The sequence below is a fragment of the Dipodomys spectabilis genome, unplaced genomic scaffold (assembly GCF_019054845.1).
Source record: "Dipodomys spectabilis isolate Male_0828 unplaced genomic scaffold, ASM1905484v1 ptg000002l, whole genome shotgun sequence".
NCBI lineage: Eukaryota > Metazoa > Chordata > Mammalia > Rodentia > Heteromyidae > Dipodomys > Dipodomys spectabilis.
In genome coordinates, this window is record NW_024870679.1 from 3,938,880 (window position 1) to 4,010,968 (window position 72,089).

The window sequence follows — 72,089 nt, forward strand, 5'->3', positions numbered from 1 at the left end:
GGTTGAGATCTGTGGATTGTGGCTCAAAGCCAGCCCGGGCAGGAAAGTCCATGAGACTCTTACCTTCAATTAATCACCAAAAAACCGGAAGTGGTGCTGTGGCTCAAGTGGTAGATTGCTAGCCTTTAGCTGAAGAGCTGAGGGACAGTGCCCAGGCCCAGAGTTTAAGCCCCATGACCAACAAAAAACCAAAACAAAAACAAAAAACATCAGAGCACATTCCAACCAACGTGGGCTTTAGGGTTTTTATGAAATTGTTATTATAAAGGTGATGTATAGAGGGGTTACAGTTATATAAGCCACCCCCCCTTCCCTCGCTCTCTCCCAGTTCTTCCCTCCCATCCCCATCCACACGTTGTATAGTACATTTTCAACCTAGTGTCTAGTGAGTGCCATTGTTGCATTTGCTCACCTTTGTCCTTCCATTTCTGTGCCTCCCCTTACCCTCTCAAAGATAAATAAGTGAACAAACAAGACAAAAAGAAAACAAAAACAGCAACAAAGGAGGAAAAACCTTGTTTCCATTTCCTGGAGTTCATCACATATGATCAGATGCACATTGGCATTGTACCTTTATGTTCTTCTCCTAAGAATATTCTCTTTTGGTTTCACTGTGTGAGTGTCTAAAGACCTGTATAATTTATCATGTCCTAGTATATATTAGACCTAGCTTCCACATGAGGGAAAAGATGTGCTATTTATCTCTGAGCTTGGCTTACCTCACTTAACATGATTTGTTCTAGGTCCATCTATTTCCCTCAAATGACATATGGGGCTGGGAAGGTGGCTCAGTGGTAGTGTGCTTGCCTTGCATGAGGCCCTGGGTTCGATTCCTCAGCACCACATAAGCAGAAAAAGCTGGAAGTGGTGCTGTGGCTCAAGTGGTAGAACACTAGCCTTGAGCTGAAGGACAGTGCCCAGGCCCAGAGTTTAGGCCTACAACTGACAAAAAAAAAACGGCATAACATTATTCTAATGGCTGTGTAAAATTCTATTGTGTATGGGTACCACATTTTTTGGATCCACTTATCTGTTGTGGGGCATCTGGGCTATTTCTACAACTTGGCTATTGTGAATAGTGTGGCAATGAACATGGATGTGTACGTGTCTTTATAATATCCTGGCTTGTGATGTTCTGAAGAGGCCTAGGAGTGGTATTGCTGCACTGCAGCATGTGGCCAAAATGGGAGAATGGCCTCTGCCATTTGCCAGGGCAACTCTCGATATTTCTATTTTGCTTCTCCTGCCTTGCTGGTCTCTAAAGTAATTGGGCCTCCTGGATTCTGGTGACTAAGCATAAATATCTATCCTCTATTACTGAGGCATTGGGATGATATCATTCCTCTAGCTATGAATGAGTCCCCAATTCTATGGATGCCCAGGAAAACAGAGTTCCCAGTGATGCTCTTAACTCTGCCAAAGCCTTTTTAATGGCCACAGTGAATGGTGTCTCTTCTGTGAAACATAATTGATCAGGCCTCACATAAAATACCCATTCTAGCACATTCATTTTCTCTATGTTTTTATTCACTTTTCTAACATATATCATGGCAACTCAGACATTTCCGCTTTGCTCAGCAGTGACCATGACTCTGCAGGTCTCAGACTCCTCTAGCAGGGAATTTCATTTACCAGAGTCTTTGCCAGAGTGTTTCAAGACATGTCCCCCAAATCAATGAATCCTGATTACCATCTAGTTTTATATTCTAACTCCTTCAACCAAGCAAGCTCACAATTCAATTCTGGAATGCTGCCTTGGCTTTTGTCTCCACGTTAGTTAATTTACATACATCTCTTTCCTCCTTTATCAGGCCTAACATGTTTCCTGCTGGTTTATGATAGAATTTAGCTATTGGCCTGGCAGGACGGAGAGGAGATAGGGGCAACTCTTGTCTTTTCTTATGGGAGAGTGGCTCTGCAGTCTCTTACTGCAGCTCATGGTACAAAGGGCTGACTACTTCAGCAAGCTTTGGAAGTACACAGAGGTCTACAGAGCAACTTAAGGGTATCCACCCAGATGCTCCATCCCTTGTTTCAGGATTATGGGTTTTTCCAAACAGGGCCCTAATGTGCTTTAGTATACATTGTATCACTGGAGCTCTGTGATTCTATCAAGTCCTGAGTCTGGTTCAACTGTGTCAGCTCTTCCATTGCTGGAGGAAAAAAGCCTCTTTGTAAGCTACTAAAGAGACCCTCTGTCTTTCACACTTGGCCATTCATCAATGGAGACCCCGGTCTTTTCATGATTCCTCTTCAGTGTCAATACAATGTAGCACTTGCCAGACAACTCCAAGGTTCTTAGTAGGTATTTCTCCTCATCTATTTAAAACCCCTGAAGTTATACTTGAAAGGGCTTCCCCTCCACTGGGATATTTCCCCAAGGTCCCAGTGAATATTTAGCAGCAGGGCCACCACCCTGTGCTAGAAATTACACATGCTCCTACACTATTTAAGATGGCACCCTCTTTGCCTACCCATAAGGAATAAGTCAGTCCTGAAACCACAACTTAGGTTGCTTTGGATTTCTCCTAGCACTTGGATCCTCTGAGAAGCAAATGCCAACGTACATGTCTGTTAGCTTCCTAGGGCTGCCACAACAAAATACTACAGCTGGGTGGTTTGCAAAACAGAAATTTCTCACAGTTCTGGAGGTTAGAAGTCCAAGATTAAGATGTTGATAGGTCTGGTTTCTCTTGAGTACTCTTTAATTGCTTTACAGGTAGACAACTTTCCTACTGTGTTCTCATCTGGCCTTTTCTGTCTCTGGCCTGGGCTCTGTGTGTCCAAATTTCCTCCTTTTAGAAGAAGGGCCACTTGAACAACCTCATTTTTTTTTTTTTGTCGGTGATGGGACTTGAACTCCAGGCCTGCGTGTTGTCCCTCAGCTCTTCAGTTCAAGGCTAGCGCTCTACCACTTAAGCCCAGCTCCACTTCCAGCCTTTTCTGTTTATGTGGTGCTAAGGAATCGAACCCGGGGCCTCATGCATGGGAGGCAAGCCTTTTACCACTGAGCCACCTTGTCAGCCCTTGTTGGTCATGGGGCCTGAACTCTGGGTCTGGGCGCTGTCCCTCAGCTCTTCAGCTCAAGGCTAGCACTCTACCACTTGAGCCACAGCACCACTTCTGGCTTTTTTCTTTTTGCTTATGTGGTGCTGAGGAATCGAACCCAGGGCCTCATGCATGCAAGGCAAGCACTCTACCACTGAGCCATCTTCCCAGCCCCAACAACCTCATTTTAAATTAACCCCTTTAAAGGCCCAATCTCCAAATATAATTACATTCTGAAATACTGAAGGTTAGTGTTTCAACATATGAATTTTAGGGATAACACAATTTAGTCTTTCCCCAAAGTTATAGAAGATTTATTAGGGGAAAAATATCAGTGAAAGATAAGAGGGAAGGGAAGAAGAAAAGATGTAAGAGCCTGCAGGTTATGATCCATATCTGACACCTATTAAGGAGAGAGAAAAAAAGAGCTTTGTAGGTAGCATTTATGCTGATGGATTGTTCTCAAGCAAAGATTACTTTTTAGAGAAGTCCCCAAATTTTACAGCCCTGTTTGTACATTAGTACTGCTGTGTTTAGTCATTGGCCAGAATTGATCAATTACTATTCCAGGATGGGCTTATAAGAATAAATGCTAGTTAAAACTCCTAATAGCCTTGAATTTAAAATTGTTATTTTAAAATATTCCCACAAAATGATTGAGGTAAAAAAAATCCTATACAGAGAAGCAGCCAAATCTAAAATGCCTTTTTATGTAAATAACAAGTTGCAGCTGCTAGAGATAAATGTGGACAGATGGATTTGTGGAACATAATATTTAGGATGAGCAAAGAGACCTCAACTGATTTGAAATTGCCTTTAAATTTTTCTATATATATTTTACCATTCGTCCAGGATTGTTTAACACAAAGTGATTGCATAAGGTATTTACTAACAAATCTATTTTCTTTTTTTTTTTTTTTTTTTGTGCCAGTCTCATGGCTTGAACTCAGGGCCTAGGTACTAAGCTTTTTTGCTCGAGGTCAGTGCTCTACCACTTGAGCCACAGCTCCAGTTCTGACTTAATTTTAGTGGCTAATTGGAGATATGAGTCATAGACTTTACTGCCCAGGCTGGCTTTGAACCACAATCCTTAGTTCTCAGCTGCCAGAGCAGCTAAGATTACATGTGTGAACCACCAGCACCCAACTAACAAATCTGTTTTCAATATTTACTGGAAAATTTACTTTATAAAACGATTTACTTTCAGTGGAATGACACAGCTTCAAATCTACAGTTGAAAGTGTCAGACCTTGTTGTAACAAAATTTATTAAGATTATGTGTTTCATCTTTAAGATAATTATGGCAGCTTTAGTTCAGAGTCAAGTTTTTTTTTTTTGCAAAAATGTTCAGAACAGTACAAAATGCATTTGAGCTCTCATTATATATGTGGATATAGGATTTTATTAACATTCAAATGACTTAACATTTCTCCAGGAAGCAGTGGTCTTCTGATCCCTTAGGAAGGTTATAGCTACCAAACTTTTGTTTATTTTATCTTTAAAAATACTTTAAAAATGGGAAAATGAAATGTTGATTTTTTTCTTTTTTTTTCTTTTTTTCCTTTTTCCCAGTATTGGAGTTTGAACTTGGGGTCTCTTACCGGCTGCTCTACCATATGAGGCACACTTGTAGTCCCTACAATTTCTTTCTCTATTCCTCAAATCCAGTGTTAGAGATATAGCTCCATAGTAGAGTACATGTGGAATATACATAAGCCCTGGATTTGATCTCCAGCACCACCAAAAACAAACAACAAAAACCTTTCTACCTTTCTAAGGCATGCATAAATCTCTATGACTATGTCTTTAGCAATCAAAAATATTTATTTATGCAACAAGTATTTCTTTTTTTTTTTAAATTTTTTGGGAGTCCGGTCGTGGGGCCTGAACTCTGGGCCTGGGTGCTGTCCCTCAGCTCTTCAGCTCAAGGCTAGCGCTCTACCACTAGAGCCACAGCGCCACTTCTGGCTTTTTTCTTTTTGCTCATGTGGTGCTGAGGAATCGAACCCAGGGCCTCATGCATGCAAGGCAAGCTCTACCACTGAGCCACCTTCCCAGCCTCTGCAACAAGTATTTCTAAAACATCTATAGGTCAAGTGGTAGACTGAGTAAGACAACTGGTACTCAATGGATTTATACTTTTAGATGTGCTTTTTTATATATACTTTTATTTATGCTTTCCCTTTTTTCCTTTAATTTAAAATACATATAAAATTCATCCATGTAACAAGGCAGTTTAGCAATATTAAGTACATTCATCTTATTTTACTTTTTAATTTTTCTGCTGGTCCTGGAGTTTGAACTCAGAGCCTGCTGTCTCTTACCATTTTCACTCAAGGCTGGCGGCACTCTTCCCACTTGAGTTACAGCTTCACTTGTGGCTTTTACTGGTTAATCAGCGATAAGTCTCAAGGATTTCCTGCCCAGACTGGCTTTGAACTATGATCCTTATATCTCATCCTCCTGAGAGGCTAGGATTATAGGTATGAGCCACCAGCGTCGGGTTACAATCATGTTATCGATCAACCATCATCACAATCCATTTTTAGAACTTTTTTTGCGTGCAGGTTCTGGGCTTGAATTCAGGACAGGACTCTGTCCTTGAGTTTTTCTTTTTTCCCTTCCTTCCTTCCTTCCTTCCTTCCTTCCTTCCTTCCTTCCTTCCTTCCTTCCTTCCTTTCTTTCTTTCTTTCTTTTGCCAGTTCTGGAGCTTGAACTCAGGGTCTGGCATTGTCTTTTGCTCAAGGCTAGTGCTCTACCACTTGAGCCACAGCACCATTTCTGGGCTTTTCTGTTTATTTGGTACTTAGGAATCTAACCCAGGGCTTCATGCATGCTAGGCAAGCACTCTACCACTGAGCCATATTCCTAGTCCCTCTTTTATTTCCCTCCAAGGCTAAGGCTCTATCACTTCAGCCACAGCTCCATTTCTGGCTTTTTGGTAATTAATTAATTAATAAGAGTCACTAGCACCTGGCTTTTTTTTTTTTTTTTTGTCAGTCGTGGGGCTTGAACTCTGGGCCTGGGCGCTGTCCCTCAGCTCTTCAGCTCAAGGCAAGCGCTCTACCACTTGAGCTACAGCGCCACTTCCGGTTTTCTGGTGGTTTATTGGAGATAAGAGTCTCACGGTCTCTCTTGCCCGGGCTGGCTTTGAACCGCGATCCTCAGATCTCAGCCTCCTGAGTAGCTAGGATTACAGGCGTGAGCCACCAGCGCCCGGCTAGCACCTGGCTTTTTAAAAAAATCATCACAAAATGAAATCCTGTACCCATTAAAAACTCTTCATGAGGGGCAGCAGTGGCTTATACCTGTAATCCTAGGTATTCTGGTACTGATATCTGATGATTGTAGTTTGAAGCCAGCCCAGGCAGGAAAGTCCATGAGATCCTTCTCTCCAATAAACTACCAAAAAAGCCAGAAGTAGAGTTGTGGTTCTAGTGGCAGAGTGGTAGGTAGCCTTGAGCACAAAAACTCAGGGACAGCACCCAAACCCCAGTTCAAGCCCCAGGACCAGCACCAAACAAACAGACAAACAACAACAACAACAAGAAAAACCCTCTTCATTCCTAGCAAGGCACTGGTGGCTGACACCTGAAATCCTAGGTATTCAAGAGGCCCAGATGCAGACAAACTTGGCTTGAGGGAAGCCATGGCAAAAAGGTTTTCTATATTCTATCTCCAAAATAATCAGCAAAAAAGCGAGACTAGAAGTGTGGTTCAAGTGACAGAATACCAGCTGAGCAAGCAAAAGGCCCTGAGTTAAAATCTCAATACCATAAAAGACAAAACAAGCCCAAACTCATTTCTTACTTTCCCTAGCCTTTGGTAGGCAAGCCACTATTCTCTCTGATTCCATAAATTTAATTATTTCTCTCTGACTCTATGAATTTAACTAATTATATGTTTGAAATGTAATTTTAAAATTATTTTTTAGGAAGTATCTATGGCAGCTTACTAGTTGCCCAGATGTCAGTTCTCTGTTGCAAATACACCAAAGTACAGGGTTGTTCTCTTTTATGTAATAGCCTTGGAAATATTTCCCATTTCTTTTCTTCTATATTTACTTATAATAAGTCATCAGAACAAGAACAAGAATCTTTCCAGACTTTTGGTACTGGGACTAGACCTCAGAGCCTTGAACTCTTATCTTTTTTCTGTAAGACTGGATTTCTACTACTTAAGCCACACCTCCATTTCTGCCTTCTTTGCTAGTTAACTGGAGATAAGACTTTCATGGACTTTTCTTCCTGGGCTGTCTTTGAATCATTATTTTCAGATCTCAGCCTCTGACTTTCTAGGATTATAGGCATGAGTCACAGGGATCTGGCTCCAGAAGCTTCTTGAAAGACTCTCCAGCTTAAATATAGTAAAATATAATTTGCAAGTTAGGCAACTATAGGTAAAGAATTCAGGCTGGGGATCAAATTTCTTGCTGGTTTATTTGGAGTTTCCAGTTCTACTTTATCATTTTATTGATTGATTGATTGATTTAAGCAGTACTGGGAATGAATTCAAGATCCTGGGCTTGCTAGGAAAGTGCCCTATCACTTGAGCCAAACCTCCAGCCTCTTCTTATTTTTGAGGTATGGTGTCACTATTTATGGGCTGGTTGGCCTGGGCTGTGATCCTCTTACTTAGGCTGCCCTGTGCTCCTAGGGTTGACAGGCATACCCTTCTGTGCTTAACCATTGTTTAAGTCTCTAGAAGTTGTTTTTGTTTGGGCTAGTCTTGAACCAAGATTATAAGATCTCTGTCTCTCAAGTAGGAAGGCTTACAAACTTGAGCCATGATACCTGGGCTCTATCAACTGTTCTGAAACAGTTTTATTTTGCTCCAAGAACCATGTGCCTAGTTTCCCAAGATGTTTATATACTTTTATTTTTTTCAGTTTCTGAGATTAACTCATTCTCTTGTGTTTTTATTTCTTTTCTATTTGTCTTTTTTGGGCCTTTTATATTTTTCTTAGAGGAACATTTGATTTAACCTTTTTTTTTTTTTGGTAATACTGGAGTTTGAACTCTGGGCTTTGAACTAGGGAACTCTACCAATTGAACCACGTTCTTCAGCCCCTACCCCCTTTTTTGTTTTGCTTCAGTTATTTTTCAGCTAGGATCTTGCATGGGGCTGGCCTCAGGCCTTGATTCTCCTTTGTACAGCTTTCCATGTAGCCTGGGCCACAGATGGGCAGCACCTTGGGTTTATTTATTGAGATAGGATCTCAGTCATTATTCTCTTTTATGCAATAGCCTTATAATAGCCTTTTTCCCCCAGGCTGGCCTTGCCTGTCATTCTTCTGATCTCCACCTCCTGAGCAGCCAGGATTATAGGCATGAACCACTGTGCCTGTTTTTTAAACTAGAGTTATTTATTGAACATTTATTAGCAAGACATTATGCCACACATTAAATTTTATGCTGTAACAATTGCTCTGAGAGGGAAAAAAAAGTTTTTGCCCACAATCAGCTACTTGTGACTCTCCTTCATTTATATTATATGTGGAACAAACACATTTACCCACACAAGTTGAGTATATTTTAGAGAGATATTCACCCATGTACCTAATATTAGTAGAAGCTACAAAGCACTCTTCATCCCTGAGTATCCAGGAAACATCATTATACTCAAGTAACTATATGGTAAAAGAACTTCTAAAAAGCACATGTACTGAGCTTACAGCCAATACTTTTCAACAGAAAGCTATTGAACAGTTGACAAGTGTGTCAGAAAAGCTGATAAGAAGCCAAAAAGGGCCTAATTCCAAGTTATTTAGGAGATTGGGATGGGAGAATCATGGTTTGAAGCTAGCCAAGGAAAGAAAGTCTGTGAGATGCTTATCTCCAATTAACCATCAAAAGGCTGGAAGTGGAGATGGGGCTCAGGTGATAGAGTGACAGCCTTAAGCAAAAAAGCTCAGAGAGAGTCCAGGCTCTGAGTTCAAGCCCCAGTGCCAGTACAAGAAAAAAAAATCTGTGGGCTGGGAATGTGGCTCCGTGTTAAAGCGCTTGCCTTGCATGCCTGAGGCCCTGGGTTCGATTCCTCAGCACCACATAAGCAAAAAGAAAAAAGCCAGAAGTGGCACTGTGGCTCAAGTGGTAGAGCGCTAGCCTTGAGCTGAAGAGCTGAGGGATAGCGCCCAGGCCCAGAGTTCAGGCCCCACGACTGGACCCAAAAAAAAAAGAAAAAAAAATCCTAAAAAGTTATTGTTTTCTCAGAAATCTAACAGATCCCTAAATACTCCTTGTAATTTCTCCTCATTTTATTAGTGCTGGACACCCGAGGCCAGAGGCTACAAACTGAACTTCTATTGAATTCTGGAAGGAAGCCAGGAAATAAGTGATGCAGAAAACAGTTATTTCTCCCATCAATGAAATGCCCTAGTGACTAAAACATGATCAACAGTAAAGTTAGAGACTTAACCTGAAGAGGTTAAGGGCTTGACTAATAGTACATTAGTAACTGAAAATGGAACTCAAGTATTATCCTTTCAGGCATATACTGCCCATTAAATGACTTCTTCCTTCCTTCTACCCCTGTTCTTACAGTATAAAATAGAAATTGTTTAGATACAAAGTTATATAACATGATGTTCTGACATGTGTATGTTAGATAAATCAAGCTAATATTCATCATACATATTTGGTTTTCAATAGTGAGAACATTTAGCAATTTGTAGTATACAGTATTATTGTGTGTGTGTGTGTGTGTGTGTGTGTGTGTGTGTGTGTTCTAAGGCGTGAACTCGGAGCCTGGAGCTGGCACTCTTTGTCCCAAGGTAACCCTCTACCACTTGAGTCACAACTACATTTCTGACTTTTTTTTTTTTTTTTAGTGGTTAACTGGAGATAAGAATCTCAGGGACTTTCTTGCCCCAGCTGGCTCTGAGCTGCGATTCTCAGATCTCAGGCTCCTGGGTAGTTAAGGATTACAGACATGAGCACTGGCATACAACACATTATTAACTTTAGTCATTCTTCGGTACAGTAGCTCTCCAGAATATATTCATCTTGTCTGAAACTTTGTCCCTTTCTGATAGCTCTCTGTTCATCATCTTTCTTGGGTACTTCCTTTACAGTATTTCTGAGGCTGCTAAGTTGCTCTTCCAGCCTTAAAACACCCAGAAAAAGCAGGCACTTCAATTTATCATGTATAATAGAAAAAGCAAAACAAACAGGGAACAGAATCTGGGATCTTGAGCTCTACAAATCAGGTCTGAAACCTGTCCGAGGTGGGATGTGGGAATCCGACGAAGGCCTAGTAAAACACCCTTAGCCAGACAAAAACCTACCACATCTTTTTTCAACAAACAGCCAGGTGGCTGAGGCGCCCAGAACACTGGCTCAGACGCACTACTGCGCATGCATCTCCGCTAAGGTGCCGGTGTCCACGTCCAAGAAGAGCACGCCTGAGCCACAGCTGGCAATTCTGAGAAGACCAAGGTCGCCGGAGCGCCTGGAGGCAACGAGACCGGCGTCCCCCGCCTGAGAACTACGGGAGCTCACGAGGGACCTATCAAATCACCATCCAGTCGGCTCCGCGATAAATACATTCTCCCGGTTGTCAATCTTGAGGCGGGCTCACACCTTGAAAAGGCTTACTCTCACCACACGCCTCGAGTTCCCAGAGCTCCTAGCAACCACCCGCAAAGTAAGGCGGAAGAACGCTTTGGTCCCGCCCCGTCGTGCTAAGCGTGGCCCAGTGAAGAAACTCATTGGCCCAATCACCTTGGCGAGAACTGACACTAGCCAATCAGAAGAAGGTATAGAAGGGCGGGCTGAAGAGGTCACAGGCGCACGCGCACTTGGGAGTAGGGCCCAGGTGCAGTGGCGGTGTGGTGGCATCGGGTGCTGGTGGAGTCCTGTTGGCCCTCAAAATTCCCGCGTAGCCACTGCCTTCTTCTCCGGTCCTAGCCATGTTCCTCACCCGGTCTGAGTACGACAGGTCTGTGAGGCGGGGGGAAGCTGGTTCGGAATTTGGCTGGGCGGGCCCAGGGCCCGGCCGCGGCCTGGGTTCTGCCGTGTCATGGGGCGCCCGGGGAACCCTACTTTAGCCGGACCTGGGGATCTCTTGGCCCTTCCGCGGTGCCCGGTGTGAGTCCCCAAACTGGAGTCGAACGAATGGCCCATGTTTGTCCTACGGCTGAGTCACCGTGGGTCCTGACTGCGGAAGCGAGAAGCTCGGGTCTGTGCTAGAGGAAGGCTGGGGGTGGGGTGGGGTGGGGGAACTCCAGTCTTTACCGGAGCAGTCGGGGGTCGTCACTCCTCTTTTCGAGCCGTGTGACCATCTGTCTTTACTGAGATGTGCGGCTGAAATAAAAAGGCAGTAGACACTGTTAAGTATGTAGAAACGGCATGCAGGGACATACCTTCCCTCCCCCCCACCTCCCCGCCCCCGAAAGCAGGAAGGCAGTCTCAACTCTGCCCCAATATATTGCCAATAATCTACTTTTGTATCAGAACTTAGAATGGTTCTTAGGCGATTTCTCATGATGCTCCTTTCACTTGACAACGTTTGTTTTTCTGGCATTTATAAAAGTTTAAAGCAAGCTAACTTTAGCATTCATGTTTCCGAAAATCAAAGTTGTGTTGTATTATAATTGTTGATCGTGGAGCTTGAACTTGGGGCCTCGGCGCTGTCCCTGAGCTCCTTTGCCCAAGGCTACAACTTGAGCCACACAGCACCACTTCTGGTTTTTGAGTGGTTAGTGGGCCTTTTCTGCCTGGGCTGGCTTTGAACCGCTATCCTCAGATCTCAGCCTCCTGAGTAGCTAGGATTACAGGCGTGAGCCACTGGCACCTGACAAAGTTGTGTTATATTACAAAAGCAGGAAACTTCCAAGTGTTGGAAATGCAAACTACTACTAAATCGTACTTCTTCATGCTATAGACATTTTGTACTTCCAGTTTCAGTTTTGAGCAGTTAAGTTTTTGCACAACGGTCCTTGTTTAAGAGGTAGGAAAAGCCGACGTTTTCTTTGCATTAGGTAAAGTAGCTGCTTTTCTTGGCAAGGATATGTGATTCTTGTTAAAATTTTGTCACCTGGAACTACCACTTTTCATACCTTTACTGACCCACAGAAGATATTTTGAAACTTACTATCTAGTAAAATGGTTTTGTTTGCCATATTTAGCTTCTACGTCATTAACGAGAATAATATTTAGATGCTTGCCTAGCAAATATGAAACCCTCCATTCAATCCCCAGGACAAGAGAGAGAAAGGGGATCAAGGAAAACTTCACAAAGGGCCTAGGTCTTATGACGGGACCATTTTAATAAATATGGAGTCAATCCTTTGTAGTCAGTATAGAGGATGAACAGTGGGAAAACAACATATTTATGCTTGCTATATATGATACAAGTTAAGGGAAAGGAAACAGCAGGAGATTTGGGAAAAGCAAGACAATACTAGATAGTGAATGGTTAAAATTTTTGTTTTATTCTGTAGGCAACTTTGTGCCATCAATTTTCCTTTTAAGTTACCTTATTATAATTGTGGTTTATGAAGACTCATTGACTGGATTAGAAGAAAGAGCAAGTCAACACAAGTTAGGAGACTATTACAATAGTTAGGTGAAAGGGAATAAGGGCATTGGGAATGGAAAGAAGAGTGATATGTCACTGTGGAGGAGGAATTGATGTGAATTGGTATGGCTTGGCATAATATGGTAGTGTATGGGAGAAGATGGAAAGTAATGTGTAAAATCATTCAGGACTTCATAGCTTAAGTGAATAGGGAGATTGGAGTTGTTTTTAAAATAAAACTGAAGTAGGAATGGTACAAGAAAAACCTGATTTGGAGGGGAATTAAATAATATTTCTGATTGGAATATGCTAATGGCATATTGAAGTGAAAATGTTTCCTAGATTACCTAGGAAAAACATCAAACTGATAAGATAGGTATTTAGAATCTTGGTGCTTTGCATATATGAAATAGCCGAAGGAGACAAGTAAGTTTGAGAAGTAGGCCAAGACCAGAGCGTATATTCAGGATATAGGATTGCCTCACTGGAATGAAGTTTTTAGCTTAGGATGAAAAATATAATCATGTAGCAAATTGCCATTTACAGAGTTCTTTCACACTATAAATCCATACTCATCTGTGACAAAGGCAGGCCAGTTACTATTTTTCCTTGGAAGCAGTCAAAGCTAATAAGTGGCAAAATTAGAGCTCAGTCTCATGTTTTCAGATCTCAGATTTTTCTTTCAGTGATTTTTAAGTTCACTTAGGAGCCAGTGGAGGGTTGGGATGCTGGGATTGACTCTCCACTCCAATTTAGCCATAATAATCTTCGGAGGCAGTGTAGTTGAGAACTAGGTTCTGTAGTCAGATTTTCTAAATTCTAATTCTAGTGCTGCCTCTTTTATGTTGAGTGACTTTGGGCAACTTAACCTCCTTGTGCCTTACTTTCCCTATCTGTATATCTTTGTTAGAATATATTTCATAGGCTCATTTCAAAGATTGAGTTAAATTATTGAAAGACCTATAACAATGTCAGACATAGTAAATGCTCAACAAGTACCAACTTCTGTTATTATTTTATATTTTGAAAACTATCTTTTGAAAAAAGCTTTATTGTTAAAAAAAAGACACTACTGCATGCAACTGCATGCTCCCTTTCATAAAGTCCATAAAACCAAGGTTTCATTTACATTCATTCGTTTGTTCATGGAAGTATGTATGTGTGTACATGTGCGTACTAGTGCTGTGGCTTTGACTAGGGACCTAGTTGCTGTCCCTTAGCTTTTTTGTTCAAGGCTGCCACTGTGTCACTTGCCACAGTTTCACTTTCAGCTTTTTGGCAGTTAATTGGAGATAAGGGTCTGACAGATTTTTCTGCCCTGGGTGTGGCTTCCAACCTCAGTCCTCAGTTCTCAGCTTCCTCAGTAGCTAGGATTATAAGTATGAGCCACTGGTGCCCACCTTATTCATGTATTTTTAATTTTTAATTTTATGCCAAAAGCTTTTATAGCTACCACTATGATTAGTGTCCATTCTCTATAGGGGTTTCCAACACAACCTGTGACATTTTACTAAAAAGTAAGATATTAACATCAAATGTACATAGTAGAAGATAAGAAACAATGCACATTTTCTTAAGAATTGCCTGATAGTTTGTGGACATGAATTTATTAAAGGAATTGGTTGGTGGGTTCAAGACTGATTCAAGATTGAGATAAAAAAGTCACTTGCTCTGATTAGGTCATTTGGGAAGACTTCATAGGAGTGGGACAGGAGGATTCTCTTATAAGAGACCATTAACTTGAGAAACTGTTAATGTACCCCCAAAACGGTTATTGTGGGCAAAGTAGAGGGTATGACAGCATGCCTGTCCTATAGTCATCTAAGCTAGTTGTTAAGGAATGTGAGTGCAATGGCTATATGAGTTATTTTTTGACAACTTTTAATATATATGTGTGTGTTCCTTTTTTAAATTATAGGGGCGTGAATACTTTTTCTCCTGAAGGAAGATTATTTCAAGTGGAATATGCCATTGAGGCTATAAAGGTATAGTAGCAACCTCACACTTGGCTAGCATAACATTTGGAATAAATGTGTTTTAGCCATTCCTTTAGAAAAGAAAATAGTTTTAACTGTTTTTAGAACACTTTTAATCCTTTTCCAGACATCTGTTTAAAACTTTGAGCAAATAAAAGCTTCATTACCATGTAAGTAGCTTTTTCTTAATGGGAGTCCAGGAACATATTTATGTTTATAATCGTCTTGGTTATAAAGATGAGTGTAGAAGTCCAGTTTAGCCCCTATATTACAGTTTTGTTGTCTTGATCACCTTTGTAACTTTGCTGGGAAGGATGTGAGTTTATACTAAACATTAGAGACTGAATAGAGATGTGTACTGTAACATTAATGTAAAATCAAATAGCAATCTAAAACTTAGAAAGCAAACTATATCCTAAAGTTTGTTATCATATGAGAACTATATTTGTTGAACTATAGGTAATCCAAATAGCTTTTTCAGTTGGATTTTTAAGATGTAACTTGCCCAGGTGCTGAATGTTCATGCTTATAATCTTGCTACACAGGAGGCTGAGTTATGAGGATAGCGGTTCAAAGCCAGCCTGGGCAGGAAAGTCTATGACCCTATTATCTCCAGTAAACTACTCAGGAAAAGTTGGAAGTGGCGCTGTGGCTCAAGTGCTAGAGCACTAGCCTTGAGCAAAAGAAGCTTGGGGACAGCACACAGGCCCAGCACATAGGCCCAGCACACAGGACCAGCAAAAAAAAAAGTAACTCGAGCCAGGCGCTGGTGGCTCACGCCTGTAATCCTAGCTACTCAGGAGGCTGATATCTGAGGATCTCGGTTCAAAGCCAGCCCAGGCAGGAGAGACCGTGAGACTCCTATCTCCAACAAACCACCAGAAAACCGGAAGTGGCGCTGTATCTCAAGTGGTAGAGCGCTCGCCTTGAGCTAAAGAGCTGAGGGACAGCGCCCAGGCCCAGAGTTCAAGCCCCACGACCGACAAAAAAAAAAAAAAGTAACTTGATAAAATGGCAAAGAGTTAGAGAAAACATACAACTAAAATCTTTAAATACAGTGTTGAAAAATAATAGCTGGGGAATGCTTAAGAGAGAGGGAGAGGAAAAATAGAAAAGGAAGAAAAAAGAGACAGAGAGAAAAATAGATATCTAGGTCCTACCCTAGGTTTTTTTTGGAGTAAGGCCCAGGCATTAGGCCCCAGTTATTCTAATATTTAACAAAGATTGAAAATCATTGGTCCAGTCCAGACCTTATTACATACTTAAAACACCGATAGCTCCAGACAGAATTAATTTGAAAAAATCGATATTTATATAATTTTAGTGGCAGAATATTTTCTCATGAGAGTTGAAAAAGTTCTTGAAGGAAACTTACCTCTGTATTGGATCAAGCCTAGCTTCCAGCCAGGGGTGTGAGGTTGATGCTTATAGTCCTAGTTACTCAGGAAGCTCAGATCTGAGTATTGAAGTTTGGAGCCTGCTCAGGTAGAGATGTTATTTCTAATTAACCAGCAAAAAGCCAGGACTAAAGGCATGGCTCAATTGGTAGAGTTCCAGCTATGAGCAAAAGAGCACAGTGAGAAAAAGAGGCTTAGCCTAAGTTCAAGTCTCAGTACCAGAACAACAAAGTTTAGCTTCCTGAAGTTTCCTTCAGTTGGGTCCTAGTTTCCCATTGGATCACATGGACTGTTTAAATCTTTTTATTCAGTTCCTCACATTATTGAAGAGAACTGCTATAGTCTTTGATATTGTTTATATGTTTCGATTTGGGCTTTGGCCAAATTAGTACTGGGGTGTAAGTAAACATACTATCACTTAAACCATGCCCTTCAGACCTATGAACTGTGTGTTTCAGAGTTACCTCTTCTAAATAGAGTGCATTGGGAAGAATAGTTGTGTAAGAATCTGGAAAAGTGGAAAAGAGACTGTGATTAGTTGAAGTTGTACAATAAAATTGCAAATTGCAATTATCACAAATTATTGTAATAATAGGACAGCAGATAATGGACCACCTATAAATCAATTAGGTAATCATAAGATGTAATATTTATTTGAGCATCAGCCAAGTCAGTAGTTCTAGATTACCTAAAATAATGAGATGGTATCTGATCTTACATTAGGCTAGGATAGAGAACATAATGGCCATTGATGGATGAGTCCTAACCATTCAAGTGAATGGAGTGAAAATTCAAGTGTCTGGGGTTTAAACAACCTGCTTTTGCCTTGGCAACCTAAGAGTAGCCAATGAGAAAACTATTTAGTAAATATGGTAGAGATAGAGGATGACTAAAAATGGTTGACCATAGAAGTGATTACTTGGAGATACTGTGTGAATAATATTAGTAAGATAGAGGCAACAGAAAAAAAAAGTGGAAGAAAGAGAAATCTATATCAAAATTATGTCATCAAGAATCCAGACGTTGGTTACTGTTAGTGAGTTATATTTAAGAAATATTGCATAGCTACATGTGGTGGTACACCTCTATAATCCTAATACTCTAGAGGCTGAGTTAGGAGGATTGTTGAGTTCTAAGCCAGCCTGGGCTATATAGCTAGATGCTGTCTTAAAAAACAAATAAATAAATTCATTTTGAATGTTCTCTCATTTCCCTTCATCTCCCCAGTTCCTACCAAAGCAAGTAGGAGGAGAAATTTAGACAGAATTACAATGTTGATTTATTTGGAGGGAACTATAAGTGTGAAAGGAAGATTACCTTGACTTTTGATATACTTTATAAGATAACCTTTCTCAGAATTACTTACCTTTTTTGGATTGGAAGCCTAGAAGGAGATTTAAGTTGGGGGTATTGGAATAGTGTGAGAATTAATATTTAGTGTTTGATAAATACTTTAACACTATAATCACACCTCCAACACTTTTTTGCTTTATTTTTCAGATAGAAATGAACCTAATTCTGTGAGCCTTTTACCCATTCCTCTGGTGTAACTGGTATTATAGGCTTGTACCACTTTGTGCCACACAAAGTGATACAAGCCTATAATACCAGTTACACCAGAGGAATGAGTAGCTGGGATTACACATGCACATAGCATTACCAGGAGACAATCAGACGCAGTGGGGAGTCAAGTCAAGCTGGAAGAAACTTGTTTATTAACAGAGCAGGCCCTTTTTAAAGCAGAAAAGAGCCGGTGGTCTGGCAGGGGAGGAAGAGGAACCAATCACTGTCAAGGTCACACCCTATCATGCACCTGAGTTTCCACGGGCTGGTTACACACTGAACACAAAGCAAATTGGGCTCTGCCCACTCAGCTCCCTCTCAGCACCATCTTTGCTGCCCTGTGCCCTACACATGGCCAAAGGATTTTTTTTTTTTTTTTAATTTTTGCTTGTTCTGGAGCTTGAACTCAAGGCATGGGCACTATCTTTGAGCTGTTGTGCTCAGGGCTAGTGCTCTGCCACTTGAGCCATAGCTCTACTTTCTCGGCTCTTTGGGTGCTTACTTGGAGATAAGAGTCTATGGACTTTCCTGCCTGGGCTGGCTTTGAACCATGATCCTCAGATCTCAGCCTCCTGAGTAGGATTACAGGCATAAGCCACTGATACCTGGCCTGAAATATTTTTCTTTAGGAATTTTTTCCACTAATTAAAAAAAAAGTTGTTTCCTCTTAATTTTACACAGCCATTAGAAAGAATAAAATAATGTCATTTTGAGGGAAATGGATGGAACTAGAACAAATCATGTTAAGTGAGGTAAGCCAAGCTCAGAGAGATAAGGCACATGTTATCTCTGAGTGGAAATTAGATCTAAAATACACTGGGATATGATAAATTGTATAAGATTCTAGATACACACAGTGAGACAAAAAGAAGATATTCTTAGGAGAGAAACACAAAGGCACAATGCTTAAGTGGCTCTTCATATTTATAAATAATATACATACTGAAACAAACTCCTGTGGAAACAAGAGACATCTTTCTTCCTTCCTTCCTTCCTTCCTTCCTTCCTTCCTTCCTTCCTTCCTTCCTTCCTTCCTTCCTTCCTTCCTTCCTTCCTTCCTTCCTTCCTTCCTTCCTTCCTTCCTGTCTATCTGTCTGTCTCTTTTTTTCTCTTTTCCTTCTTTCCTTTCTTTTTAGTCTTTTTGATGATTCTGTCTTCTTTACCTATGTATGGTGAGCTCACTGGACACTGATGAAAGTGAGTGGAAATGGGAGAGAGGGACTGAGAGAAAATGAGGGAACAGAAAACACTCTATGAAAGGTAATGTACTCATTACCTGATTCATGTAATTGTAATCCCTCTGTACATCACCTCTATAATAATAATGAAGTAAATAATTGCCTTTTTTTTTTTTTGTCTGTCTGGGGCTTGAACTCTGGGCCTGGGCGTTGTCCCTCAGCTCTTCAGCTCCAGGCAAGTGCTCTATCACTTGAGCCACAGTGCCACTCCAGTTTTCTGGTGGTTAATTGGAGATAAAAAGTCTTATGGACTTTTCCTGCCTGGGCTGGCTTTGAACCATGGTCCTTAGATCTCAGCCTCCCGAGTAGCTAGGATTACAGGCATGAGCCACTGGTGCGTGGCTTAATTTAAAAACATTGTCTCCTCTTGAGGTGGCCAAATTTTTTAGAGTTCTTCAAATTGTAAGTCTCAACCCATGTAGTAGATATTGGTATCAACATACTGGTCATAGAAATAGTTTTCTTTTTCTTTTTTATTGAGTTAGAGTCTTGCTGGGTAGCCAAGCTGAGCTCAAATTCATGATCCTTCTTCCACTTCCCAAATGCTGGAATTACAGGCATGTACCATTACATTGGCTTGAGCATTTTCTTTTTGAAGTAGGATAGAACATTAGATAACAATTCCTTGCCTAGAGTATTGGCCACTGAGTTTTTTTTATTTTCATGAAATATTTTTCCTATTGTATTTATATATTTGTATCTGCTTGTGGGTTTGAGTCATTGCATAAAATGTATTTGTTAGTGTAGAATTTGATTTTTTTTTAAATAAAACTTTTATAGCAACTTCTGTAGAGAAGACAACTGCTTCTTATTTCATGCCAAGAGGTTATTTCCGGCTTCTGGCTCAGAGCTGAGTGAGGAAAGAAAGCTAGGATTTTAACATTAGATTCTTTATATTTTTAATAAATTAGTTGGTTTTTCAGTTTAGTACCTCTCCCTTTGACAATAGTTGGTGTGGCCCCACAATCCAAAGGCTCTTCCTTCTCTAGAGAATAAGCCTAGGTTTTTTAGCCTTCCAAGTAGCCAGGATTACATATGAACTATAGGTGTCCAACTATTTATGCCTTTTTTTTCTTTTGGTGCCAGTTCTAGAGCTTGAACTCAGGGCCTGGGTGTTGTCCCTGACCTTTTTTTTGCTCAAGGCTGACACGTGAACCACAGCTCTGCTTCTGGCTTTTTTCTTTTCTTTTCTCTTTTTTTTTGTATATTCATTAATTGGAGATAAGAGTCTTCATGAACTTGTCTGCCCAGAATGGCTTCAAATTGTGATTTTCAGATCTCAGCCTCCTGAGCAGTTTGGATTACAGAAGTAAGCCACCAGCCACTAGTGCCCTCTATGCCTTTTTTTTTTTGAGTCCAGTCGTGGGGCCTGAACTCTGAGCCTGGGCACTGTCCCTCAGCAATTCAGCTCAAGGCTAGTGCTCTACCACTTGAGCCACAGTGCCATTTCTGGCTTTTTTCTTTTTGCTTATGTGGTGGTGAGGAATTGAACCCAGGGCCTCATGCATGCAAGGCAAGCGCTCTCCCACTGAGCCACCTTCCCAGCCCTATGCTTTTTTTTTTTTTAAAGCCCTTTAATTTTACATTAACAGATTTAAGGAAGGAATGAAATTAATATACGTTATTTAGCCTATACCTTTAGATGAAGTAAGATGTCTCACTTTGCTTTTTTTTTTTTCTTTCTTTTTTTTTTTTTTTTTGTCAGTTGTGGGCCTTGAATTCTGGGCTTGGGCACTCTCCACAGCACCCCTTCCGATTTTCTAGTGGTTTATTGGACATAAGAGTCTCATGGACTTTCCTGCCCTGGCTGGCTTTAAACCGTGATCCTCAGATGTCAGCTTCCTGAGTAGCTAGGATTACAGGCATAAGCCACCAGCGCCTGGCTCACTTTGCTTTAATGTTTTGTTTTTGTTTTTTTTGCTGGTCATGGAGCTTGAACTCTGGGCCTGGGCACTGTTCTGAGCTCTTCAGTGCAAAGCTAGCACTCTACCACTTGAGCCATAGCACCCACTTCCAGCTTTTTCTGTTTATGTGATGCTGAGGAATCGAACACAGGGCCTCATGCATGCAAGGCAAGTATTCTACCTGAGCCACCTTCCCAGTCCAACTTTGCTTTTAAATAAGATCTTCTAAATAAAATCACAACTTTATACTTTTGAAAAGTATATGATACATGATCAGTCTGTAGGCATGTTATGCATAGATATTCACAAATTCTTTGGATGAGGGCTGATTCTTACTGTTGGCATTGTTTTGTAGAACTAGTTAAGTATAACGGGAATTGAGAGCACAATTTGGAAGGCTTTGTGAAGGTGGGAGAATTTGGAGAGATAAAAGGAATAGAGTAGAAGAGCTTAAGGAGGAGTGCTGGGCAGATGGGTTGAGCTATACCTGAGTGATGCTAGGTACTGAGTACTAGAGTTGGAAGAGAAAGATATTAGGTTGTGAGGGGTCTGAAAGCTTGTTTGAATTTTAAATTATAGGCAGCACAGGGAGATATTCTTGAAGAAAGATTTAGTGAAAATATCATTTTACTAGATCAGTCAGGCTGTAACATGAAATATACATGAGAAAAGAACAATTAAGGATAAAGAGACTAGCAACCAGGTAATAAACAGTATTTTTAAAATTATTATGTGGTACCACCATTTTAAGTATTATATGTTAATTTATGTATTGATTTTCCTTGTCAGTATTATTAGCATTATCCTCATTTTGCAGATGGAAACCAAGGGATGTAGAGGTATATGACTAGGATGGTGGCATGGATAGAAGGAGATAGAAGAGTTTTATTACTTTGTTGTACACTATGATTACAGTTTTAGAATTCCCTCCTCCCCAATACTGGCATTAGAGTCGATAATTTTTCAGATGCTTCCAAGACTCTTTTAGACTTCTTCTTTGCCCCTACCCCCTTTTTATGCAATTGGGGAATAAAGCCAGTTCTTCACTTGCTATGCAAGTGCTTTGCTACTGAGCTACAGGCTTTTACTTTAGAAGCACAAAATTCTATAAATCAGTGTTTTTATTAGTGGAATGGTGTATTGCTTAATAGGGTGCTTCTTGTTCTCTCTACATACTAGATATGGAAAACTGAAACATCTTATCTTGTGAAGATATACAGAGAGATTTCTGTTGAGAATGTGCAACTGTTCTTTGACCTATACATTACATGGTAATCATATGTTTCTTTTTAGCTTGGTTCTACAGCCATTGGGATCCAGACATCAGAAGGTGTATGCCTAGCAGTGGAGAAGAGAATTACCTCCCCACTCATGGAGCCTAGCAGCATTGAGAAAATTGTAGAGATTGATGCTCATATAGGTAACTAGTAGGCGAGAGTTGTGTTGTGGAATCTGGCCTACATTAACTTTTCTTCTATTATGTTCCAACAGAGGGTCACAGAACAACTGCCTTATCTTCTGATTAGCTATTATTTCTAGGGCTTGGACACAATTTATAACTTTAAGAGTGCAAAGCATTTGCAAGACTCATTTATGTTTAACCTATTCCCAGAACTGCCTTTCATCTTCAAATACGTTTTGTTATATTTTATTATTTTATGTGATTTTTGTGTGTATGTGTGTATGTGTAAGTGTGCTTGGAACTGAATCAGGGCCTCATACATGCTAGGCAAGCACTCTACCATTGAACTATCCTGTAGCCAAGGCCTTGGCAAATATGATGGTTGTTGAAATATGCGAAGATTAAATTGTTGGCTATTTCCCTATGATTTGTAGGTCTTCACTGATGTATGTTAGCTCTGGTAAGAGGCCATTGGTATTGAGGATGTATGTGGGAAAACTGAGTGTCTATTGAAAAATAGGAATTCTCCAAGATCTTTTGAGTAGGTAAGGCCCAGAGAGTTATAAGAATATAGATTTTGTCCAGATCAGTTTTTTTCCTCTGTTTATTTTATTTTATTTTTTATTTTTTGGTCAGTCATGGGACTTGAACTCAGGGCTTGGGTAGTCACTGCCCCTGAGCTCTTTGCTCAAGGCTAGCACTCTACCACTTTGAGCCACAGTGCCACTTCTTGTTTTTTGGTGGTTAATAGGAGATAATGGACTTTCTTGCCCAGGATGACTATGAACTGTGATCCTCATATTCAGCTACTTGAGTAGTTAGGATTACAGATATGAGCCATCAGTGCCCAGCTGTTTTTCTTCTTGTCCCACCTTACCCCTCTTTTTTTGCTTTTTGGTATAATTCTTTTGCCTTGGCTTCTGACAGTAGTGTTACAGGGTAAATGGTTTTATTTATAGCATGGAAATCTTTCTAGTAATATAATCAATGAAACATTGGTAAAGTGATTGTTTAAGGCAAGAGAACCAAATGCCATGGTAACTATAGAAGCTTGGTAGTATTTATTTCATAGATGTAGAAATAGAATTTGTCTTTTGCAATTAAGAGCATTGTTTCTACTTTATCTCAACATTGTATCTACTTTACTTACCTGTCTTTTAGAGGTTGGTCAATGTCACTTCACTGAATAATGTGTTAGCCATTATGTTAAACACTAGAATATAGTCATATATTGTTTTCTGGGATATATGTCTTAATTTGATGGAGTACACAGTCTGTACAGTAGGGATATAAGTGAGGAAAATTAGTCTTGCTTGAGATCAGTGATAGTGGGCTTTTCAGAAAAGAATGCCATGAAGGTAATGCTTGAGCTGAGTTGATGCTAGGCTCAATTCTGAAATATAAAAAGTGCCTACCAGGCAGACAAGTGTCTGGGTGTAATCTTCTATACAGAAGAAAGAGAAATAATAAGTCTAGCCCACTTATTAATCAGGTAGTTGTTTCTTTGAGGATTTGTTGGAAGGAATAGGAGAAACTGTAGAGCTCCTTAGCACAGGCCAAAATTTTCTTAACAAAGACCCAGAATAAATCAAAGAAAGATTGGACAAATGGGATTGCATGAAACTGCAGAGATTTTGCATGGCAAAGGACATAGTTAGCAAGATGAATAGAAAGCCCACAGATTGGGAAAAGATCTTCACTAGCCATACAATGGACAAGGGTCTCATATCTAAAATACACTGAGAACTCAAAAAATGAAATCCCCCCCACAACAGATCCTCAAATGGGCTATTTTGATTATGGAAATAGTTTCAGGGGAATGTACTTAGGTCAAAAGTTACCACACTGTGCACTCTAAACTTGTGTAGTTTATTGTATCTCAATCACATACCAATAAAACTGTTATAAGAATGCAAAAAAAAAAAAAAGAAGAAAGAGAAATAAGCAAAGCTATGGTGGCAAAAAAATATATAAAGGATACAAGTACTTTAGTGTGACTCAGAAGTGAACTGTGTAGGCAGTGAGTCTGGGTCAGATACTAATGATTTGTCCTTTTTTGCCCTGCTCAAGGGCTTGGACTTGATTCTTTTGAATTGGTGGGAAAGGTTTTAAACAATGAGGTAATGTGATCACACTGGAATTGTAGGAAGAACATTCTGATAACTGTTCAGTGTAGGCTATGAACTTAGACTGAAGATGAGACCCATTTATAATTGTTTGTTTTGGTACTAGTACTAGGGATAGAATTCCACCTTGTACTTTCTGGGCAGGAGCCTTCTACCACTTTTTGTTTATATTTTATTTTATATTCTTACTGTCTTTAAGTGGCTGTACAAAGAAGTTGCCATTCAAAAAGGTAGTTTATGAACACAGTGCATCTTGATCAGTGTCACCCCTTTCAACATTCTCTCCTGTCTCTCCCAGTCTACCCCCTTTCCTCACTTAATTTTCTTAATTCTGTAGGATATACATTGAATTTTTTACTGCATTCTTCCCGGTCTTTTCTTCATTTGTCTACCCTCCCCCGCCCCCCTCTTGACATACCCTACCCTCTGAGGTACCCATTTCCTGGTATTTATTTTGTTTTAGTTTCTTTTTTATAGGGTCTTCCACTTTTATCTGGGCCAGTCTTTTTTTTTTTTGTCGGTTGTGGGGCTTGAACTCTGGGCTTTGGGTGCTATCCCTCAGCTTTTAATTCAAGGTGAACACTCTACTGCTTGAGCCACAGTGTCACTTCCAGTTTCCTAGTGGTTTATTGGAGATAAGAGTCTCATGGACTTTCCTGTCCAGGCTGGCTTTGAACATGATCCTCAGATCTCAGCCTCCTGATTAGCTAGGATTACAGGCTTGAGCCACCGGCAACCGGCTGTCTGGGCCAGTCTTGATCAGATAGCTCTGCTTCCTGAGTAGCTGGGATTTTTAACCTGTGCCACCCTACCCTGCTTAGAGTATGGTCTTGCTAATTAGCAGATAAGCTCTTGTTATTTTGTCACTCCTCAACCTATATCTTCCAATCTCTACTTCCCAAATAGCTGGGATTATAGTTGTGCACCACTACACCCAGCCCAAGGAATTTTTTTTCCCCATGGGTTGTGGGTCTTGAACTCTGGGCCTGGGCACTGTCCCTGAGTTCTTCAGCTCAAGGCTAGCACTCTACCACTTAAGCCACAATATCACTTCCAGTTTTCTGGTGGTTAACTGGAGATAAGAATCTCATGGACTTTTCTGCCAGGACTGGCTTTGAACTGTGATCCTCAGATGTGAGCCTCCTCAGTAGCTAGAATTATAGGTGTGAGCCACTGTCGGCTGACCCAAGGAATTTTTTAAGTGTCTGAACAGAGATGCTAAAAGCTTCAACCAAGTCAGTGGCCTGAAATGGAGAGGAAGGGATTAATGAGAGTGGTAATCAACTAGAGAGTGACAGAACTTGGCATATAATTGGTTGTAAGGGCCAAGGAAGTAGATGGGGTCTAGAAAAAAAAAATTATATCAAGTAGATCTATTAAAGGAGTCATTTGGCTTTATAGATCTAACACTTGAAAAACCTATGTTGAGATTTGGATTTAGGTCATGGCATCTAAGTAACAGGGATAGCCATAGTCTTGGCATTTTGGACTGTCAGGCAAACTTTCTAATAACACTGGTTGGTTTGTGTGGGTCAGAGAAGTGAGATGGCTTTTGATATTCTGGTCTTCTGCTGTAGACATAGTGAGGTTGTTTGCTTTTCTCAGGTGTCTCAGGTTGGATTGCTAGTGTTTGCTTAGTTCAAATATATCAAGATCTAAAAGCTAAAGAGATTCTTAGAGACAAAATATGCTGAAATTCATGTTTGGTTGGCTATTACCCTTCTGTCTCCTAGCTATGAGCTGTACTTCTGTGACATTGTAGACAATTTTTCATTTGTAACATCATTGCACTTGGGTTCAGTGTTGATCATTTCCATCTAATCTAATTCCATGGGTATATTGCCATGGTTTGCACTCCATAATTTTAGTGTTTCCTGAGTAGATAAGAAAAAGTTTTGCAAGGATTTTGTAACTGGGTCAATGTTGCTTTTTTTCACATTGCAGGTTGTGCCATGAGTGGGCTAATTGCTGATGCTAAGACTTTAATTGATAAAGCCAGAGTTGAAACACAGGTAAAATCAGTACCTTCTCCCTTTTTTACTGTGGTGCTTGAGTTCCTTGTATAGTGATGATACAGCTTTCTGGCTTACTTTGCAGCTATCTGTGTCAATATTAAATGTGGCCCAAGGGAATGGTTTGGGGTAGAATCTTCCTGGACCTTATGAATTAGCTGTTTTAACTATTGAAGCTTTAAGGAAGCTCTAGGCAGTAGAGCTGATGCTCTTGCTTCCTCTGAATTTACCCCAGGTAAAACAACCCCATGTACTGCATTCTATTCCAATTTATTTTCTATGAAACAATAACAGAATGTGGTCATAGTTAAAGGATATTTTTTTCTCCAACCTTTTCCTGGGAGGCTTATAACTGCTATCTTCTGGTAAGTATGATTTGTTCTAGGGGATTAAAAACTGGTTAGGAATGCAGATTTTTTTGTTGTTGTTTTGGTGTGTGTGTGTCAGTCCTGGGGCTTAAACTCTGAGCCTAGGTGCTGCCCTTGTACTTCTTTTGCTCAAGGCTAGTACTCGACTACTTGAGTCATAGCTCCACTTCTAGCTTTTTTGTAATAATTAGAAATAGGAATTTCATGAGACTTTCCTGCCTTGGCTGGCTTTGAACTGTAATCCTCAGCCTCCTGAGTAACTAGGATGATAGGCATGAGCCACCAGTGCCTGGCTGATTTTTTTTTTTAATCCTGAGTTCCTATGGCCTCGAGATATAAGCTAGTAAGAAAAGATTTAAAAAATTTTTGCACTTCATTGCAGATTTGCTCTCAGTACTTACGTGAGAATATGTACTTTAACTTACACACTAAGAGAATAAGATGGTACTAGGTTATTAACATATACTTTGTGAAATGACACAACTTTTATGTTTCAGGGCTTAGTCCTATTTTTCAAGGGAGTAATTCTCTAGTCTATCATTACTTGTAACTTTTAAAACATGCTTATTTTCAGAACTCTCTTGCTTTCTCCCTCCCTCCTTCCTCCCCCCCCCCCCCCCCCCCCCCTCAGGGATAAGGGGTTGCTCTGTAATCCACATTGGATATGAGTGTCCTGCTTCAACATCCCAAATGCTGGGATTACAGGCCTGTGCCACTCCATCTGCTGTCAGCTATTTTTCTTTTTGTGCAATTCTAAGCACTCCGCAATGTAGTGCTAGGCCACACATGGCTACATAGTGAATTTGAGCCCAGCCTGGATTTCATAAAGACTTCATGGTAAGAGGCTGGGTGCTGGTGGCCACAAGGGTGGTTATACTACTGCCCCTACTGTGAAGGCTACATAGGTGAGACAGAGAGGGCACTTGTGGTGGCCCTGGAGGGCTGGTGCTTGGGTCCAAGCACAGACTAAGCTGTTGATGGTCACGGCCTCCTTCCCAGAGTAAGATAGCATTCCACTGGGCATTCATAAATTCTTACCACTACCTACCAAGGACGGTGGAATGAAGAGCCTTCTCACCGTGTACATGCACTCCTGCCCACTCCTACCCACACATGCACACCAGCACATACATAAAGGCAGGGTAATGGTCAGCCCTGCACTTGATTTGTATTTCAGTTTTGCCTCAAGTAGTTGTGTGGCATGGGAAATACTTAACCTTTCTGGGTCTCAATACTTTTAAACAGAGATAATGAATCTACTTAGATCAAAAGTTAGTTGTAGCCTGGTACTGATGGCTCATGCTTGTAATCCTAGCTACTGGAGGCTAAGATCTGAGGATCACAGTTCAAAGACCGTCTGAGCAGATAAATCCACAAGCCTCATCTCCAGCTAACCACAAAAAAGCTGAAAGTGGAGCATTAGCTCAAGTGGCAAAGTACTAGTCTTGATCAGAAAAAAGAAGGCAGGGGCAAGGAGGAAGGAAAAGAGAAAAGTGGGAGAAAAGGAAAAAAAGACAGTTCGGTTTCTAATCACAGTTGAAGGGGGATGAGTATAGTAAAGATGGTGGACTGCTTTAATGTTCTTATCAGAAGGGAATACCATTCTTTCCTTATAGAATCATTGGTTTACCTACAATGAGACAATGACGGTGGAGAGTGTGACCCAAGCTGTGTCCAATCTTGCTCTACAGTTTGGAGAAGAAGATGCAGACCCAGGTGCCATGGTGAGTGTGATGTGTATTGAGTTAGGTTAAAGTCCTGTACGTTTGTCTTCTGCATGTATTTTTATTTTTTCCTAGCTTTTTTTCCCTTACTTTATAGCCATTTCTCAATTCCTCTTGTATTTTGGTTCTAGTCTCGTCCTTTTGGAGTAGCACTGTTATTTGGAGGAGTTGATGAGAAAGGACCCCAGCTGTAAGTATTATTTTGCTTTTTTTTTTTTAAAATCTACTTTGGGGAGAAGGTGGTGATTAATGTAATTTTGGGTAGGGTCTACTAGTTTAAGTCGTGAGAAAGTTATTATAAACCTAGAAAACATAGGGCTTTTAACTTTAAAGTCAAGTGATTCTGTGATGTTTATGCAACCAAAATTTGGGAATCCATGACCTAATAACTCCTTTATTGGGACCAGTTCCAGTTCTGGAAAGATTTAGAAGTAACTTTATTACTACAGTCAGAATATGTTTGCATACTGATCAGATCTACATTCTCAGATTAAGTTACACAAATGTTAGTTTTCTCTATATAATATATATTTAATTACTATACTTCTAAATCCCCAAGGAAGTTCACAAACACCTTTTATTTTATTTTTTATTTTTATTTATTTTTATTGTGAAAATGCTGTACAGAGGTTACAATTACATGGGCAAGATAATGAGTATATTTCTTATCAAGCATTGTAGCCTCTTCCTTTGTTTCCCCCCACCAAAGTTGTAAAGTTTGTTTTCGGCATAACAACTTGTACATCTCATTGTTGCAATGGGTCCACTTGTATCCCTATTTAAACAATTTGTTTTTTCCCTTCTCTTCCACAAATTATAACATCAAATACAGTGAAAGCAGGGGTTATACCATGGGGGAGGGACATACAAAGCAACAAAGAAATAATCTTATAAATGTGTTAGAAACAATCACATGAAGGAAAAAAAAACATTTGAATATGTATCTTAAAGTTCATTTCCCTAACATCAACTTATCTGACCTTTTCTGCTTGACTCAGACATATACTAGTTACTGCAATTAAGGGAAACCATGGGACCTATGTTTCTTTAGGCCTGGCTTACTTCACTTAATATAATTTTTTCCAAGTCTTTCCATTTCCTAACAAATGGGGCAATGTCATTCTTTCTGATGGAGGCATAGAATTCCATTGTGTATATATACCACATTTTCTTGATTCATTCATCTATTAAGGGGCATCTGGGTTGGTTCCATATCTTAGCTATGGTAAATAAGGCTGCAATAAACATTGTCGTGCTGGTAACTTTAGTGTGGTCTTGTTTGTGAACATTTGGGTAAATGCCCAAAAGTGGGATTTCTGGGTCATAGGGGAGCTCTATGTGGAGTCTTGAGGAACCTCCATTCTGCTTTCCAAAGTGGTTGAACAAGTTTACACTCCCACCAACAATGCAGTAAGGTTCCCTTCTGTCCACATCCCCTCCAGCATCTGTTGTTAGAGTTCTTGATTATAGCCATTCTAACTGGGGTGAGGTGGTATCTCAATGTTGTTTTGATTCGCACTTTTATGGCTAGAGAGGTTGAGCATTTCTTCATGTGTCTATTAGCCATCCTTCTTTCCTCTTCAGAGAAGTTTCTCTTTAAGTTTAGCCCACTTATTTATTGGTCAGTTATTTCTTTGAAGATTTGTTGTTGGGGGATTTAATTTTTTGAGTTCCAGGTATATTTTAGATATGAGACCCTTGTCTGTTTTATGGCTAGTGAAGATCTTCTCCCAATCCGTGGGCTTTCTGTTGATCTTGCTAGCTATGTCCTTTGCCATGCAGAAGCTTTGCAGTTTCATGCAATCCCATTTGTCCAACCTTTCTTTGATTTCTTGTGTTTCTGGGTCTCTATTAAGATAATTTCGCCTGTGCCAAGGAGACCTAGGGTTTCTCTTATTCCATCCTGTAATGTTTTCAGAGTGCCTGCCTTGACTCAGGTCTTTGATCCATTTGGAGTTGATTATGGTGCAGGGTGATATATAAGGATCTAGCTTTAGTTTTCTACAAGTAGTTAACCAATTTTGCCAGCACCATTTACTGAAGAGGCTGTCTTTCTTCCATTCTATTTTTTTAGCTTCCTTATCGAAGATTAGATGGCTATAGGTCTGTAGGTTCATTTCTGGGTTTTCAATTCTATTCCATTGGTCCTGAGGTCTGTTCTTGTGCCAGTAACAAGCTGCACAAACACCTTTTAAATGATCTGGTTTGTCAAAACACAGAACATCTTTTGGAGCTGTGCCTCAATATTTCAGTGGCATTTCTTGGTCGCAGGCCAAGCATTTATATTTTCATTGAGGCATTTGTTATGTAAAATGCCATCACTCACAAGCATTTTAATCCTTCTGGGGGATTTTCAGGTTTCACATGGACCCATCTGGGACCTTTGTACAATGTGATGCTCGAGCGATTGGCTCTGCTTCAGAGGGTGCCCAGAGCTCCTTGCAAGAAGTTTATCACAAGGTAACTACATTCTTACAATTCCTACTATCAGTTTTTACATCAAGTAGAATGTCTACATAATAAACCATACATACATTAAAAAGTTAGTTTTGATAATTTTGTACAGTAGCTCCATGAAACTACAACCTAGAACAAGACATGTGGAAATGACAAAAATGTCTTCACAGACATGAAATGAGCACATGCTCTTAGAAAAATATCTCTACTAGTCTTAACACAGGGTGGCCATTAACCTTCAAATTTGAAAAAATCATTTCTGCTAAATATAGTAGATTTACACATGGAAGAAATTAGGTGCAAATCAAATTTTAAAAATGAATTTTCTGAACCATTGGACTACATTTTTAGATCATCTGGTCATCGCTGCCCATAGGATGTTACCAATATGATACCAACTTGCTTCTGAATTAACTGAGGAGTTCAAGGGTGTACTACAGAAGTGCAGTTCTTTCCTCCTCTTCAAACAATTATTATATGTGGCTCTGAGTAAGGCACTTTTTTCTCTGAATAGGGTATTCTGAATACTTGACCACTTGCTTGAATTTTGCAGACACTTGTAATGCACTGCACAAATTAAGGTGTCTGATGTATTAATATTTGCTAAATCATTCTTCAGGAGATAAAGGAAATTGTTGAAGGAAAAAGGGATTATGTACATTAATGGCTCATCTTCTTACCTTCTTTGTTTCAAGTCTATGACATTGAAAGAAGCCATCAAATCTTCTCTCATCATCCTCAAACAAGTAATGGAGGAGAAGTTGAATGCAACTAACATAGAGGTATTGTTTCTAGTTTATTGGAGATTTATCTCCCAGATACTATAACTTGCTTTGTTAAGGATTGAACAATAAATTACATCTTAATTGCTTTTATAAGTAAAATTTATATGTAATTTACTATAATTTATTTATTTAATTTTTTATAATTCCTAGCAAGGATTTATTTTAGTATAATATGGTTAGAAAAAAATGGGAGAGAAACACTTCCAACCACCCATACAGGAAATGGGAATTAGAGACTCCCACAGTTATTTTTATTATTATTTTGGTAGCATTGTGGTTGGAACTTAGCCCTACTCTTGTTACGCAGTTGCTCTACATATTCAGTCTTTTAAGTTATTCATATTATTGGAAAAAATAAGCACTGTTAGTAAAGTGATGACAGAAGTCAGAATTCAGTGAGCTGAAGAATGAAAAGTTGTTGATGAAGAACGTGGTGCTTTCCCAAGAATAATGACAGCAGAAGGCAATACTTACAAACGATGTTTGTCTTTAAACAGTGGGAAAAGACTTAAATCTGTAAATGGATCAAGCTAGTGGATAGAAAAATGTTAGAGTTGTTGGAAAGTTCTATAAGAGAGAAGACAGGATCCTAGTAAATGAGTTGTTTTCAGAAAATAAAATTTATTTCAGGCCAGGCGCCAGTGGCTCATGCCTTGTAATCCTAGCTACTGAGGAGGCTGAGATCTAAGGATCATGGTTCAAAGCCAGCCCAGACAGGAAACTCCATGAATTTTCTTATCTCCAATATCACTCAGAAAACCGGAAGTGGTGCTGTGGTTCAAGTGGTAGAGCACTAGCCTTGAGCTGAAGGACAGCACCCAAGCCCAGAGTTCGAGCCCCAAGACTGGAAAAATAAAATTATTTCATTGTCATATTGAGTACCCATTATATAGCAGTTAATAGCCAGGGATGCAGCTAAAGAATATCTGACCCCTGCTTAGTTGTACACCATGTAGTGTAGGGGTAGGGGATGAAACAGATAAGAGCCTGGGGTAGAACTTTCATAATCGCAATAAAACAGATTGCCTTGCAAACATGCAACTTAGTCTGGGCATTAGGAAAGCATCCTGGAAGAAGTTGTGTCTGGAAAAGGGAGTGGAAAGTAATTTGAGAAAGAGGGAACAACATTCACAAAGCATAGAAAGGTAGACATAACTTTCTGCTTAAAAAACATCTTTGGCTGGGGGTATGGCTCAGTGGTAAAGCACTTGCTTAGCACGCATGAAGCTCTAGCATTCAAAACAAAAACGCTAAGCGTTTTATCTGATTGCTAGGATATAGGATGGGTATAAGGTACAGGGGTGATGAGTAATGGGAAGGCTTGGACTAAATTCCTAATGTCCTTGTTTAGAATGAGTAGGTAGGAGTAGATAGGAGAAAAGGAAGACTAGAGAGGAGAAAAGGAAGTAGTAATGACTAAAGGATAGGTAGGTTTGTGGAGATGCAAAAAAGACACCTACCTCTTGTATGACTTATAACTAAAAAATATAGGTTTGGAATTAAATTGGTGAGTGTTCATTTGTTCAGTGTGGTAATGTAATGGTGAAATTTGTAAGAATGAGAAATATTTGGAAATACTGTGAGAAATATTTGGGAAAGAGTAAGAAATACTTGGGAAATAGGGGAAATAGGAATGAGGAAAAGAATTGTTGATCCACATTGTCTAAGAGCCAGGTGCTGGTATCTTAGGCCTATACCTTAGCCACTCAGAAGCTGAGATCTGAAGATCTCCATTCAAAGCCAGCTGCAGCAGCCAAGTTTACAAGACTGTTAACTCTAATTCGCCAGCAAAAAGCTAGAGCTGGAGCTCAAGTGGTAGAGTACCAGCTTTAAAAGCGAGAAAGCTAAGGGACATCACCCAGGCCCTGAGTTCAAGCCCTAGTACCAAAAAAGAAAACAAAAATATCCTAAGGCTAGAATTACAAAACACTGTTCTAGAAAGTCAAGATCAAGGTTATGTTGGAGTCACAGTATGCATGTATAGTTCTGTAGGCCAACAGGTGGTATAATTGTTCATCAGTAATTAAAGCAGTCAGCACTACCAGGATATTTCTTGGCTATACTCATGAAATAATAGATGGTTGGATTAAATCCCTGAAATCCCTGATGGGGAACTGACGAGTTAAGGACAAGAGTAGAGAGTTCTGGAATGTTGTTAATGAATGTCTCACCAGGTTTCATAGACTGTCCTGAAAATCAAGTACTAAAATGGGCTTGTGCAGAAATAAGAGGGTCTGAAGGGTTTGAGGGAGAACGTGGTTAGCTTACTCTTTGAGTGGTAATAAAAGGAAGAGATGTAGCATAGTTCCTCCACAGAAAAAAATTGTAAGTAGGTTTTTTGTTTTTTGCATTAGCAAACTTTTTTTTTTTTTTTTTTGGTAAGTCGTGGGGCTTGAATTCAGGGCCTGGGTGCTGACCCTGAGCTTTTTTGCTCAAGGCTAGCACTCCACCACTTTGAGCCACAGCGTCAATTCTGGTTTTTAGTAGTTAAGAAAAGTCTTACAGAATTTCCTGCGCAGGCTGGCTTCGAACCATGATCCTCATCCTCAGATCTTAGCCTCCTAAATAGCTAAGGATTACAGGGGTAAGCCACTGTTGCCAGCTTTTAGCGAACATTTGAAAATACTTCCTCTTGCCAGTCTCTCAGATGATAAGATGTAACAAATGTCATGATCCTCCCATCTTGAGGAATTTTGTTAGTACTTTTCTGGTAGTTTGTTTTTCTTTAGTGCTAAAAGACACTTTCTGCATCTTTCTTTAAATAAATGAAATACTGGCTATTGTATAGAGGTATCCACCTATAATCCTAGCACTTGGGAAGCTAAGGCAGGATAGTACATTCAAAGCCAACTTGGGTTATATAGTGAAACCCCCCCTGCAAATAAACAAAACTATTAAAATACTTCCCACCTACTGTGTCTAACCTGTCTTTTCAAAGCAGTTAACTGTGTTGAGGTATAATTCACTTGCAGTAAAATGCTCCCATTTAAGTGTACAATTTTGACAGCTGTATAACCCCTGCCACCAGTCAAATGGAACATTTCTTTTCTCCCAAAAAGTTCCTTTCTGCCTAGTGACATCACCCCCTACTGATCTACCTCTGTAGCTACAGATTTGTTTGGTGTTCTAGAATTTTATACAAAGTGTGTTATACAATATGTACTCTTTTGTCTTAGCTTCTTTGACACAGCATAATTTTGAAATTCCTCTGTGTTTTTGGGTATCATTTGTCAGGTTTTATTGCCAAGGGGTATTCCATTGTAGACTTTATTTCCAGTCCTGTTCCAAACAGAAGCTGTTTGGCTGTTTGGAACAGCTACTACAGAAGTACCTAGTGTTTTACCCCCATTTGTTGCTTAGTCATGCCATTTATTTCAACTGTTTCCATGGGACTCCTCTTTACTAGGATAGCTCTTTTTTTGGGGGGGGGGGGACGGTCCGGTCGTGGGGCCTGAACTCTGGGCCTGGGCGCTGTCCCTCAGCTCTTCAGTTCAAGGCTAGCGCTCTACCACTTGAGCCACAGCACCACTTCCGGCTTTTTTCTTTTTGCTTATATGGTGCTGAGGAATCGAACCCAGGGCCTCAGGCTTGCGCTCTACCACTGAGCCACCTTCCCAGCCCCTTGGATAGCTCTTGATTGTCATATTTCCTGGGCAGCCTTCAGGACTTTCTGAAGTATTCACCTCAAATTTGACAGTCCTTTTCAAAATACCATCTCCTTTTCTGTATTTCTAATCCTAGTTGATAGTACCACTAATTTACTTGTCATTCATACCAGAAACTTGGAAGATTTTTTATCTCTCTTTTTTGTCACTAAATTTTGTCATTGCCTCCTTAAAAATAACTTATATTAATACCCCTTCTCCAACCATATCTAGTACCTTCTTTTGTTCAGGCCTCCATTTTTCTCCTTACATATTTTCAGAGTGCTCCTGCTGGCATCTTTGGCTTTCTCTATCTGTGTCCATTTTATTCTTCATTGTGCTACTAAAATGGATTTTCTGGTGGTCCACACACAATCTTTATTGCTCTCTACTTAAAAATCTTTTCTGATCCTGTTTGCAAGGTAAATTATGAACTTTTTATGGCATAATAGTTCACTACTTAAGTCATATGTTTAATCTATGAGGACCTTTGCTGAGTATTTTACATGTCATTATTTATTTTACTCTTCACAACTATATGAGATAGATATCCTTTTTTCTACTTCACAGAAAAGGAAACAGGCTTTGAGACAATACGACTTTACCTAAAACAACAGAACTGGTAAATAAATAATAAGAGTCAAGATTTGAATAAGGCCTGATTTTCTGTCTTCTTAGTTTTTGAGACAGTCTTACTCTTGAGTTCCAGGCCATCAATCCTCATGGTCCTCCTACATCATCCTTCCTAATGCTGTGATTACAGGTGTGCAACATCATGCCCAGCTTAAGTACTTTAGCCAATATGATACAGTCTTTCCTTGTGATATGTGAGCCATTATTTATTTTTCATTTCATTTCCCATCCTATGTGCAACCTCTGATCTAGCTGCACAGAATCAATTTGTTTTGTAAATATGTCATGTTCATGCTTCTGTACATTTGACTATTCCATTTGCCCTTCCCTTCCTTCACTGTCTGACCGGTTATTATACAACTGCAGAGCTCCTCTGAGTCCTCCTGGACTTCTCCAGCCACACTTTTACATATGCTTAGTTTTCTTGTAACACTTAACTTGACACTGAAAGCAACCAGTGCCCTTAGTAAGTGAAATAGGGACTTTCTTCATCTTTAGTCCCTAGTTTCCAATACAACAGTATCCAGTGTACTTATTATTGATGAGATAAATGAGAGGATATATGTTCTACTTGCCTCAGAGATTTTTTTATTAATAAGTTTTTTTATTGTGAAAATACTGTACAAAGGGGTCAGAGATTTTTTTTTGAAAGTAAAATGAGAAAATATATAGATGAGTGTCTTAACTGATTGTGTAGATTTGTTCATCTTCATGCAAGTGTAAGAGGTTATTTTATTCATGAACAATTAACTTCCTAAAAGCAGTACTAAGTTCAAATACGATTAGTATTAACTTCCATCCTGGTCCTGCATAGGACTGATTTTTGCTTGTTTTTCCAGTATTCCCAGTTTCTAGGGCTTTTTTTTGTTGCTTTGTTTTTCACAGTACTGCGGTTTGAACTCAGGGCCTTACACTTGTTAGGTAGGCCGTCTGCCACTGAACCAAACTTTCAGTCCCCTAGGTTCTGTTTTTTGTTTTTGTTTTTGCTTTTGCTTTTTAAGCCCCTGTGAGAGCTTTGGGAAGATTAGCATTTGGGCCATGACTTATCTGATGAAAAAATAGAAGATTTTACTCTCCTATTTTATTGACATTATATCTCTGTCCTTACTGTTGGTCATGTAAATATACCATAAGAAAATTGACAATAATATTTACATTTTAAGTGCTCTAGGAATAGAACTTATAGTCCATATAAATTTAAATTTTTTTTAACATTTTGCAAATATATTTGGGATTCTTCTGATAGTTCATTCAATTAAACATACTTTTGGGAAACCCTAGAGGAGTGCTTTTTCTTTTTCTTTTTCTTCTTTTTTTTTTTGTTGGTCATAGGTCTTAAACTCAGCCTTGGCGCTGTCTCTCACTCAGCTCTTCAGCTCAAGGTGAGCCTCTACCACTTGAGTCACAGCGCCACTTCTGGTTTTCTGAGTGGATTATTAGAGATAAGAGTCACAGAGTTTCCTGCCTAGGCTGGCTGTTCAAACCTCCATCCTCAGATCTCAGCCTCCTCAGTAGCTAGGATTACAGGCTAAGAGGAGCGCTTTAAGAGAATATTTGTTTTAGTCTGTTCCCAGACTAGATCTTCAGATGTCTTAAAAGTTTTCATCTTTCTGTTTTTGCCAGTTTTGGGGCTTGAACTCAGAGCCTGGGCACTGTCCCTGAGCTTCTTTTGCTCAAGGCTAGCACTGTACCACTTGAGATGCAGTGACACTTCGGGCTTTTTCTGCTTATGTGGTATTGAGGAATTGAACCCAGGGCTTCAGGCATGCTAGGCAAGCACTCTGCCACTAAGCCATATTCCTAGCCCCTGTAATCTTTTTCTAAATTTTACTTGGGGATGAAACAGAGACAAATACACATAACTAGATAATGCTAATTCTTCAATTTATATTAAATGTCAGTCGTTAAGCTTACTTAAAAATGCCCAAAAGTGTGCAACATTGAAGTAAAAATAGGCAAAAAGGAGAAGTGTTTGAGGCAAAAGTGAAGTGGCAATTATTCCTCAATATTGTCCCCCAAAACATGGGATTTTGTGAAGTGATGATAGATAGTCTTATCAAATTGGAAGCTGTAAACAAACCATCTTGACCTTGAGTTTCAGGTTTTTATTTTTATAGATTGTAATCTGGACTGGGAGTTCTTGATGTTTTCAGTCACAATTGAGTTCCTGTTACAAAGCTACTGGAATTGTTTCATGACTACCCTTTTTACAAAACAAAGCGCTTTTTATAAAGCTGCCACACAATTTATAGAAAATACCTAACAATAATACTAATAATCTGCTTTTTATATTTGAGGCACTGTTCTAAGCAGTCTGCCTACACTCACATTTTATCTTCACAGCTACTCTGTGTGTTGGATGCTGCTATTATACTCATTTTACAGCTAAAGAAATAGAGGTACTGAGTGGCAGTGGCAAAGTAACCCAGTGTCACACACATAAGTTCATGGAAGTATATAAATGTGCTTTTAATAATTTTTTAAAAATTATTTTTTCTCCTTTTTCCCCTTCTCTTCCCCTTTTTTGTTGGTATTGGGGTTTGACCTCAGCTACCATGTTGGCCATACTTCTGGCTCTTTATTGAAGTAACTTCAAAAACGTAGAAAGGATGCCAGGTATTTGGTTAACTACTATATAGTGGGTTAACCTCAAAATAGAAAATTTGGTCAATAAGAAATTTTTTATTCTGGAGTCAGAGCTATTTTAGGGACTTGCTGCCTGGAAAGGACACCCCTGGGACAGCAGATCCCTTAGTTCCTAGTGAACAGCTGCATCACCAGCACAGCTCCTCCTGACCATGCAAAGGCTGTCAACAGGGAATTGAGCCCAGCTTATTAACCCCTTTCGGTTTCCTTTCCAGCTAGCCACAGTGCAGCCTGGGCAGAATTTCCACATGTTCACAAAGGAAGAACTTGAAGAGGTTATCAAGGACATTTAAGCATTTAAGGAAGAGTGATCTTCAGAACTTCTTTGGGACATTTTCAGTTTTCCTAATTGCCCTTAAATTTTATTCCCAGCGCCAATTCCTTGGAAAATCTCTAGTATGTGTTCATTTTTTTTTTAATGATGTCTGTACATAAAGGCAGTTCTGAAATAAAAGAAAATTTTAGAGTATTTGTTAGTGGTCTGTGTTCTTACAATACAGTCTTTTATTTGAAATGGTTATGTTCACCAGTGGATGGACAGTGGTATTAATATCCCTCTCCTGCGAGAGTGTCTGTTCTAAAATTATTCAGAACATAGTTAACTTTGCCATGAGTCCCCTGGGTGATGAAAAATGAACTCAAGCTAATCCAGCTCCTCCTAGTGGGTAGTTGATGTTAATACTCCGTAAATCCATTACATTTGTGTAAATTCTCTTAGATGAATATATATTTTTATTGCTATCATGAAGGGGATGCTACTCAGTGGCTTTTTGGGGGTTGTTGATGAGTTGGGATAAACCATCTACCATGTTAAAGCTGTTAATTGTATCGTGGTGACGGTTTGAAAATGCTTCCCGTTTTATGAAGTTGACATGAAAAAAATTAAAGTGATCTTGGCCTCACTAGTAATTACAAATCTCTGCCTTATCAGTAAATGTAAAATTCAGAAGCAGTTTATCTTAGACTATTAAAGAATAATTTATGCATCAAAAATGGCCATAGGACATAGGTATTATATAGCATTATCACTAGCTAGATGAAGAATCTAAGGCTCTGTGATCATGCACACAGAAAATTAAGTTGTTGGAGCTTAAACTCAGATGTTCTGGCTTCACATCACCACTCTTGAGTAACAGGGAAATGTCATGGAGATTTGAAATATAGTTGCACCGTCCACACTATGGATAGTCCATATAAGTGGATGATGAAGAATTGATGATAATTCACTTATGAGGATCCGCAGACTATTTTCCAAGGCTTTTCTATATTTTCATTAGGTACTTGCACTCTGAGGTTAAATCGTAACCCCCTGAGTAGACTAAATTCATACTGTAGTTCCAGCAATAAACTTGTACCTACAATCATTTTGGAAACTCCAATGACAGGAAATACTGGGAACAAAATCTGTCCTAGACATACAGAACAAACCTAGAAAACTAGAGTATATTATTAATTTCCTAGAGACTTTAGTGATTTTAATCCTGTTATATATAACATGTTAATGATGAGATTTGTTTAACTCATGGTCACTTTTATTAAATCTTAATAGAAAACATCATTAGAAAAGGTTCTACCTCAACTTCAATTACTCATTTACAAGTTTATTGAGAACCTACTTCCTATATGCTAAGTAATGCATTGGGCATTTGTGGGGGATAAAGTTATGAAAATGTTCTTGGTCTCCATATGGTCTGAAATTCACATCTAGTGGGAAGAATTGAGCAATAAATTTCCCTTTTAACACTAGTATAATGTAGAAATGGAGAAAGCACATGCTAGTTTGGAGATCTGAGTTATTTCAAACACATGAATTATACAGGACAAGAATACCAAGCAATAGTTTTTAACCTAGTTCTCTGCTTCAGCTTAAACTGTCTTCCCTTGTGGGCATCAGTGGCTCATCTTAGCTTCTCAGGAGGCTGAGATCTAAGGATAGCAGTTAGAAGCCAGCCTGGGCAAGAAAATCCACAAGGTTATCATCTCCAGTTAGCCACATAAAGCCAGAAGTGGGGCTGTGGTTCAAGAGGCAGAGTGCTAGCCTTAAGCATAAGAGCTCAGGGACAGTGCCCAGGCCCAGACAGAGTTCAAGCCCCAAGACTGACCAGCCCTCCCCTCCCCCCAAAATGGAGGTGTGGTTCAGTGATAGAGGGCTTTGCCTTAAACATAGCTCCCCTAACCTGAGTTCAAGCCCCAGAACAGGCATAAGAAGAAAATAAAAACTGTCTTCTTTTGTATTGCCTGGGATTTTACATACCATAGACTGAGGAAGCAAAAGTCATGCCCTCTGTTATTAAAATGTGCATTCTTTAAGGAGAATTTCAATTTTCTGTAGACTGTTGAAGCAAGGTTTGCTGTCAAATGATGTTACTAGGAAAGGCAATGTTTTTAGTGATGTGTAGGTTGCTTTATATCTATTTTCTGCTATATTTATTTAGAGAAAATACAGTGTAAGTAGTAAATTTGACATTTTACATGTGACATTTTACATGCTACACATTTACATATTTTACATGTGTGACATTTACATATGTAATCCCTAGCACTGCAAAAAAAAGTTCCTTTCACTGTCAGGCTCCTAGGATCTGATGGATTGAGGAAATGTACACTGTAAGAATATAGTAGCATGAACTTAAAAGCAGGGTGAGGCCAGGTGTGCTGGTGCCCACTTGCAATCCCAGCTCTGAGGAGATGAAGGATCCTAGTGTGAGAGCAGCCTAGGCAAACTAATGGGACTCTATCTGAAAAAATAAAAGCAGGGCTGGTAAGATGGCTCCGTGGTAGAGTGCTTGCCTTGCATGCATGAGGCCCTGGGTTTGATTCCTCAGCATCACATAAGCAGAAAAAGCCCGAAGTGTTGCTGTGTCACAAGTGGTAGAGTGCTAGCCTTGAGCTGAAGAGCTGAGGGACAGCACCCAGGCCCAGAGTTCAGGCCCCACGACTGCCAAAAATAAATGAATAAGAATAAAAATAATAAAAGCAAAAGGAATGAGGACATGAATCATGCAATAATGTTGAGCCAGATATAGTCCTAGCATTTGGGGGGATGAGGCAGGAAGATCAGGAGTTGTCCATCAGCCTGAGTTATATGGCAAGACCTTGTCAAAAGCAAATAAAGTGAGGGTAGTACAAACAACTGCAACTAATTTAATAGCTAAAATGTGTATCTGATAATTTCTCCAAGAGGTGGCACTATTGAGTTGCCTTTATTTTCGGACAAGAAGACAATAGACCATTCATCTTTGTGTCACTGAAACAAAGAAATATTCCTTTATAGCCTCACTTCTCACCCCCCACCCTATTACCAGTCACATGCCACTGGAACTGACTGCCTTGTGATCTACTCTATAGTTGGCATAGCTTTAAAACTAATCTGTATCTTTAAAAATTAATTTGACACGTAGTAGTTGAAGACAGGAACACATTGTTCATCGTTTCATCTATTTTATCTTGTTATTTCCAGTAGGTCTCCAGTTGAGAACTTGGAAGACTTCTCTGGTGATTTTTCCATCTTGCTTAGATGGCATTCAGAAACTTTTCATCTCTCACGTCTCACTGTGTTATATTTGGGGGGGGGGGGAGGACATACATTTTGTAAATCTTTTTCTGAAACTAAAGTGACTAATATTTTGACATAAAATTTGGATAGGGTTCATTGCTTTTTGCTCTGTAGCGAATATATCCTGTGTTGGGATTATTGTTACTTTATAGGTAAAATTGTTTCAGTTGCTTTCTTGAGGTGTAACATTTTACATGTTTTGAATCTAGTTGCTATCTCTTCTACTGAAAAACTTGTAGCATTGGGAAGAGATGGAGAAAGGGTTAAGAATTTGGAACTGGTTTTACCTGCACTGCATGTTCTCAAAGTGGTTATGTGCAGATTATCTACTGCAAAGGGAACAAACTGTATGGGGGGGTGTTATTTATTAGAGTGCTAATTTAGAGGGACATCACATACTGGAACCAAACTAGTGCAATGCACTCACTGCATGATTAAGGACATTGCGGTAAAGGTAAATGTGCTACCTATGAGATGATCGTGTATAAAGTAGGCATTGGTCAATTCTCTCGCACCTCCTGCCGTTAACCTGTCCCTGATGCCTAAGCTACACCACATTCGAAGTCCAGGAAAACCAGGAGTTCCGCTTGTGGCCTACCTCTCTGTAGAAGAGGAAGGCCAGAGAAGCAAGACTTTTCAGGATTGCCTGAGTCACGGACGTCCTGATGTCTATCTGCCTCCGTGGGGGAGGGGGGGGGGGGTCGTTGCGCATTCACCTTGGCAGCAAGGCGGCTGTTTCGGCAGACAATGGATGCTCCAGCGAGCAGGGGGTTAAAAACCCGAAGCACCAGTTCATAACGATCGCCCCCCCCCACCCCCCTTTCCAGCCGAGCGAGTGCAGGGATTCCCTGAGATACTCCAGACGCTGCCTCAACCGAAGGGATTTCAGGAGTGTTTCTGGGGGAAATGAGGGGGAGTAACCAGTCCTTAACTTGTGGGGGCCAGAAAAGGCAGCGAGGGGGCCGAGGCGCCGCCAAACAGAGGGATTCGTGGGAAGGTGGGGAAAAACCCCGGCGAACTCTGGAAGCCGGGCCCCGGAGACGCCGGACGAGGGTGGGGAATGACCTCAGCCGTTTCTGCCACGTTCCAGCCAATCAGTCCCGCATCTTGGCATCCGAATCCAAGACCCCCGAATCTGGAGGCGACGCTAGCCAATAAGAAGTGGGCTCTGGAAGAAGGACAGGCGGCCATCCAATGGGGGCGCAGAGGCCCGGCTGCGCGTATCCAAGGAGCGCCGGGTTTCGGGCTCGGGGGTGTGGCGCAGCGCCGGCGGGGGTGGGCGGGCGCGCCGGGTGACAGGTGTCAGCGGCGTCGGCATTCGGCGGCGATGGAGCGGCCCCGGGGAGCTGCGGACGGCTTCTCGCGCTGGCCCCTCGGCCTCCTCCTCCTCTTCCTCCTGCAGCTGCAGCCGCCGGCGACTCTCGGCCTGGACCGGCTGGACGCACCCCCGCCACCCGCTTCGCTACCGCTTCGCTGGTCTGGCCCCGTCGGGGTGAGCTGGGGGCTGCGCGCAGCCGCGGCCGGGGGCCCGATCCCCCGCGGCGGCCGTTGGCGCCGCAGCGCGCCCAGCGAGGATGAGGACTGCGGCCAGGTCCGGGACTTTGTTGCTAAGCTGGCCAACAACACGCACCAGGTGAGCGAGCGCAGGGGGCCCGGGCGTTGCCCGCGCTGGGCGGAACCGCCCCTGGCCCCCTCGCGGCCGTGCGCCGTGCCCGGGCAGCGGCCCCTCTTCCTGCCCCGCGCCGCACGCCTGGCGTCTCCGCCCGGAGGAGACTCCCGGGCCGCGGCCCGAAACCGCGGCGGGCAGGCGGCAGGAGTCGGCCCTAGGCGGCGGGGGGACGCTGAGGCCCTTAGGGCTGTGTTTCGTCACAGGAGAGGCAATCTTGGACTTTTCACCGCGTTCTTTTTCTTTCTTTCTTTCTTCTCCTTTTTTTAAGTTGTCAAAATCTCTTGAGCGTCATTGTTTTCCGTCTGTATAAACAACCAGATTCACTCACGCTATTACCTACCAGGAAGCTGGAAGACTAATTAGGTCTTAAGTGCTTGCAGAAGAAGTTGGGCTGCGCAGAAGCAGAGGCGTGCCCTCTCTGGGTCAGTACTTTTGGGGGGGTGATGAAGTGGTTGTTCAGAAATCCCAAAGCAGTGGTTAGGCCACGGTGTGTGCATTTTAATAGTTAAAGGAAACGAGGTGAGTTTGAAACCGAACCATAAAACAACTTCCCAGCTCCCCTTCCCCCCCCCCCGCCCCCCACAAATTGTTCAAGATGCTTTGGGGGATGTAGGCACAGAACCCTTAACACCCTACCTGAAATGACCTTGAAAGGCTATCAGAACCAAAAATCCGATGACCAGGACATGGGGAACAGAACTGAGCCCCTTGGTCTAGATTAGAAATGAGGGTGCCCTCAGCAGCTGCAGGAAAGATGAGAATATTCACCCAAGTTCCACCTGGAGACGCTTACGGAGTCTGAACCGTCCCACCAAGATTCTGGACCATAACCAATTAACATTCTCTTTTTTCCCCCTCAACCCAGAACATTTAAATTCCTCAGCCACAAGCCCATCCAGGGGATGAATTTAGTCCATCCAAAATAAGCCTTTCTCTGCAAAAACAAAACAAAAACAAAAAACACAGTGCTCTCTTACTGGCTTCTGTGTGTGTCCAGCAGTGGGCTCTTGCTCAGTCACAATATTATTTATGTGGTCTATTTTATCCCTTCAAAATTGACCTTCTGTCCTGGTATCCCAACTCTGACCTGGACGTCTATATCCTGTTATGACAAAATTTCCAATAGCTGAGAAGCACGTAGCAGATACTTTGCTTTAGGTCAAAAGAATTTCAACATTGTGACAAGTAGTTGGGGACAAGTAGTTCAACCTTTGGCACACTTCTGAGTTGAGAAAATTGTTAGAAAAGTCTTGGCTCCTTGCTTCAGTACAACTAGGGCATCTTCCTCAGTTCCCTCTCCCAATGAACAATTGTTGCAACACATGTATGGAAAGTGCATTTTCAATTTAGTGTGTTCAATTTAGTGTCCTTCAAATAGAATTGCACATAGAGGTAGAGGTATATGGCCAAAGTTCTCAGAAGATGATGTTTCATTGTTTTCTTATGGCGCTGGAGATTGCACCAAAGGCCTTGGGCACACTAGGCAAGTGCTCTACCACCAAGAGACATCCCAAGCTCCTATTGGCTGATATTCTGTACCTGCACTGTACTGGTGTGACCACATTCCATTCTAGTGGGTGTCCTTTTGGATTTATCTTTCTAGGTCTTTCTGTCTTCTGGAGACACAAGCCACTTGAAATTAAGGCAGGAGTATTCAAAGAAAGTTGTGCTAATGCAATCTGGATAAAGTAGCTAATCCAGTGCTAAAGGGTGGGGTGGGGTGGAGTAGGTAGAGTTGGGGTGGAGTGAGCACAGCAAAGTCCTGTTTCGTGAGGAACAAAAGTGCACACACTTCCTTTTCACAGTGGGGCGTTGAGAAAGGCTTTACAACACTGGCACTTAATTTATGTCAGGACCACATTTGCCTTGAGTCAGCCAGACCCAGCATTCTCACTACATGTTTTAGGTTCTTATCTTGCTAGTTGATTTACATTTCAGAACTACAATTATTTCTGGATTTATTCCTGTACTCAGAGTCTTCCTGGTTAATTTCAAATGAAACGTCATTTGTAATGATTTCAAAGGAAGAGATTGAAAAACTGAATCTGAAACCACTCATTTTCAAAGTCCATATGTAAAAGAATTTTCCTCTGTTTCTTTTATCTAATTACTGTTTTTGGGTTTTATGGGATTTTTTTTTTTTTTAGCTTTTTTCTTCAGTCTTCTTTCAGTTACCTTATTTAAAATCACTGTGTTTGTTTTTTTTTTTTTTGAGGGATATCATCACTCCTCTGTAGTCTCTTCCTCAGAGAGCTCATCCTTTTTATAATTCTTATACCAAATTGGAAAAAAAGTGGTGCTCTGGTTAATAGCCTTCATCATAGAAATGATTGCGGTAGCTCTTACAGGTTTTGCCTTATTGCTCAAGAATTGTTATACAATAATTTGTTTTCAATTCTGTATTTTTAGAAGCAATAATAGTACTTCCTCAGCTGTACTGAAGAGATCTAGTATTTTTAGACCTTTTATATAAACAGTATAAAATGAAAGTATCTGCTGGACAGAATAATGTTTTATTAGAAACACTGCATACTTTTGCACAACTATGGAAATAAAGTACTTAAGTAATTTTTTCCTATGTAATATGACAGGATCCAATTCCCAAGAAAAACCAGAAGTTCTTGTTCTCTTCTCATGTCTTATAACTTGATGTAGTTCTTTTCAAGCCACATTAATTCCTGTAATGAATGTAAGCAAATGGGTGGTCTCCAAAGGCTCAGATCTGGGATAGGGGTGGGGTTGTTAAGCTACAAAATAAATAAGGAATTGGAGAATGAACAGTCTCAAAAGGTTTTTAGCAGATCTTCTAGACTTATTTCTGTGGCTTATGAGAACATATCAATGTTTAACTAATCTTATTAAGAAAGCAATGTGAAACTAAAGAATGATAGTTCCTTTTTCAGTATGGTTTTAGGCTCCCTAATGCTACACCTAAAACCTCTTCATTCATGAAACCCAACAGGTTATTCTCTTTCCCAAGCCTCCTTGTTTCTGTCTAGGAGATTTCCTTTTATATGCTTTCTTTTCATTCTTGATTTAAACACTTTCTAATGAGTTCATTTTGGACACCGTATTTTTTTTCATATAGATATCATAATGATTAAATGCTCTGTTTGGGATTTGAATGAGTATAGAAAAGATTTTATCATTACAGTATTATGAGAAAATAGAAGTGAAAATATTAGCTATTACTAAAATCAGAAAACAAAAATAACAAGAAAACAAAGGAGAAATATAACAACTCATACCTTATAAAAACTATTGCCTCCTAATTTTGTTCTGGAGATATTATATACCATAGAAAGGCAGTAATAGCACATAGGGAGGCTTTGATGTCAACTTGTTTACATTTGCATTTTGGCTATATTACTTGTTATCTTGGATAAATAAGAAATAAGTCCAGCCTGTCTTAGATCCTAGTCTATAAAGCAAGATAATGGTTGTAAAAAGTAAATGAGTGTATACATAAAATGTATTATGTATTAACTCATTAGAACAATGTCTAGTACTTAGCACACAATAAGCAGTTATCTATTGTTTTTGTTATTAAGGTTTATTCATATATACTATTTTCATAGACTGAATATGCTTCCTTTTGCTTTTACCCCTACACTATTTCCAGGCCATATTTTGGATTGATTCTTTCCATCAAGTGCTTGAAATGCTCATAACATATATAACCTTTATAGATGAGAAAAATCGAGCAGGCCTAGAAGATTTTATTAATGTTGGTTGCTAAGTTGGGTTACTTCAAAACATTCCCCCACTAAGCACCCCTTTGAGGGCAGACATGAAACTCTGTCTTAAAGAAACAGTCGAAATGTCTTGGCCAGAGTTATAGTGGTGGCTGACATAATTTCCTTACCTCTCATTCCTCTGTATATAGACAGACCATTTGACGATTTCCTTAAAACTTTTAAAACTTATGATTAACAGGGCCTCCTGCTGCTCCTGTCACTACTTCTTTGCACATAACTTTTTAACTTCTACCCCAACATCAAAGCATCTGCTTTCTAAAATAAACAGGCCCCAGTAGAGAGGCTGTTGTATGTGCAGCCTCTGAGAAGAATGTGTGTGTTTGTTTGCCACACTGGCAGTGCTGAGTCCGGCCTCACAGGACTGAATGTGCCTGTTGGTGGCTTCGGGAAGCTGCTGCTCTCAGCCTGTTGTGGATCACCAGATCTTTGTAACACCCGGAAATCTGAAGGTCAGTGCCTTTAACTGCCCCAGAACTTTGTAACTGCTTCATTTATTCCATTTCTTAACATCTCTTCATTCTACATTCCCCAGCATCCTGCTTCCACTGTCTAGTTTATGTTACCTTCTCAGCCATTCATTTTTGGTGATGGCATGGACATTCTGGAAGCTGTCCTTCTTGGTCCTGATTGAGTGAACAAAGCTCTCAGGAAGAGTCCATTTTCACAGTGTGACTCTCAGACCTTTAATCTCAAAGGGAACATTAAAAGTATGAGTATATCTGGAATTCTAGGGAAAACTGTCAGCAGATTTGGTAAAGTCTAATTTGTCTGGGGAAGGATTAGTGTTTACAAAGTCTGAAGTTTGGTTGAAGTGAAGCTAGGCAGGTATGGTAAATGGCTTAAAGGGAATGCAGTGTAACAGGTAAGTTTTCTGCTAAATCAAAATATTTGGCTCTGTAAATACTGATTTTTAATTAGTTTTATCTGTTTATGGAAATAATTGGAAGAAGGCTTATTTTTTGATTAGTTTCTAATAGTTGTGTGCTTTCTGTAATAGTGATAATTATAAGTGCTCCACCTTGCTGTTCTGATCTGCTCTTTTATGTCAGGTTCATAGAGGCTGTTAATAGTTCTATACTCTGCCTATTTTCTATCAGCTCTTGCCAACAGCCATCAGACTCTCGGTGGGTGACTGCTCACGTTATCCTCCCCAACTTTCCTTTTGTCTGGTTACCCTTGTGTGATGATCACATGCCAGGCAATGCTTACTTAATGCCCAGTTGTGGGTGCTTAGAGTGTAGCAAGAGAAGACGTTTCCTCTTCTTCCTCGCTTCCTATCAGCCTCTGTCCCCAAGTTTCTGTATTTAGAGAACATGAATTGCACTTTTAAGATGAAAAAATGAAGCTCGGGGGGCTGGGAAGGTGGCTCAGTGGTAGAGTGCTTGCCTTGCATGCATGAGGCCCTGGGTTCGATTCCTCAGCACCACATAAGCAGAAAAAGCCAGAAGTGGTGCTGTAGCTCAAGGGGTAGAGCGCTAGCCTTGAACTGAAGAGCTGAGAGACAGAGCCCAGGCCCAGAGATCAGGCCCCAGGACAGGCAGAAAAAAAGAAAAAAGAAAGAAATGAAGCTGGGGATGTTTTGTAAGATTAGAAGCTAATGTTAACACAGATGAAACCATCAAAAATGACATATCATTAGCACCAGAAATATCTATGTAGCTAGAGATAGATTTTTTTTAATGCTATGAAGTAGCTACTGCATTTGTAAATTTCTATTAACTTTTCAGTTCCCTTTTCTGCCTTCCTAGCCAGAATTTATATTTACTCCTCTTTTTAGAAACTTGTTCTTCCCACTTTGTGGTTTCATGATCTGTCTGTGGGTGGGTTTCGGGAGTAATGGTGCTTGAAGAACAAGCTGATCAATTTCAGTTAGTTCTACTGCAGCTTTTTTATTTAATGGTGACTACAGTCAAGGTTAGTCTAATATGTGACTTTGAGCTAGTGGGGTTGAATGAGTCATCATGAGAGACCCTTTATATCTAAGATTGTAAAGAGAATGCTGGACATGTGGGTTTATTTAAAGACTGTGGTTATTTTTCCTTCCCTACCCCCAACCCAGTCTCAGGAAACCACAGTAAAAACCAAATCCTTCCATTCAGAACCTATGGAGTTCTAGTGAGAAAGTTTTCTGTAAATGCAAGTTGTTTTCTGTTTTGTGTTTCAGTGTCTGGACCTCAGTTCCTCATCTACAACTTGAGAAGTTTTAGACTGGCTTTGAAATGTCTTTTAGAAATTTCTGTGATTTATTGGAAGAAGAAGAGGCCATAGGTTATGATCACAAATGTTTATTGGTTGATTCCAAATTTAGAAGCAAATTGTGGCTATTCAGTTTCCCAATGGAACTTGAACATAGTATAGATTTCACATCTGGGGGTGATTTGGTACCACCTCCAGAGCTTGCTTCAGTGAAATTCGAGTGTTCTTAAAAGATAGAAGGACTATTTCTTTTCATAGAACTATAAAAAACATTTGTCACTTATTTTTCTGGGTAGTACTTTATCATTCCTTGTTAGCTGAAAAACCTAATGTTAATAAAATCTACTAGCTTAGATAGTTCATTCCAAAGAGAGTCAACAGATATGTAGCAGTAAATATATATTTTTTTCTTTTCTAAAGTATTATACCAAAACAGCTCCCTGCTACTTTTTCTTCATTTGGGCTGCGATGAGTTTGAAAATAGTTTGCTTACTTTATGTATACTTTCATCTGACTAATTGGCTTGATTTGTTGTCTTCAGAAAATGTAATTTGTTGTTTCTAGGTCTTATACTATCCCTCACATGTTTGCTTTTAAGAGTTCTATTTTTCCGTATGTTCTTTAAAAACACAATGAGTTATGACACTGCATATATGCTAGTTTGAAAGTTTAGGTCAAGGGGCTGGGAAGGTGGCTCAGTGGTAGAGTGCTTGCCTTGCATGCATGAGGCCCTGGGTTCGATTCCTCAGCACCCCATAAACAAAAAGAAAAAAGCCGGAAGTGGCACTGTGGCTCAAGTGGTAGAGCGCTAGCCTTGAGCTGAAGAGCTGAGGGACAGCGTCCAGGCCCAGAGTTCAGGCCCCATGACTGGACCCCCCCCCCCCCCAAAAAAAAAAAGAAAGTTTAGGTCAACATGAGATCACCTTGAAGAACCACAAGAAATGGAACGAGGAAGAAAATTTGTGTATATGGGAGGGGGGGGCACACACGTACTAATGATCTTAGGGCTTGAACTCAGGGCCTGGGCATTATCCCTGAGCTTTTTTACTCAAGGCTGGTGCTCTACCACTTAAGCCACAGTTGTACTTCTGGCCTTTTGTTGGTTAATTGCAGATAAGAGTCTCATGGACTTTCCTGCCTGGGCTGGCTTTGAATCACAATCCTCATATCTCAGTCTCCTGAGTATCTAGGATTATAGATGTGCGCCACTGGTGCCTGGCAGTAAGGAATTTTTTTTTTTTTTTTGCCGGTCATGGAGCCTGAACTCTGGGCTTGGGCACTGTTCCTCAGCTCTTCAGCTCAAAGCTAGTGTTTTATCACAGCACCACTTCCAGCTTTTTCTGCTTATGTGGTGCTGAGGAATCGAACCCAGGGCCTCATGCATGCAAGGAAGCACTGTACCACTAAGCTACCTTCCCAGCCCTGGAAAATTTTAATTTACTTTAATACTTCTCAGACAAGGTAGTTCAAATCAAATGTTTATATTGCTATTTATCATAGGGATTCAAAGTATGAATATATTATATAGAAAATTCAAGAGATATCTCAAAGCCTAGATTTGAGCACTGTCTTTCCTATGTCTTAACCTGTATAATCATGGAAGATTACTTCCCTAATCTTCTTGGTTCGTTTTTCAAACTAGAAAAGCAGGCTCTTAGAGTTGTTTGGAGGGTCAAATGAGAAGTTTTATCAAAGTATCTTGTTAAATGTAATAATTAGGTAGAGTCACTCATATATGAACTTTCAGAACTGCCAATTGTGTACTGAGTAGAGCCCAGACCCGTGCACATGCAACTCAGTGGGGGCTTGCAAGAAGACAGGACCAGTTCTGTGCAGTGCGCTGGGAAAGCCTCCTAAGTGAAGAAAGAAAACAAGGTGGAGAAAAATCTTAGGGAATTCTGTACTGAAGTAGGAAAATATAAGACCTGCTCAGGGAACAGCCAGTTGAAACATTATTTTAGAGAAAGTGATTGATGTGAATGACTAGTGTTCTACAAAAATATATAGGGAATTAAATGAAGATAGATCTTCCGAGTGAGTGGATGAAACATTACTGCTGAAAGTGTTTTAAGACATGTTAGATAGGAGGTGAAAGCAATCAGAGGTCACAGTGGGAGCCAGAAGATCTGACCTTTTTAGAGGCTACCCATTGCTTTGGGGTCTGGGGATATATGCCCAGCAAGAGAGCAGATTGGAGGTTAAGGTGGGCTTGAGATGCAAGGTTCTGAGTACACTCCCAGACTTCTGGAAACCTATGAGGGCTATAAATAAGTTTCTCTTTTCTGAACATTAGAATCCAGCATATGGGCTGGGAAGGTGGCTCAGTGGTAGAGTGCTTGCCTTGCATGCATGAGGCCCTGGGTTCGATTCCTCAGCACCACATAAGCAAAAAGAAAAAAAGCAGGAAGTGGCGCTGTGGCTCAAGTGGTAGAGCACTAGCCTTGAGCTGAAGAGCTGAGGGACAGCGCCCAGGCTCAGAGTTCAGGCCCCACGACCAGACCCCACCAGAATCCAGCATAATTGGCCAATTATGTGTTTAACAGCTTGAACTGTCCATTGTTAGTCTTGTTAACTGGTCACATCCTTACTTTTAGTGATGAGGCTAGATGACCTACTCACTGGCTGAAAGGTGGGAATAAGAATCTAAATGTTCTAATATGATGTTGCATTTGGAAGTGATTCATGAAAAATTTTTTTAATCAATGCATTTGCTTTAGGGGTAAAGGCAAAGCTGTGAGACCCCAGTTATGAGCTCTTGAGGTCATTATTGAGCTTTGTGGGGGTTTTTTTTTGTTGTTGGTGGTGGTGTTCTATTTTGTTCTGTGACAGTAGTAGAATTTGGACTCAGGGCTTGAGCATTGGGTGCTATCCTTTAGCTTTTCTGCTCAAGGCTGGAACTTTACCACTTGAGCTATAGTTCTACTTCTGGCTTTTTGATAAGAGTTTCACATTATCTCCTGCCTTAGCTGGCTTTGATCTATGATCCTCAGGTCTCAGCCTTTTGTGTGGCTAGGATTACAGGCTTGAACCACTAGTGCTCAGCTGTAATTAGTCTTTCAAACTTCATTCCCTATCACATAAAATTTAGTGTTATCATGAGGCTTTAAGGAAAAAAATATAGATGAAAATGTTTTGAAAGCTTTGAAACACTGTGTGAGTATGAGTTGTATGATTTCTTAATAAGCCTGTTGATCTGTCACAGTCTCTACAGGGCCTTTTTGTTAGCCAAATGATCCTGATAAATACAGCCAACTCCAAGGAACATGTACAAAACAGGAGACAGATGAGGCATAAATACATTTGGTTTTATCCTTTGGCAGGGTTGGATGACAGGCTTGGGCGGGGGTGGCAAAAACGGGAATGAGTCAAGACTGACAGAAATATAAGAAGTGTGTGTGATGGTGTTCTTCTGTGCTTCTGCTACTGCTGCTTCTCCTTCCTCCTCCTCCTCCTCCTCCTCTTCCTCCTCCTCTTCTTCTTCCTTCTCCTTCTTCCTCCTTCCTCCTCCTCCGCCTTCCTTCTTCTTACTTTTCTGTATTGGAGCTTGAACTCTTACTTGGCTTTTTTGAGCAGGGCTGGTACCATTTGAGTCATGTTAACCAGTTCCAGCTTTTTTTTTTTTTCTGTTTAATTGGAGATGATTCTCTTGGATTTGTCTGTCTAGGTTGGCTTCTAACCTCAATCTTCAGATCTCAGCCTCCTGTATAGCAAGGATTATAGGCATAAACCATACCAAGGTTCAGCTGTTTATTTTTAACCTTCGTGATATAATCTGAATTTTAACTTGTTTGAGGAAATTGGGGAACAGAATCTCAGGTGTCAGATCTGGGTTCAAACTTCAGTGGTAATCATGGGCAACTTAATCTCTCTTAATCTCAATTTTTTTCACTGAAAAATAAGATATCTATACCTGTTAGGGTCATTGTGAAGATTAAGAGTCTAAGAGGTTTAGTATGTATTCAATTTTGTTGCAGGTTTCTTATAATTATTTCTACAGTTTCTGGTGCATTACTAGTTGGATGATTAAATATTGTGCTTAAACATTTTTAAATAGCTGTATGTTCCTGGAGAATTACTGTGGATATTTGGATGAACCAAATCTAGATTAAGAAATGAGCCATGCATTGGTGGCTATAATTCTAGCTACTTAGGAGGCTGAACGATCATGGATTGATGTCAGCCCTGGCAGAAAAGTTTCAGAGACCATTTCTCAAAAATAGCCAACACAATGGGACTGAATGAGTGTCTCACATTGGAGTGCCAGTCTAGCAAGCTAGAGGTCCTAAGTTTAAGCTTAGTACTACAAAACAAAACAAAGCAAAACAAAAAAACATGTTTAATTTAGGCTTTAATATCTGAGAATCTATATCCATTGATTCACCCAGCCACAGATGAAAAATATTTTTTAAAGGTTGTGTCTGGCTAGGCACTAGTGGCTCATGCCTGTAATCCTAGCTACTTAGGAGGTTGAGCTCTGAAGATCACGGTTTGAAGCCAGCCTGGGCAGGAAAGTCAGTGAAACTCTTATCTCTACTAAATTACAAAAAAAATCAGAAGTGGAGCTGTGGCCCAAGTAGTAGAGCACTAGCCTTGAGCCAAAGAAGCTCAGGGACAGAGCCCAGGCCCTGAGTTCAAGCCCCAGGACCAATACCCCTCCCCCTGTCCCCCCAAAAAAGAACAACAAAAAAATTGTGTTCTTTGTTGTTGGTGGTGGTGGTAGTGGTGGTGGTCAGGGGCTTAAACTCAGAGCCTGGGCACTGTCCCTGAGTTCTTTTGCTCCACGCTAGGGCTCTACCACTTTGAACCATAGTGCCACTTCCAGTTTTTGAGTAGTTAATTGGAGATAACAGTTTCATAGGGATTTTTCTACCTGGGCTGACTTTGAACTGTGATCTTCAGATCTCAGCCTCCTGAGTAGCCTCTGTCCCCAGCTAAGTATTTTTTATTGTTATCATTTCCTAAACAATATGGTATAGTAACTATTTATATAACATTTACATTGTATTAGATATTATACATAATCTAGAGATTATTTAAAGTGTATGGGAGGGTCTAGGAATGTGGCTTAGTGATAGAGTGCTTGCCTAGTATGCATGAAGCCCTGGGTTCAATTCCTCAGTACCACATAAGCAAAAAAAAGCTGGAAGTAGAGCTGTGGCTCAAATGATAGAATGCTATCTTTGAGCAAAAGAAGCTCAAAAAGGGACAGAGCCCAGGCCTTGATTTCAAGCCCCAGGAAAAAAAAGAAAGAAAGAAAGAAAGAAAGAAAGAAAGAAAGAAAGAAAGAAAGAAAGAAAGAAAGAAAGAAAGAAAGAAAGAAAGAAGGAAAGAGAGAGAAGGAGGGAGGGAGGAAGGAAGGAAGGAAGATGGAAGGAAGGAAGGAAGGAAGGAAGGAAGGAGAGAAGGAGAGAGAGGAAAATGATGTGTGCCTTTAATCCCAGGTTTTTGGAAGGTGGGAACTGGAGGATCATGATTTGAGGCTAGCACGAGCAAAGGTAGCTTGAGACCCTATCTGAAAAATAAAAAACAAATGAAAAGCAAAAGAACTGGCATATATAGCTCAAGTGGCAGAGCATTTTCCTCACAATTGAGAAGCCCTAAATTCAATCCCTAGTACCTCAAAAACAAAACAAAACAAAAAACTTAAAATGTATTGACAAATAGAGAAAATGACCACTTAAGCAATACATGCTACCAAGAAGGAATGATGTAATGACAAGAGAATTATTGACAGAGGTCTTTTTATCTGGGGTATTGGGAAGGATTTACTCAGTCATTTAAACAGATGCTTGAAGATGCATAGAATTTTGCTAAGAGAAAACAGCATATTCATGAAGCCATTTCTAGGAAGAGCTTAGTGTGCTCAAAAGATTCCAAAGAAGGTCAATGTGGTTGTAGCTGAGGGAGTGAGTCCCCCATACCCAGTGTGTGAGCAGAGTCTTTATGGTTCTGGGTGCTTGCTCAGCTGGCAGCTAGAGTTTGTCTCTTCCTCACATTCTTTTTTTTGTTTTTGTCCATCGTGGGGCCTGAACTCTGGGGCCTGGACACTGTCCCTCAGCTCTTCAGCTCAAGGCTAGCGCTCTACCACTTGAGCCACAGCGCCACTTTCAACTTTTTCCTGCTTATATGGTGCTGAGGAATCGAACCCAGGGCCTCATGCATGAGAGGCAAGCGCTCTACCACTGAGCCACCTTCCCAGACTCTCCTAACATTCTTCACTTTGAAGTGGTACTAGGATGTAAAAATTAAATGGCTAAAATTTGAAATATAGCTCATTTGGGGGGCAAAATAGAAATGAATTGTTACATGGAAATGAATTTCTTACAAACTAATCCTACCTCTTTAAATGCTAAGTGGGTTTTTCCTCCCTGCATTTCTAATTTCTTGGCCTCTTTAGTCTATAGTATGAACCTGTGTCATTAAGAAGAGATTATGCTATACCATAACTCTCATTGATTTAACTGATGTGTGGCATTTACTGTCCACAGGCCTATTCAAATACATGGACTGTTTTTTCCTGTTTCCAAGGGTCTATGTTTATAAGGTTAGCACCATTGTATGCTTGTTTAAATTTGCTTTTTTTAAGTCATTGTTGTTTGTTCTCTGGAAACTGTATTCCCTTGTTCATTCTTGTTGCTGTCATTATCTGTCTCTAAATACAACATTCCCTAAACTTGACTTGCTTCCTTGATAAACTAAACAAATTTGTAGTAAGTTGAAGTTGAGTGATAGTGTGTGCAAGTTTCTCAATGAGGTCAAATGCAGAGATCTTTTTTACTGCACAGATGGTACCACATCTGAGATCTCCACTGCTTACTTCCAGTGAATATCCAGCTTTTTGGGATGTCTGCAGGATGTGTTACTTTGGTAACACAGGATTGGGAACTAGAAGCTTGTTAGTTTTTGTTTATTTGTTTGTTTTGTGCCAGGTCTGAGGCTTGTACTCAGAGTTTGGGTGCTGTCACTGAGCTGTTTTGCTAATGCCAGTGTTCTACCACTTAAACCATAGTTCCAGTTCCAGCTTTTGCTGGTTAATTGGAGATAAGAGCCTTATAGACTTTCCTGCCTTGGCTAGCAGATCTCAGCCTTCTGAGTAGGTAGGATTACAGGTGTGAACCACTGAACGCTGTTTTTCTTTGCAGTTTTTTAGGAACAGATATATAGTTGAAATGCAAGTTGAGTTGTTCAACTGTTAATGAGTCATGGAATTTAAACATTTAAAGGGACTAGAGACATTGTCATTCCAGCACCCCTCACCATACTCTACCTCCTTCCTTCCTATTCTCCCAGCTCTGTCCCAGTGATGTTAGGCTGCACTGCCCAAGCTCACACAGCTTGTGGCTAAGCTAGAAGTAAAATTCACGCTTCTTGATTATTGGCCCAATGTTTTCCTCTGTATCACCCTGGCACTTAGAAAACCCTGAATATTTGAATAGATTTGAAAACTTGGACTTTTTTGTGTGTTTAGCTTTTTCATTTCTAAGAATAGTCTGCATGAGAACTGGAACATTTGTTATTTTTGGCTCGTGTTTCATGATCCTAGCAATGCCTTGTTTAACAGAACTGTACTCTGTTAAGATTTTCCTCCTGCTTGCCAATACATCACCCATGTTGTGTTCTAGATCTTTCTTGCACATCACTGTGTCTTGTCACTTTATCTCCTTGTTGAGGTTTAGAAGCCTAATCCTAGATTGTAAGTCAAAGGATTATCAATGCCTTACCTCTGTATGCTAGTTCACTGGAGTGTTGTTATTCCTGTGAGTGAAGGAACATTTTAACCCCTGGGGAAATGGATTCCCAGGAGGTAAAATTATTTCTATTTTTCCAGTCAGTTACTAGACTAGTCTTGATGCTCTTTTGGAGTCCCATGACAGGCTATCTTCTGTAGATTAAATATCTAACATGTTTAGCCTTAGTGTTTATACTTCTGCAAAAGAGAAGCATATGTATAGAATAAGCTCCATAAGCTCAGAGCATCTATTACCTGTTTTTCTCCCAGTGCCACAAGGGTCCAACACATGGTAACACACAGGGAAGCAGTTGGTTCTTTGTGAGTGGTGCATTTACAGATTCCACTTTTTTTTTCTGTAGTGGCGATTGAACCCAGGATCTTGCACATGATATGTCAGTGTTCTACTACTAAACAAACCCTCACCCTTGATTCAACCAATTTATAACTTCTTTGGCAAACAAATAATTGTGTCTATACTGAACATGTATAGACTTTTTTCCACTATACTCTAGGCAACACAATATGAGTATATGTGTTTGGCATTATACAACTTGCAGCAATTATATTAGGTATTATAAGTAAGCTAACGATGACTCAAAGTATAAGGGAATGTGTATGTGGGTAATGTGTCTACCTTATGTCTCTGGATATAAGAGACTTGAACATTGTGAATAGTGATATCCACAGGGGTCCAGCAGCCTCATTTGTTTCAGCTATTAGTTGAAAGAAGGCAATTTGTGGTTTGTCATCATTGTACTCCCTCATCTTTCACTATCAGAGTGGTTGCTTCTGACGGCAGGGCCTTCTGCAGCCTACTATGGGAAAATGGACCCATGTTCAATTGTGCTAGTATTTTTTCTTTCTGTATTTTACTTTTGATTGAGTATATAACCAAGACAGGCACAAGTTTTTCATGACTGAGGTTTTCTCTAAGCTGCAGCAATTCTTTGGACCATCCTGAAAGTTCTCCAAGCTTATAGTAGCAATAACATAATCAGACTTGTAGTTTATTACATTAAGACAAAGTTATTTCTATGAAGAATTATGCACTTTGTGGTCTTTCTTCATTTCTGGGAAGAACTAGGGACTATCCATATGACAGCAGAGCTGATCATTGTGTTGATTCATGGAGTCTGGAGAGTGTGGGCCTCTTGTGTTAAGATGGCAGGAAATAAGTGGGCAGGTGACTCTTGCATCACCAGCTCTGTTGGAGTTACTTCAGGGGAGAGAGTACAAATTATCTTCTACTTTCTAATATGAGTTCCTGAAAACCTGTTTGACAGTCAGATGGCAACTATAAATGAGAGCCAATAAGGAGAATAACAAAGTGCAGAAACAAGGACACAGGATGACCCATTGCAACAATGATACACAGACAATTCATCTGAAAGGATACAGTCTGTGTATGTGTGTGTGCTTGTGTGCAAAAATGGGTTTTAACTCAGGGTCTCTAGCTCTTGGCTTTTTTTTTTTTTTTTTTTTTTTGCAGCTGGTACTCTACCACTTGAATCATGTCTCTCCAGTTCCTCAGATAAACTTTTTCATGTATTTTTGTAATTAAAATTAGTTTACTGACAGTCTTTTTTTTTTTTTCTTGTCAGTCATGGGGCTTGAACTCTGGGCCTGGGCGCTGTTCCTCAGCTCTTCAGCTCAAGGCTAGCACTCTACCACTTGAGCTACAGCGCCACTTCCGGTTTTCTAATGGTTTATTGGAGATAAAAATTTCACAGAGCGCCGGGCGCTGGTGGCTCACGCCTGTAATCCTAGCTACTCAGGAGGCTGAGATCTGAGAATCGCGGTTCAAAGCCAGCCCGGGCAGAAAAGACCGTGAGACTCCTATCTCCAATAAACCACCAGAAAACCGGAAGTGGCGCTGTAGCTCAAGTGGTAGAGCGCTCGCCTTGAGCTGAAGAGCTGAGGGACAGCGCCCAGGCCCAGAGTTCAAGCCCCATGACCGACAAAAAAAAAAAAAAAATTTCACAGAGTTTCCTGCCCATGCTGGCTTTGAACCGCGATCCTCAGATCTTAGCCTCCTGAGTAGCTAGTATTACAGACGTGAGCCACCGGCACCCAGCTATAGTTAGTATTTTTTTTTTTTTTTAAATATTCCTGCTAATTGGAGATATGGTAAGGCTCACTCATGGATTTTAGAAACACACACACGTGTGTATGTGTGTGCATGTGTGTGCACATGTCTGTACATGTGTGCATGTGCATGCATGCGTCCTGGTCCTGGGGCTTGAACTCAGGGCCTGGGTGCTGTCCTTTAATTTTTTTGCTTAAAAAACTAGCACTCTACCACTGAAGTCACAGCTCCACTTTCTGTTTTTGTTTTGCTTTTTTGTTGGTGGTTAATTGGAGATAATGAATTTTCTTGCCTGGGCTGTGTTCACACTGAGATCCTCAGATCTCACCTCTGAAATAGCTAGGATTATAGGTACGAGCTACCAGCACTCAGCTTTCAGATGCCATTTTAATCAAATAGCTTTGCAGAAAAGTTATAATGTGTGAGTATTCCTACCTACCTTGTAGGAAGGTATCCCATTTCATTCTCACATGCTACATTTTGCTGTTTTTAAGACTTTACCAGCTCTCTTTTTAAAATTGTTATAATCTTTAAGTATAAAGTTGTATAACTCAACATATCAATTGTAAGCCTTAAGAACAATTTTTTATTACTAGAGAAATTGAGTAGGTTTCCATATGTTTTTGGATGTTCCTATGTTCATTTATATGTTGTTTACTTATGTCCTTTTCCAGTCTTAAACACTTATTTATGATCTTCACTTTTTTGTTTTATTTGCTTTATGAGAAAATCTTATTATGTAGCTCAGGCTGGCCTTGAACTCATGGTCCTCCTGCTTCACATCCTGTGTGCTGGGATTAAGGTATGTTCTACCATGCCTAGCTTGAAGTCTTTGTTTTTGTTTTATTGACTTGGAAATCTTCCTATATTATCCTTTTCATCAAATAATTTTCCAAGTTTTTTTCAAACTTTCTCTTCAGTAATTTTTAATTTTAAAAAATAGTCAAAAGTAAATTATGATGCTATAGTTTCTATTTTATGTCATTTTTTGGTAAAGATCTTATAGTAAGATTTTGAAAATACTCACTCAGCACCTGGAAGGCTGAAGCTGGAGGATAGTGAGTTTGAGGCTAGCCAGGGCTATATAGTAAAATATAGCAAAAAAAAAAACAAACCCCTAAATTTGATTAAAAAAAAAAGTTTAAAACCAGAGATCCAAGAAGCTTACAAATACTAACATTCAAGAGATAATGATGAGGACCAGGTATGGTGGTTCACCTATAACCTAAGCAACATGGGAGATGGAGATGAGTGTGTGTGTGTTTGTGTGTGTGTGTGTGTGTGTGTTCGTTTTGAAAAAAATTCAATACTTAAATCATTTACCTTTTTACATTTAAATTTTTGCTTTATCTGGAGTTTGAGAATGGGGTTAGGAAGGAAACCACAAATTTTGTTTTTACTTATTTTTTCAAATAGCCAGTTTTCCCAGAGCTCCTTTAGTACTAATTTAAAGTACTTGTTTTATCATATGCTAAAAGAAACCTTACCTGTTTCTGGATTCTATTTTGTTTCACTGATCTGTCTTGTCTATTCCTGTGCCAATAACTGTACAGGGATTAATAAGCCTCTCTAGAAGCCACTATAAATTCATGATAATCAAATAGCAAAACAAAATCATTTGTTCCTGAGTCAAGCTAACAGTTTAGCCAACTAATCTGTATCTTTGGTTTCTGAACTTCTTAAAGTATGATTAATCTGAATTGTTGTATTTACTCTGTGTCCCTTCTATGTACTGATTTTTTTGGCTATTAATCTTGGCCTGGCTGGGAAGGTGGCTAAGTATTAGAGTGCTTGCCTCGCATGCATGAGGCCCTCCTCAGCACCACATAAGCAGATAAAAAAAAGAAAAGAAAAGAAAAGCTGGGGGCTGGGAAGGTGGCTCAGTGGTAGAGCACTTGCCTTGCATGCATGAGGCCCTGGGTTTGATTCCTCAGCACCACATAAGCAGAAAAAGCCAGAAGTGGCACCTTGACTCAAGTTGTATGGTGCTAGCCTTGAGCTGAAGAGCTTAGGAACAGGGCCCAGGTTCAGAGTTCAGGCCCCACAACAGACAAAAATAAATAATTAAATAAAATTCTATGTTCATCAAAATTATCTCTTACAGTACTGATCTCATAACATACAAGCATCATAAACACAAATATGTTAATCTTGGCCTGTTCTTAGATTATACTTTAGCTGGCAATCCAGATCATACTTTGGCTAACAATCCTTTGTGGTGAATAACATACCCCTTTGGCATTCTATAGTAAAGCAATAAGCTGTTTACCAGAAACAAAACATAATATGTGTTTCAATTTCCCTATACGCTTTATGAACATGAAGGCTTTGTTTGTTTTTTTCTTTTAGACAGAGTCTTGCTAGTAGCCCAGGCTAGCCTGAAAGTCAATATGTATCCCAGGGTAGGTTTGAACTCAGGATCCTCCTGCCTTGGCCTCCTATAAGTGCAGAACTGTGCTCTCTTACCAGCCCTAAACGCTTTCTTATCATAGTGATGTAGTTATTTGCTCTCATTTCTGTTAGACTCCCCTACTCTTGAATGTTTTTATATGGTTCAGTATTTTATTATAGATTAATCATGGGTAATATCGTGTTAAAAGTTTTGAGTGTTTCCTTCCTAAAAGGATTATTTGCCTTGTAGTTCTTTCTAGCCACAAGACTTTAGCCTTGGCTCATGTTTCCTTTAGTCTTATTTCTTTGCCCTGATTAGGCAATTGAAACAATTGGTTGATTACGTTCAGCTTTCTATGCGTTGCAAGCTGGTCTTGAGAAAGTGATCCTGTGGTCTCATTTCAGCTATCTTTGAGTCTTCCAAGATGAAGTACTGTTTGTAAAGTGTCAGACATACTTCATTTTCTCTATTGTTTTTGCAGCTATGTTCCTGTTCTTACACAAATACCTTCTACCATTATCTGCTCTTACCTGGAAATTTCCTCTAAACACCTTTGTGTTTAGTACATTTTTTAAACCAATTTTAACCTATAGAGTTGATGGCAACTACAGTGGGAAGGAGCAGTGTAAGGTCAACATTATATGTGTAAACCCAAAGGCGTTTACTAGCATTTAACATGTTTTGACTGGCTCTAATGGCAAAGGAGTAAACCCTACTCAGCCATTATTTTCTGACATCATGGTAATCATGGTAGAAAAAAGACTGTACATAGATTAGTGGTATTTATAGCAAAGTTATGAATACTATAACTTTTTATGTAGCTGTTTGTCGAATACTTAACATGTTTAAGGCAGGTCCATGGATTATACCAGATCATGGTGTCTGCCATTAAGAATTCATTAAGTGAGAGCTAGGAAGGTGGCTCAGTGGTAGAGTGCTTGCGTTGGATGCATGAGGCCCTGGGTTCGATTCCTCAACACCATATAAGCAGAAAAAGCCAGAAGTGGTGCTGTGGCTCAAGTGGTAGGGTGCTAGCCTTGAGCTGAAGAGCTGAAGGACAGTGCCCAGGCATAGAGTTCAGGCCCCATGACCAACAACAAAAAAAAAAAATCATTACATGAGACTGAGTATAGCTCAATGATACAACTTTGTCTAGGATATGCAAAACCCTGAGTTTAATCCTCAGCACTGAAAAAAAAGTACATAGTATATTCTTTTTTTTTTTTTTTGTCTGGTGGTGGGGCCTGAACTCTGGGCCTGGGCGCTGTCCCTCAGCTCTTCAGCTCAAGGCTAGTGCTCTACCACTTGAGCCATAGCACCACTTCTGGCTTTTTTCTTTTTGCTTATGTGGTGCTGAGGAATCGAACCCAGGGCCTCATGCATGCAAGGCAAGCGCTCTACCACTGAGCCACCTTCCCAGCCCCATAGTATATTCTTAGTAGGCAAAGATGTACATCTTTCATAGTACTATGTCCTTAAGTACTATGAAAATAATATTTTGGGAAATGAAATCACTTTTTTGGGATGGTATTTGGGTTTGAACTCAGACCTTCCTGCTTGCTAAGCTGGTGTAATACCACTGAGTCATACTTTCAGCCTTTTTTCACTAGTTTTAGAATAGGATTTAATTTCCCCCACTTAGGTATATGCCTGAACTAAAATCTGCTTTCTATAGACTTTGTGTCATCACTGTAATGACAGGCACATGCCACCATGTCCAGCTTGCCTTCTGTCAAGATGGAGTCCCATGGATTTTTGCCCAGGTTTAGCCTCCAAGCCTGATCCTCCCATTCTCAGCCTCTCAGGTAACTAGGGATTATATACCTGGCTTTTTACTTTATTTTGGGTAAACCTACCATTTTGCCTGGAGCTGGTCTTAAATAGTGATCCTCCTACCTCTACCTCCTGCATATCTGGGATTATAGATACGCCTGTCTTGATTTTTGAGATAGGATCTTGCTAATTGTTTTTTTGGGGGGCGGGGCTAGCCTTGACCCACAATCCTCTCATCTCCACCTCTCATATTGCTTGGGCTATAGGAACCACCATGGCTGGCCCTCATCATATCTCTTGAACCTTAATATTTGTAAGCTTCTTGGATCTCTGGTTTTAAACTTTTTATTAAATTTAGGGTGTTTTTTGCTATTATTTTTCAATATTTTTCTGTTCCTGCCTTTTCTCAAATATACTCCAGGGAGTTGTATGTATATATTGGATTGTTTGAAGCTATTTTGCAGCTTAATGATGCTATGTTCATTTTTCTCCATACAGTTTTTAGAGAAAAAAGTGTTTACTTCGGATAGTGTATATGGATAGGTCTTCAAGTTCACTATTCTCATCTGCAGTGTTTAATCTTCTGTTGATCCTATTCTAGTGTATTTTTCATCTCAGACATTATAATTCTCATTTCCACAAGCCTGACTTGAGTCTTTAAATACCTTCTGTGTCTTTACTTGGCATGTTGAACATATTCTCTAATTCTTGAACATATGGAGTATAGTTAGAACTGATTTACTTTAATGTCCTTGACTATTTTTTATACTATTTCCGGGTAAATTTGATTGATTTTTCTCTTTGTTAGGGATCCAGGTTTCTTTATCCTTGCATATATGGTGATTTTTGATGAAATGTTGGATATTATAAATTTTATCTTCGTGGGAATTAGATGTTGTTGTATAAAAAAGGTTCTCAACCTTTCTTCTGGAACCCAGTTAGGTTACTCGGACATACTAGTTTTCTTTTGTTATAACTGAATATGACAGACTGGATAATTTATAAAGACTAGAGATATATTCAGCTCACAGTTGTGGAGGTTAGGAAGTCCAAAAGCATGGCACCAGTATCTGCTGAAAGCCTTTTGCTGTACCCTAACATGGCGTCAGATGGTGAGACAGAGCAAGCAAGCTATCTGGAGTCTCTCTTCCTCTTGTTTAAAAACTACTAATTCCCTTACGGTGGGCCCACTCTGCAGGCCTCATCCAATATTCATTATGCCCCAAAGGCCCCACATTCAGCATATAAACCCTTAGACTGATGTGATTCGGATCACATCAGTCCCTCTACTGATCTTCAGAGTTCCCTTTCTCTGCACTCTCTCCCCCTTGGTCTTCTACCCTGCGAACCTTTTTAGTTCTTCCCAAACTACTAGTTTCATCTCTTGAATTTGGGGATACTCTGGGCTTTGCCTGGGTTCCTGTTCCCAGTGCTGTTGCCTGGGAACACTTTCTAGGTAGTAAGTTGAAGCAGTGAAAGGGCCCATTTTGTTCTTTTCCTTTATTTCAGGAATTATTATAATTCATACTCTTATGTGCAGTGATTTGAAAGCTATTATTTCATATGTTCTATGTATTTTAGGTGTTTCTGGTAAGAGTGTAAATCTGATCCCTGTCAGTATATCTTGGCAAGAAGTAGAAGTCCCAGAACAGTTTTACATTGCATGCTCTTATGTCATAGGGAAATTAAATGGCTCTGGCCTTAGTTTTACACTTCATCCTTCCTTTCAGGGACTTCCAAGTGGTTCTTAAAGAAAATGGAGGGGGTGGGAAGGTGGTTCAGTGGTAGAGTGCTTGCCTTGCATGCATGAGGCCCTGGTTTCGATTCCTCAGCACCACATAAGCAGAAGAAAAAAAAAAAAAGGCTGGAAGTGGCACTGTGGCTCAAGTGGTAGAGCGCTAGCCTTGAAGTGAAGAGCTGAGGGACAGCGCCCAGGCCCAGAATTCAGGCCCTATGACCGATAAAAAGAAAAGAAAAGAAAATGGATTCAGTATTTGAGCACATCCCACATATTATGTTGTATGTTAATTGCTAAAATGTATCGGTTCAATTCCTGTACCAAAGGGATTTCAGTTCTTGGGGGTTAAGTAGACAAGGTCTCATTGCAATAATTAAATGTGATACAGATTTTGAAAGATATAAAATGCTCCTCTAATGTGGAGTGGCAAGTGTATATGGCATTAAATATGCTAACTGACTAGAGATTAGAATTGATGGCCTTTTCTGATTCTAGTGAATTCTGTCTCCTTGTGTTTCTAATTCCATTCAAAAAGTAGGACTGAATCTGACTCTTGGTCATGCACCTCTCCTGGTTTTGCTTTCTTTTTTGGGAGAAGGGGGGGGGGGGCGGGTGCAGGTACTGGTACTGAACTCGGGGTCTTGCACTTGCCTGTCTTTTTTTTTTTCTCAAGGGTGAAGCTCTACTACTTGAACAACAGCTCCACTTCTGGCTTTTTGTTAGTTAATTAGAGATAAGAGTCTCTTGGTTTTGTCTGCCCGGGTTGGCTTTGAATGGTGATCTTCATATATCAGCCTTCTGAGTAGCTAGGGTTGTCTCCTTTCTGTATGTCCTTTTCTTTACATGTAAGCTCTGATCATGCAAGTAGAGCTGATTTTATTTACTTTCTTTACTTTCTGGAGGATAAATGTATTAGAGACTGATACATAAATTTGTTACATTTGCTGTACTTGGGTAAATTTTTTTCAGTGATTTTATATTTGCAAAGGCAAATGTTAATTGGTTAATGGGAGAAGGTGGGATAAAAACCACAATTATAGTTTATACATATAGCTTACATTATTAGAGGAACTCTTTGGATGCTAAATGAGGTTAATTAGCATTTTGGTTGTTTAGTTGAAACTGATGTTGCTAGTGACATCCAGTAGGCCTTGTTCCGTGATTGAGTAGTAGGGAAATGTTGGAAATGCCGTGTGCACTGACTGTGTCAGGTGTAAAGAGCATTGCCCCAAAAACATCAAGTTCAGGCCCTGATGAGCTCAAGATTGTTTATCTTGGCCTACTCAAGACAACAAGGAACTGTAGTACCATGATTGATGGAATTTTTCATTTATCCTGGACAATTGTTACAGCAATATTTTCCTTGGAAAAATAACCTATGTTTAAATGATGGCTAGCACATGTGGTCTGTCTGGAACTTGCAGTAGTTCTGATATCCTGCTCCTCCTAAATGAACTCATTGATGTAATTTCAGACACTACCTCCTCACTTGGTCTTGCTTTGTGTGAAACATCTTACAGGACACATTTCTCTGTCAGTCTGTAAGCTTCTGGTTCCAGGAGAATCTAGCAGCCCTTTTCCTCAGATGCTTGGCAAGCCTGCATGTATGAATAGCCCTTCTGTCCTACAGAGGCTGCCAGAGGCTCTGCCTAAGCATTTGAGAATCAACCAGCATTTACTAAGCGAGTCTTGTGTGAAGCACTAGTTCTATACTACTTATGGAGATTGTACAAGATCTTTTGACCTCAAAGACAATTTCCATCCAGAAAGGAAATAGCATAGTTGTGAACTCAGAGGCCCATTCAGGAGGACCACAGAGAAAAACAAAATAGTTCATGTTCTGAGTTCTGTGTCTTTCAACTTCTCTGTTGGGATTGGTAGCTTGAATGATCAAGTAGCTGTCATCATACCATTTATAGGCATGGTCTATTTTGAGATTGAGTTTGTGGTTTGGGAAGGATATATTATAATCATTTTCAACAAATGCTTATTGGGTGTGCCAAAGTATCTCTGTGGTAGGCCTAGGGAATGCCAAGAAATATAACGTTACATCCTCTGCTTAAAATGAATTTCTCATATTTGAAAAGAGATTTAAAACTTTATAAGATATGAGTATTCTTCATGAAAAAAAGCATAATTATTAACAGTTAGTAGAAATACATACTAAGCTATTAGTAGAGGACTGGGCCTTGAGGTAGAGGGCCAGTGCAAGAGAAAAGGAAAGGACTTTCATTTTTTGAAATATATATATATATATTTACACACACACATATAACATATAGATATTCTAATATTCAGCATTTTTTACAATGAAGTACTGTCTCTGTAGAATTTTTATTAGTTAAAATGATAACCACTAGATTATGTGTGTAACATTAACCTGGACTATCTCTGTGATAAGATTATGAAGGACTTTATTTTCTTTCTTACACTTCCTTATAATTATCTAAATTTTCTACAAGGATTATACCTTATTTTGTAAATAGGGAAAGGAGGTATTTTGAGGAAAAAGTCAAAAGCACCTGCAATGATTATTATAACTATATTTTAATATAGCATATTTATATAATAAATATATTTATAATATGCCAGCTTGCCCTCTTTTGTCTCTCTACTCTTGCCACAACCCAGTAAGATTTATTGCTATTTTATACTGTTATTATTGAATAAAAGAACAGCACAAAGCCATTTGCTTATTTTTGGTGAGTTAGCCGAGAAGCAAAGGAATCTACTAACTATTCTGTGATGCTGTGAAGACTGCTTAGAAAAGTTCAAATTAAGTTGATTGGGCTATAATTATGTCTGTCGTGAACTCTCATCTCTTGTTTTCAAGCATCCTAAGAATACTTTGTGGTGTGTTTATATTTAGTTCTTTTAAAGAAAGCAATTAGATTATTCCATCTCCCCATCTGGTGCAGGGATGAAAACTCATCTGCTTGGCTTACTTTGTGTGAGAGAGAATTTAAATTTCCGAGTTATTTGTGATTCAGGTTAAGTAGTTAAATCCTGTCTCTTCCAAATTTTGTTCTAGAAATCCATGTCCCCTTCAAATTATAAACCCAATTACCCAGAACAATAGTAATATATTAAAGGAGAATAGATGCTATTTCTAAATTAATTTCTTTTCTTTTTCCCCTTATAGCATGTGTTTGATGATCTCAGTGGCTCAGTATCCTTGTCCTGGGTTGGAGATAGCACTGGGGTAAGTAATATCTTGAGTCTATTATACTCTAGTAAGATGAGGTAATTTGGAGAGAGTAAGCAGTAAATATCATTTATTTCTGGACCATCTTCAACCTCATAGAAAATGAATACTTTCAGGACAGACTTTTATGAACTTGGAGTTGGTATACTTCTTGAGGCTGTGTTCTTCAATAGCAGGAAAATAGTTTTTTAGTCCTTGGTGGCTCTTTAACATCAAGATGAACAAGAAGAAGCAAGAGGAAGGAAGGAGAGTGCTATGTGAAGATTGCTATGTAGAAGCAGAAAGGAGCACATTACACATCTTGGCATTTTTTACCCCAAACTATTTTTCTTTTATTCTTTCCCACAATTATATTGAAGTAAAGACTGTGGCATCTGTGGGTCTATGGTGGTTTCACCTCCCTTGGTTGACACTGTCCCTACAAAAAGCAGGTACTAACAAGATTGGGGAATGGAAGGGAGTCTGTGAGTGCGTATCCCTCCAGGGGTGCTGCTGGTATCCTTCAAAGGCAGAGGGAAGTATGCTAAGGATGGTCCTCAGGTCTTCATTCAAGACTTAAGGTTGCCTGTTTCTGTTGTTCTGCCTCAACTCAGACAGGGACCATGTTCTATGGCCCTGGTGTTCCAGTAATGTGTGTGTCATAGCTTTAAGGCACAGGATAGCTATGTTAGAAGCCAAAGAAATAAAATTTTGGTTTAGAAAAGAAAGTAATTATTTTCTTCTTCCTCCTTTTCCTTCTTCCCCTTCTTCACCTCCTTCCCATCCTCCCTCCTACCCCCTTTCCTTATACTAGGGCTTGAACTCAAGGCCTCAGCCTTTTTGTTCATGGCTGGTGCTCTAACCGTGTGAGCCATGCTCCCACTTCTGGCTTTTGCTAGTTATTTGGAGAAAAGAGTCCTGAGGATTTTTCTGTCTGGTCTGGCTCAGAACTATGATCCTCAGATCTCAGTCTCCTGAGTAGCTAGGATTATAGGCATCTTAGTTAATTTTAAACTCCTTAAAATTTCTTTCAGCATGTCTTAGTTTCTTCTAAACAGTGTGCCCTAATTTTTGTGATTTATTCATTTATCTAAGCTAGTTGATAGTGCCAAGATTTCTTTTTCTTTCTTTCTTTCTTTCTTTTTTAGGTCTGAAACTAGAACTTACACAGTACCTCACACTTTTGCTCATTGTCTAGTGCTTAATTGGAGCCATGCCTCCGATCCAAATATTTCTAACTAAATGTCTTTTCATCTCCATAAACTACTGTAATGCATCTATCCCAAATTTTTCCTCATCTATATTTTTGTAAAAAAGTAATTATCAAATGAACTTAGTGGAATTACCTCTGTTAGAATACCTGTCATATTCTAGCCTCAGTAGACAAAACAAAAATAGGTTTTTGCCTGACTAATGTATGTTAATACGGATACAAAGTAGTTAAAATCCTTCCATAATTGAAATGTGTTTCAATAGCTCTGCCTCAAGGCCTAAAGTATTTGCGAAGAGAAACCATTCCAATGAAATCAGTTAAGGATTTCTTAAACCATTCCTGTAAACCTTAGTAATTTAGTCCTTCTTGGGTTTCGGATATATTACTGCTACAAATTAAGGATATCAACAGTCCTTTCAAGGGTGGTTTAATCTCATTAGATATCAGCATGCAATTGTAGGGTCTCTCTTATTAACAGAATGCTTTTTTTTTTTTGTCTCTTTCCAGGTCATTCTAGTATTGACGACCTTCCATGTGCCATTGGTAATTATGACTTTTGGACAGTCCAAGTTATATCGAAGGTGAGATAGATAACATAACGTTAATGGCATTTGACTAATACATTAGGAATCTGAGTTCTACCTTTTCTGAACATTATGGTTGATTTAGAATATCTTCCAGCTGTCTTAAATTTTCACCATTCTGTTCATACTCAACACCCTTTTTTCTCTTCCTTTTGCTCATTCCTTCCTTCCTTTCTCCCTCCCCCCCCCCCCCACTTTTTTTTTCTGGTGGTTCTAGGGTTTAAACTCGGGTTTGCATGTACTAGACCTGAATTACACATTTAGCTTTTTCACTGGTTATTTTTGAGACAGTCTTACTTTCAGTCTCAGGCATATGCCTAAGCCAAGGTCCAACTATTTAAGCTTCCTATGGTTGTTAGGAACACACACACACACACACACACACACACACACACACACACACACACACACACACACACACACACACACACACACACACACACACACACACACACACACACACACACACACACACACACACACACACACACACACACACACACACACACACACACACACACACACTATTGCATTCTGCTTCCCTTCCAGAATCTAACAGATTTTTCTGCCAGCCTGGTTTGGAACTGTGATCCTCCCAATCTTAGCTTCCCACATTTTTTTTTTTTTTTGTCGGTCATGGGGCTTGAACTCTGGGCCCGGGCGCTGCCCCTCAGCTCAAGGCTAGCACTCTACCACTTGAGCCACAGTGCCACTTCCCTTCCCACATATTTTATGATGACAAATGTACACCATTATGCCCAGATATGGATTCAGAGAAGTCTTGTGAGTGAGTGAGAGAGAGAGAGAGAGAGAGAGAGAGAGAGAGAGTGTGTGTGTGTGTGTGTGTGTGTGTGTGTGTTAATACTGTGATTTGAACTCAGGGGCCTCACTCTTGCTTAGCTTGCTTGTTTACCATTGATGCTGTATCACTTGAGCCAAACCTCCAGCCCAGCTATTTGCTAGTTCATTTGAGATGTATTCTCAAGGACTTCTCTGCCTGGGCTAGTTTTGAGTTACAGTCAGTCCTCCAAATCTCAGCCTCCTGAGTCGGATAGTAAATGTGAGTCACCAGCATCCATCAGCACACTTTTTATTTTTTTATTTTTATTTTTTGGGTCCAGTCATGGGGCCTGAACTCTGGGCCTGGGCGCTGTCCCTCAGCTCTTCAGCTCAAGGCTAGCACTCTACCACTTGAGCCACAGCACCACTTCCGGCTTTTTTTTATTTTTGCTTATGTGGTGCTGAGGAATTGAACCCAGGGCCTCAGGCATGCAAGGCAAGTGCTCTACCACTGAGCCTTCTTCCCAGCCCCCATCAGCACACTTTTTAATGACAACCTGAAGAAATATGAAATATGAAAAGAGATCTACTTCTTTTTTTTTTTTTTTTTTTGGGTCTGGTCGTGGGGCCTGAACTCTGGGCCTGGGCACTGTCCCTCAGCTCTTCAGCTCTTCAGCTCTTCAGCTCAAGGCTAGCACTCTTGAGCCACAGCGCCACTTCCGGCTTTTTTCTTATGTGGTGCTGAGGAATCAAACCCAGGGCCTCAAGCATGCAAGGCAAGTGCTCTACCACTTCCCAGCCCAAAAAGGGATCTACTTCTAAAGAACTAGGATGACCTGCCTGAGAGGCAAAATAAAAGAAGGTGAAGAGTCTGCAGAAGTGTGTGTTATTTTGCCTAGATACTTATTTGTTGTAAGTAGTTTAAATTTTATATCTATTTTTATGAGCATAGAAATTTTTTTATATCTCTGCACTGAAAGTTCTCA

General features: G+C 40.1%; 2 protein-coding genes across 5 annotated transcripts in view; both read left to right on the top strand.

Annotated features, from left to right (window-relative positions):
• The first annotated feature begins 10,834 nt into the window (after positions 1-10,834).
• Positions 10,835-38,911, top strand: Psma5 (proteasome 20S subunit alpha 5). Its single transcript, XM_042683877.1, has 9 exons — positions 10,835-10,986; positions 14,486-14,552; positions 21,939-22,065; positions 26,118-26,185; positions 28,170-28,277; positions 28,409-28,467; positions 30,635-30,737; positions 31,430-31,516; positions 38,658-38,911. Exons 1-9 carry the CDS (start codon positions 10,958-10,960, stop codon positions 38,733-38,735), a joined length of 726 nt encoding a protein of 241 aa, XP_042539811.1. The 5' UTR covers positions 10,835-10,957; the 3' UTR covers positions 38,736-38,911.
• Positions 38,912-43,273: 4,362 nt separating this feature from the next.
• Positions 43,274-72,089, top strand: part of Sort1 (sortilin 1) — a 73,720-nt gene continuing 44,904 nt past the window's right edge. For all 4 annotated transcript variants that reach the window (XM_042681950.1, XM_042681967.1, XM_042681958.1 and 1 more), the window contains exons 1-3: positions 43,274-43,631; positions 68,485-68,544; positions 70,247-70,320. In XM_042681950.1, the coding sequence (XP_042537884.1) occupies positions 43,326-43,631; positions 68,485-68,544; positions 70,247-70,320 (440 nt within the window). In that variant the 5' untranslated portion in view covers positions 43,274-43,325. The remainder of the gene's footprint in view (positions 43,632-68,484; positions 68,545-70,246; positions 70,321-72,089) is intronic.

What these genes read in the sequence shown, in the direction of transcription:
- Psma5 (XM_042683877.1), top strand. Translation starts at nt 10,958, where the DNA reads ATGTTCCTCACCCGGTCTGAGTACGACAG. An exon ending in ATGCCATTGAGGCTATAAAG is followed by an intron (nt 14,553 to 21,938) that starts GTATAGTAGCAA and finishes GTTTCTTTTTAG; the next exon opens with CTTGGTTCTACAGCCATTGG. An exon ending in ATGCAGACCCAGGTGCCATG is followed by an intron (nt 28,278 to 28,408) that starts GTGAGTGTGATG and finishes TTTTGGTTCTAG; the next exon opens with TCTCGTCCTTTTGGAGTAGC.